Here is a 72,089-nt window from a genome sequence, read left to right as displayed (position 1 = left end):
TCCTGAAAGAGAAGTTTCAAATGTAGAAGAGTGCATACACCTGAAATATTTCACCGAGAAAATGCAAACATTTATATGACTATAAACTGCATCTCAAAAGAATATTTGCATGGCATAAATGGCACTACAGAACATGTAGTTCCTCAACTTTTATATGCATAAATCTTGTGAACTGTTCAAGCTTATGCAACAAAATGTTTTGACAAGAGTTTCCTTGAAATGTAAGGATCTATATCAGCCGGACAATAGAGTAAGGCTTTTTCGCCTGAATGTAAAATGAACCAAAAAAAAAAATATTGTAAAAGCTGAGCTAACATGACTTGAACCAACCCAAAGCTGGACCAATAATTTGATGTTAAAATCATATAAACTGTGATTGGGATAAGATGATAGTCTAGTTGATAGAATTTCATAGAAAGAGAAAAAAGGAAGACAATGTAATCCAGAAGACGCATGTTTTGCAGTACTAAAGTTGTCAATAAGAAGTTGATTACCTGTAATCAACCATAGGAAGAACTTTATCCTTTTGCACCCCAACTTTCTCTTTCAACATTGAGATAACCTGTGCATGATTCGTGCATTACTAAGACAGCATCAAAATCCTGTGCATGATTCATGTATTACCAAGACAGCATCAAAATTCTATCACATAAATATACCCTCCCTGCAACATTTTTCTCACTAAATAAGTTTAGTAAGAAATTTAGAATGCCTTGGATGCCCTTCATTTTTGTTTACTTAGAAGTTGTGTATAGTAAGCATATTTCAAGGAGCAACCTCTGGTGTCATTCATAGAACCGTGAATTAATGAACATTTATTAAGAATTTTGGACTGGAGTTCTTTGTTTTTTCAATTGTAGGCAAGACTACCCGGAAGTGTAGCACCAAAGAGCATCCAGAAATAGGGAGACTGAGTCCAGAGCAGGCCAACACAGAGATAATAAGTATGCTCTTAAATGACTTGCATGCCGGTTGTGTGTTTGAGCAAATTTCTTTCCTGAGAGGGGTCAAATGTAACAAGAACATGCTCCTTTTCCTTTGGCGATCACAAACAAACTTAAATACTACTATGGACGAAAAGAGAGAATCACTGAGCCTCCCAGAAGAAAAGGGCAGTCTCACCCTACCAAGTATATATGAATTTGCAGTGATGCAAAGATTTAGCAGGAACCGATTCTTTTGAATGTACTTGTCCCAAATTTGAGAAAACAGCAACAAAGGATGAAGTCTATACCTCGTCATCATAGTGCATGTTTGTTATCAAGCCCTCTTCTTTCAGCCTTTCTATCTTATAGACACCTTCATTAATGAAGTTCTTCATATCTTCTATTTTCTTTCCTGATACAAAGTTTGCAGAAGCCCATATATTTATAGTTAGAACCATAAAATTAAGCCCAAAGTTTGGAACCAAGGCTTAGTACTGTATATTTGAATTAATACAACAAGTCTAACCCGAAGATTATAAAAAAAAAAAAAAAAAAAAAAAAAAAAAAAAAAAAAACCTTTTGTCGAAGAAACTTTATCCAGCCAATTCCCATAGATGTTATCAAGAATTGCAGTCAGCATCTCACAATTTTCTTTAGACATACTTTTTCGAGTAAGTTGATCCCCGGCACTTTTATATTTACCAATCCGTTGTACATCTGGTTGAATTCCTACGTTCTCAAAAACACCTGCAAAAGAAGAGTATAAATTTAGAACCAAAGACATTGATTGTATAAATGGAAAAAAAATTTCACAAATGTTTAAAAGTACTTCTCTACATATAATTATCACAGGGTTAATGACAATTTTGGTCCCTTTACTTTTGACATTTTCATCCAGTCCCTCTCAATTCCTTTTCTAAGCTAATGTGCCCCCACTTACCATCATTCACAGTGTTGTTCTTGTTCATTGCCATTGAAAATGGAAGCACAATAGGGAAGAACTCTACTATGCAAAAGTGTATCATTTAATTATTTTTTGTTAATTTATTTATTTATTTCCAATTTCACAACAAAGTAAATTGGTATAGAGAAATTAAATCGACAAACCTGCAAGAAAAGCTGCTTGAACAGTGAAACCATAAAAAGAAAAATAAGCAGAGGGTGGGAGATAAAGATCGTCACAGGCAGAGGCAAGATAATACTCTTTCTCCCTACAAGCAGGGAGGTAGGCAACAACGAATTTCCCTACAAATATAACAAAAGGGGTGTGTTAATTGGAATGCATATTTAAAAGGGATTTAGGAAGCAGTTGAGAAAATGAAATGACCTGATTTCTTGAAATTGAAAATGTGTCTTCGGATTTCCTCAACTTTAGCCCACCCACAATTCAACCCATCTATATGAAGATAAATACCCGAAATCCGAGGATCATAAGCTGCTTTTATAAAATTCTCACAAATTTGAGGCAATGACAATCCTGAAGAGAAACGGCTCTTTAGCTGATCAGATATCTGTCACCACAACCAACAAACATAAGAAAGCAATAAGCATTCCTCGTCGCTTATAGTAAACCAAATTAATACCTGGCCCCGTAATTTCATTGTCAAAACGCTTCCTTTGCGAACGCGTTCCCAAGGGAAAGCAATAAGCATTTTGAGCTTAACAAGAAAACGATTCCAAGCTCCAATTTCCTGGAAATCAAACTCTCCACTTGGATAATCCCCATCGCTTTTCTTAACATGAAAAGAATCCTTCTTCTCTTCTTCTTGTTCGGTTTTGGAATCATCAGAATCAAAAGCGCGGACAGAGAAGGTTCTGCAGCGAAATGAAGAGGAAGGGGAGAGGAAAGAGGAGGATAGAGTGGCTTTTCGGAGGAGAGCGAGAGAGGAGAGATTAGGAGGTTTTTTGGAGAGAATTGAAGCGCGGAGGACTGTGGTGGCACGGTGGTGGAGGATTGGAGCTGTAGTGAAGTGAAAAGGAGGGGAAGAGTGGAGTAGTAGTAGTAATTTTGACATTCCTTTTTTTTTCCTCTCTCACTTCTTAATTTCTTACGGAATGATTGACCACCGCCTCCTGCTGTTTCTTCTTCTTTCTCATATATAATATAAAACGAAGGAAAAGGATGACAAGGTGATGTTTCGTCCACGTAGAAACGCTTTAGCGCATGACGTGTCACGATTGTAAGATTACGTGTTGTTCAAGTACACTTGGAAACTCCATCAACAATTCTTTTGCATCTGCCTCCTCGTACTGGATTATTTTTTGTCATGGTTAAGGACATGCCAGAAAAGAAATCAAACAACGTTCAAAAAGGTAAGTTAAATGATAAATTTATTATTATATATCAGCATTCTGGAATAAAAAAACATGTAAAAAAAACTGTTTAAAGAAAAATTAATAAGTTAGGTAGATTGTGAGACTAAAAATTTTAAATTTTAACGGAATAAAAATAAAAAGCCAATGGCCAGTAAGAAAAAAGAAATAAATTTAGTAATACATATTGCACTAAAAACTATGAATAACAATTTGTGGTATTTAGATTGTGGTTGTTCTATAAATATGTTAGGAGATAAAAGTTAATTTAAAAAATTTGAATTCATGAATGATGGTTTAGTGACCTTTGAAGATGGAAGCGTAGCTACTATTGAAGGTAAAGAAAATATTGAAATTCATGGTTTACCTATTTTTCATAATGTTTTGTTTGTGAATGACCTTAAAGCTAACTTACTCTCATAAGCTGATTTTTGTGATGAGAATCATAGTGTATAGTTTTCTAAGGAGAATAAAATATCTACAATTATGTTGGTACATGGATCATGAAAGGTACTAGAACTTCGAACAATTCTTATGAAATTTCTACCTTTGCTACCTTGGGATGTCACAAGGCAACATTGGATGATTTTGATCTTTGGCATCAACACCTTAGTCATACCAATTTTAGAGATTTATCAAAAATTTCTAAAAAAAAGTTGTACAAGGACTACTAAATATGCAAATAGTCAAACACAATAGTGTGTGGAGCATGTCAAAAAAGAAAACAAACTAAAGCTCAACACAAAAAGACAACAGACATTTTGACATCAAAACCACTTGAATTATTGCACATGGATCTAATAGGTCCAACTCAAACCGAAAGTGTTGGTGAAAAGAAGTATATCATAATCATCATAAATGATTATTCAAGATATATTTAGGATATACTATTAAGAGATAAATCTGAATCTTTTGATTTTGTAAGGAAATTGTTTAGAAGATTGCAAACAGAATAAGATCTCTCTATCTCTAAAATCCATAGTGATCATAGGAAAAAATTTGAAAATACTAATTTTTGATCTTTTTATGATGAATAAGAAATACATCAAGAATTTTCTACTCTAATCAATCCTTAACAAAATGGTGTAGTTGAGAGAAAGAATAAAGTTGTACAAAAAATAGCTCGGGCAATACTGAATGGAAAAAAAGTTGCAATGCACTTATAGAGGAAAGCTATCAATACAATTTCCACATTTTAAATCATGTTGTATTTATAATAGGTACAAAACTGGCCTTATGAGTTGTGGAATCATAAGAAACTCATAGTCAAATACTTCAAAGTATTTGGAAGTTTTTGCTACATCTTGAGAGATCAAGAAAACCTACATAAGTTTGATAGCAAGAGCAATGGAGGAATTTTTCTTGGATATTCATCACACAGGAATTTGAGTTGTGTCATTTACGAACTCAAATTGTCATAGAAACAATCAATGTGGTTATTGATGACAATCTAAAGGAACCTATCATGAACAATCTTGATGACATGTTTGTAATAACCAACAAAAGAAACCTCATCTGAATAAGATAAACGCAATAAGGAAGGAAGTTCTATGCACAGGTTTGAACAGTCCCAAGAAAAAAACCTTCCTTAATAATAAATCACAATTATCCTAAAGAGAACATGATTGGGAAATTAGTTGAAGGTATGAGGTTGAGAAAAAGAATTATTAATCAAGTCTTATATTTGTGTTACTTGTCATAGGTTGAACCTAAAAAGGTTGAAGAAGTTCTACAATATGAAAGTTAGATCAATGTCATGCACGAGAAACTAAATCAATTCACTAAAATGATGTATGAGAGCTGGTTCCACATTATGATAATCATAACATAATTAAAACAAAGTGGATTAGTGGATCTTTAAGAACAAATTAGATAAGCGTGGAACAATTATAAAAAATAAAGCAAGACTAGTAGCACAAGGGTACTCACAAGTTAAAGGAATCAATTTTGATGAAATATTTGCATTAATAGATCCTTTAGAGTCTGTTCATATACTACTTACATTTGTTTGTCACCAGAACTTCAAAATATATCGAATAGATATGAAGAGTGCTTTCATGAATAGGATTCTACAAGAAAAGTTATTTATAAAATAACCTAAATATTTTACTAATCATTTATTTCTTAATCATATGTACAAATTGAAGAAAGCCCTTTATGATTTAAAACAAACATCGCAAGCCTGGTATGAATGGTTAACAAAATACCTATTAGATAACTATTTTTAAAGAGGTTATACTGACAAGACACTCTTTATAAGAAAAACAAGTAAGGAAACACTTATTGTTTAGATTTATATTAATGACATTGTGTTTGGAGCTACTTATGATTCACTTTCTCATGAGTTTGCTAATGAGATGAAATATGAATTTGAGATGAATAGGATTGGTGAGTTAAACTTCTTTCTTGGCATTTAAGTTAAGCAATATACTAATGGAATTTTTATTTCTCATTCAAAGTATGCACGAGATATAGTTAAGAAGTTTGGTATAAAAGGTAAGAGTCATGCTCGAACCCCTATGAGCACTTATGTCAAGATTAGTTCAGACTCTGCAAGTAAGTGTGTTGATTCCACCCTTTATAGAAGCATGATAGGAAGTTTGCTCTATGTAATTGCAACCAAACTTGATATTGTTTTTAGTGTTGGTGTGTGTGTTAGATTTTAGTCTAATCTAAAAGAATCACACCTTACTACAATCAATAAAGTTTTTAAATACTTAAGTGTCATATCTGATTATGATATTTGATATTCAAAATACTTGAATATAAGTTTGGTAAGTTACTCAAATGCTGACTATGCTAGTAACGTTGGTGATAAAAAAGCACAATATGAGATTGCTTTTATGTTGGTGGAAATTTGGTAGCATTGATGAGCAAGAAACAAAATTCAATTTCTTTGTCCACTACTAAAGCCGAATACATTATTGCTAGAAATTGTTGCACACAATTTCTTTGGACGGAAAAGATTTTATGGGATTATGGTTTTACTTAAGATACTATGATTGTTTATTGTGATAATTTTAGTGTTATTAGTATCTTTAAAAATTATATCTATTATTCACAAACCAAACATATTGACATAAGACATCATATCATTCGAGACTTGGTTGAATGAAAAAATTATGATATTAGAACATGTCAAAACTGAATATCAATTGGCTAGCCTTTTTCACAAAACCTTTGGATAGTTTTAGGTTTGAGTTTCTTAGAAAATATATTGGTATATGCAACATGGCATGATTTTTTAAGATAATGTCCTTGTATATATTTAAAAAAATTAAAAAAATATTTTTTTTCTTTGTCTTACAGTTAACTGGTTGCTGACACTGAAACAAAGAAAGAAACCTATAAGTACACTTAAAATATGCGTAGGAACTTCTATGTTATGGTTGCATGCAATATTTTTAATCTGAACTTAACGCATATGCACTATTATTTGAATAACTGCTTAAAGCTTTTGCATGAAAGTACTTGTTGAGTATGTTATGAATTGTTAAGAACACTAACAATTGTTCTCATGCTAATTGATTATGCTTGCAGGAATTTTTGTTTGATTTGAACTTGATGTTTACTAATTTATTTATGTATGTTTTGTAACAAATGCCAAATGAAGAGATTGTAAATGCCATTTTATTGGCTTAAATTAGTGAATATATTTTTATTGTTGGTAAATTAGATTTATTGCATGAGAATATTTTATTATTATGATTATTATTATTAAATGGATTTTTTTTCTTTCTTTCAATTAGAGGTAATTATTTTTGTTTTGGACTAGTATGAATTTGGTATGGTTTTTTTGGATCAAATTTGATCAAACCAGAAAACCTAATTTTTATTTCTTGGACTTTTTGGGGTTTTTTTATACTTATTATTGATATAAAGAACCAATTTCAATTGTACATAAGGTAGTAACTGCAGACCGATAACAAAATATTCATTTCTTCATTATTGTTCTTATAACAAGTGAACTTGGGAAAGCTTTATCTGAAAACAAAATAAACGCAAGTCAGTGTCAAATAAAGATTTCTTTCATCAGGTTGGGAACTACACTACATCAAATGAAATTGACAATAAAGTTGATTAAGAAAAAAATATTTTTTTGTAATCTATATTTTTATCATCTATTTGTTTGGTTTTAGACACAAACTTACAACAGAATGTCAATTTTACTCTCAAGATTATTGTTTCTAAACCTTTAGCAAATCTATAAAAATAAGAAAAAAAATCATGGAGGAGTTCCCCAACTAATAATAGAAATTAAATGGTTAAGAGAGAAGTGGAAGCTAATTTGAAATTTTTGACCGCCAATATACTCAAATGTTTGAAGACAAGAAGCCAACAATAATATATAAAATATAAACACCATTAAGTTAGGAAAGAGGACAAAACCAAAACAATAACATATCTGGTTTAATTGATTTTAAATTTTTAAAAATAAAATTGAACGAGACTAGAATTTTTTTGTATTTTAAATCCCTCACAATTCAATTATTTTTCTCAACTTGTGTTTTTCTATAATGCTTAAATGAGTTATTATAGGGATAGGTTATAAATAAGAAAATCAATTAAGACTTTGAAATTACCATCCCTACCAAAATCACTCCTATGTTTGTAATTAATTTAGAAAATAAGCCCAACCGTGAATGATTTTGTCAATTTTGATCCCATGACTGCAAAATTTACTCAATTTAATCTAATTATGCTAAATTGCATTAAATTATAAAATGACTATCAATTGAAATTAAAAAAATAAAATTTAAGAGATAAAAAAAGTTAATTTCTTTTTTGAAAAAATAAAATTTAAAAAATGTTTAAGAAATAAAAAATAAATTTGATCTAATTATGCTAAATTGCATTAAATTATCAAATGACTATCAATTGAAATTTTAAAAAGCATTTAAGAGATAAAAAAGTTAATTGTTTTTTGAAAAAATAAAAATTTCAAAAACGTTTAAGAAATAAAAAATAAATAGTTTTTTTAAAAGTGAAATTTCAATTTTTTTAAGAAATATAAAAACTTCCAGTCTTTTAAAATTTTAATGAAATAAATAAATATTTTTAAAAATTAAACTCTTGAAAATGTTTAGGAATAAAAACTTTTGATATTTAAAAAAAAAATAAAAAGAAAAATCTTAGCCATTATTTTTTTAAAAAAAAAAATGTTCAAGAAATAAAAGTTTTATTAATGTTGAAAAGATTAATCTTTTTTTAAAAACAATAAAAGAAATAGAAAATTATTAGAAATTTTCTTTTTTGAAAAACTATAAGAGAATAAAAATATGAAAAAAATCTCAGCCATTAATTTTTTTTTAATCCTCAGATATTTTGGAAAGCTGGATTGTAAAGAAAACTTATCTATTTATTTCTTAAACATCTCTTACAATTGGTAATCAACTTGCAATTTAGTGCAATTTAAGCTGATTATGTCAAATTGAAAGTTTTGCAAACATTAACAAATTTTTTTCATACATGCTAATTTATCGAATTGATACAAATACATGGGACCGTTTTTCCATTAAATCTTCTTGAATTTCCTTATAAGCAAATTATTATTTTTTAAATAAATGAAGAGAATATCCAAACAACAAAAAATAATGAAAAAATATACCAAATAAATTAACAAGATTTGTTCTAAATTGAGATAGATTTGGAAATTTAGGTTATTTTATTAGAATGTAAGTATCATTGGATCAACTTGATTGTTAACTAAAACTATTTATAAAAAAAAACGCTCTCTACATTGAAATAAAAATATTTTTTTTTATATAAATGCTGACCTCTGGATTTGATAATGAAAAATAAGAATATAACATCAAAACAATAATACAGCGGATAAAGGTTTGGTGTAATCCAGTTCAATCGATATTTGATTTTTAAAATTAAAATTGATCCAGACTAGATTTTTTTATTATTTTTAAATCCCTTAATTCAGTTATTTTTCTCAACTTGGTTTTTTCATTTAATTATCAATTTATTCTGTTTTTGAGGTTTTTTTTTTATTTTTATTTTTATTTTTGCCTCGCCCTACTTTCAATGATGGCAAGGGCTGGCAAGTAACATCGTTGTCACAACATAATCTCCAAACAAACCAGAATTAACTGGGACACTTAAGAGGCGTGGAACATAAAAGGCGACTCTCCACATTTCAATGATCACCACACAGAAAAGAAAAGGGCAAGGCCTAAAGGAGAGTTACACTCCTCTTCTTACGCTCTTTCTCTTTCATTTTCACGGAATACCAAACAAAATCATAATAAAAAAGAAAAGGAAAGCAGAGTTTGACTTTTCCTTTTAAAATGGAAGTCTAAGGTGAATCCAATACCTGTGTTGTGTTCTTGTTGTCTAGTTTAATAACAACACCTTCTCAAATGACATGACCGAGTTATATGCATGTCTTCTTTCTGTTTGACCTTAAAACGACGTGTGTATTGCTTAGTTCCACGTCTTTCTCTCAGGTGGCTCCCTTTTTCTTCTCTCTTTTTTTTTTTTTATTGATTTGAATCCGTTTTGTTTTTTATTTTGATATTTATTTATTTGATGATCGCATTGTCTAGAATGTACCAGCATTGTGTTGTTTGTTTTAGTTTTGGTAATTGTCATCTGGGTTCCTTTAAAATTATGATCTCTTAGTTCATCCATTGTACAAGTGTGTGCGTATATGTATATATATATATAGTAACTCGGTTTATTTCCTTTCTGTTTCTTTTTTTTCCTTCTGCTCATTATTGGTAGAAATCCTGTTTTGCTATTTCCAATGGGGATGGTGATTCTAGCTCATATTGCATGAATTTGGTATCTGCATTTTGTTGCAAATTCTTCAGTTTCTGTGAAGTTTTCTGGTAACCAATCTTCCTGGTCTTAGACTATGGTTTTAATTATCTGATGCTTGCTCTCTTCTTTTAACTTTCCCATTGTTCACCTTAATGCTGAAATGAGTCGTGAATGTGGAAATAATTTCTGCAATCATGCAGTATCTAGTGCCTGGTTATGTTTGTTCTTATAGTGAAATCATATGAAACACCCTGTTCGCTTTTCTTGGTTAAAGGGGGATTTTTGCATGATTCATCAGTCTCGTGATGGTTGCTCTTAAAAACTTCTCAGGACTGCTCTGGAAAATTGTGAGGAATTGTGCATATGCCATGCTTTCATAATTGACTTCAAAGGTAAGCAATGAAGTCAGCTTCGGATCACCCCATGGTACAAAATGGGAGAGCCAATAGCTCAAAGGTATCTGTCAGTTCCGGTGTTTTTGAACCAACTGTAATTCGTAACAATGACATTGAAGGTAAGAAAAAACTTACTTTCCTTTTAACTGCAGTTGTTTTTTTCCTTTGAACTGAATGTCTTCTTCTCTTTTTGCCCTATCTCCAGCCAATAAGCGAGCCGTATTGGTGGAGTGGATGAATAGTATTGTTCCTAGTTTAAATTTGCCAGTAAAAGCTTCATCCGAAGAGTTGAGAGCCTGCTTGATCGATGGCACTGTTCTACTACAGCTTTTAAATAAGCTTAGACCTGGTTATGCATACAAGGTTGCTTATTTGTTCTGCTATTTATGGTCGAGTTACTTATGAGTGGATGATTTAGCATTTGCCTAGTTGATTTGATAGTGCATTTCTATTTCAGGCTGGTAGTTCTAGCTCTGAAAATGTTAAGCAGTTTCTGGCAAGTATGGATGAAATGGGGATTCTCAAGTTCGAACCGTCGGACCTGGAGAAGGTAATCCAATGTTTGTCTGCTCTATTGTTCCCCCCATAGATTAATGTTATGCATATGAACATTTGAATGCTAAGTAAGAAGCAAGTTTATAGGTATGCTTTCCATCTACCAAAAAAATCATGATTTTGCCAGCTTCATACACTTTGTTTCGACTTTGAACAATGATAATGCTGTCAACTAGAGCTAGTCTTTACCACTTCTTGGTCTGTGCACTTGAAGGATTTATTATTCTTCTGGCGTCTATCTCTCTCTCTCTGTATCCATCTGCTGTGTTTCAAATCTGCAGGGATCTATGAAGAACGTTATGGATTGCCTTTCAACACTTCGAGCACAATTCGCATATATGGGAGTTGTTTCTCCCACTGGTGGGATCAAATATGGCAGCCCTCATGGGGATGCATCTTCCAATGGCCTTTCTTCTTCAACATTTCGGGAAGAAAAGCGAAAGTTTTCTACAGAGTCAAAAATTCAACAAGCCTTGCGTAGTCCTGTTATGACAGGTATGGCTTCCTCTCTCCCGTGATACAAGTATACGGTTTTCATATGCGCACTTGATTGGCTTAAGAGGCTGCGCATGAAGAGTTTTCATATTTTCCTCTAATGCATGTATGACTAAAATGCAGATAAATTGTACTTTCAAGTCTATTAAAGTCTAACATGCTGTTTTTGAAATTTAAAAGCATCTTTAACGTTTTTCTCATATTCAACAGAGCCATCAGCTGCGTCCATGCCCCATGTTGTACATAAGTTCCATGAGATGTTTCAACTGAAACAAGGCTGCTATTCAGATCTTTCTGCTGCAAAAATCTCTGAAATGTTGAAATCAAATAGTTTGGATGTAAGTTTTCATTTGTGTTATTTGATGAACATTCATGTTTTCTCATGTTACAGTTTTCTTAGTGACGTTTTCATTCTGAGCCCTTGTCAGTAACATTTCAACATCTTGTTTGCAGAACGCACCAACTCAGTCACTTTTGAGTGTTGTGAATGGAATATTGGATGAGAGCATTGAAAGAAAGAGTGACGAGATACCACATGTACGTAATAGGGGTAACATTAAGTACATTAAATATGTTTCTGTATCTATGTATTTCTGCAACTACTATGCGTGCATGCATGCATGCATACATACACTTGAATAGTTTATAGGTATGGTTAACATTTATTTTGTTTCTCAGCGTGTGGCTTGTCTGTTGAGAAAGGTTGTACTAGAGATTGAACGCCGTATTTCAACTCAAGCAGAACACTTAAGAACAGTAAGAATCATTTTGCCTTTTTTCTTAAAAAAAAAAAAATTGAATTGTTTCTCCATGATTGACTGTACCAATGGCAATACCTTAATGCTTCTCTCCCTTCAGCAAAACAATCTATTTAAGGTTCGTGAGGAGAAGTACCAGTCAAGAATCAGAGTACTTGAAGCCCTGGCTTCTGGGACTGGTGAAGAGAGGGGGGTATGGAAAACTTATTTAAGACTAGACTGGTACAAACCTTTCCAAAATACACCTTTTTTTCTTATATTAATATTTTTGCAGGTTGTTATGGACCAGCTTCAACAAATTAAGGTATGTTTCAGAGACAAGAAAAAACAATTCTCAAGTTATTTACTCCATAACTTGCTCATTGAACTACTTGTATTTGTCACTCTTTCCGGAATTATTCTTTTGCTGTCTTCTCACATACTACTGATAGTTGTTCCTTATGTTCTGCATACAATTTCTGGTGGATTCGTGTGTCCTGACAAATGTCAATCTCTTTTGCGTAGTTCTCTTTTAGCGGACTCCTCTGAGCTGTTAGCCAGACTACATAAATATATTCTATTTGTGGTTTGTTTCAGTTTTTCTTTTATTTCTTCTGGCTAGTTTAGTAAGTATTAGAATGGGTACATTTTACTATACAAAAAAGAAAGAAAAGAATCATTTTCTTGTACTTGTTGTGTGGATGTTCTTCTTAATATTCATATAATGGGATTTGTTTTCTCTCATTACAGATTGAGAAGTCCAAAATGGAAGAAGAGAAGAAAATTGGAGTGCACCATGTTGCTAAGTTGACCAAAGAGCAGGAGCAAAGAGATCTTGAACTTTCAGCCTTGAAACAAGAATTAGAATTAGTGAAACAGACACATGAACTACATCGCTTGCAAATGGAAACAGAAGCTAAGGCTGCTAAAGGTGGCCTTGAGGGGAGATTAAAAGAGCTTGAAATCCACTTGGGAGATTCGAGGAACCAAGTGAGAGTGCTTGAGGCATATTCTCAGTCAAAATCTAAGATGTTCAACAAGAAAGAACACATCTTTAAGAGCTTTGTTGAGCTCCAATTTGGTGCACTGAAGGTATAATATAACTAGGTAGTCTTTTAGCCTTGCATCATTTTGTATCACGAATCTGACCGAATCTATGAAAACGTTTAGGAACTGAGGTTGTCCTCTAAGTCCATCAAGCATGAAATTTTAGAAGTACAACAAAGCTACTTGGAGGAATTCAATGGCCTAGGTTTGTTTGGTTATTAGTACAGTTTGTCAATTTATGCAATTAGTGATGGCAAGTTTTATAATATATAATTCTGATCTTGCTCAGGAGTAAAGTTAAAAGCATTAATTGATGCAACTGGGGATTATCATACAGTCCTTGCTGAAAATAGGAGGATGTTTAATGAGCTTCAGGAACTAAAAGGTGCCGCTGCTAGCCTTTGCTGTACCAGGTTTATACGTTGGTTCAGTCTTTTAACGTGTAATTCTTCCATTTTGTTTTGCAGGAAACATCAGAGTTTATTGCCGGATAAGGCCATTTCTTCCTGGGCATGGTGAAAAACATTCAACGGTAGAATATATAGGTGAACACGGAGAGTTAGCAGTTGTGAATCCCTCCAAACAAGGGAAAGATAGACGCCGCAATTTTAAGTTCAATAAGGTCTTCGGTCCAGATTCTACTCAAGGTTTTCATCTCTTCATCTTTTTCAATGTGGATAGGGCTTACATGAGCATGCTATATTGTTTTTGTGCTTTTACATTCTACTGCCATGACCATGGAAGAAAGTTCTTGCGATCTCTAACCTGCTATCTGCTCTGGATATTGGCAGCTGAGGTATATTCAGACACTCAACCGTTGATACGCTCTGTCCTGGATGGATACAGCGTGTGTATATTTGCTTATGGACAAACTGGTTCGGGAAAAACTTACACAATGGTATGGGTTATTGACGTGTGTATCATCGTGTTTGGTCTCATTTGATGCAATAAAGTTTTCAGGCAATTCTAACTCAACTTGACTTACTGTTGCAGACAGGTCCTAATGGAGCATCTGAAGAGGATTGGGGGGTTAATTATCGGGCTCTAAATGACCTATTCAGAATTTCTCAGAATAGAAGAGACTCCCTTACATATGAGATTCAGGTTCAGATGGTTGAAATATATAACGAACGAGTGCGTGATTTACTATTGAGTGATGGTTCTCAGAAAAAATATCCTTTACAAATTTCAGATTTAATTTAGGATTCATATTATTGTTTTTTTTAAGAGAAATGCTGAATTTTCAACCTATTTCTTTCTATAATGTGTACTTTTCGAATGAAGAGTACACTACAATACTCTCAAATATTTTGTTTCCCTTGATTTGCACACACTCGGGATTGTTTCTACTGTCCAACCCAATGGTTTGGCCGTACCAGATGCTAGCATGCATCCTGTTACATCAACTTCAGACGTGTTAGACTTAATAGATGTTGGACTAAAAAACAGAGCTGTTGGAGCCACTGCCATGAATGAAAGAAGTAGCCGCTCTCATAGGTACTTACAATCAATCTTTGTTTTATCTTTACTTCCATATTACATTTGTCTCAAATTTAGTTGTGATTTTGATTTTTATCTGTGCACACAGTGTTGTCAGCATCCATGTTCGTGGAAAGGATTCGCATTCTGGTACTGCTTTACATGGTAATCTTCATTTGGTGGATCTAGCAGGGAGCGAAAGGGTCGATCGCTCTGAGGCAACTGGAGATAGACTTAGGGAAGCACAACATATAAATAAATCGTTATCTGCCCTCGGGGATGTCATTTTCGCTCTTGCACAAAAGAACTCCCATGTACCATATAGAAACAGCAAGCTCACTCAACTACTTCAAAGCTCTTTAGGTACTGTTTTTTGGTGTTCCCTTCTTGTCTTAACCTTCCTCGAGTTATTCCCTAGTTCAACATGCTGGTGACCTTTCTTGAAAGCTTGTGGTAACCTACTTTTAGACTTAATATGGATGTATATTTTCTTACCTTTCACATTACAGGAGGTCAAGCAAAGACGCTTATGTTTGTACAGCTCAACCCTGATGTTAGTTCATATTCTGAAACTGTAAGCACTCTGAAGTTTGCAGAGAGGGTCTCTGGAGTTGAGCTAGGTGCAGCTCGAAGCAGCAAAGAGGGCAGAGATGTTAGGGAATTAATGGACCAGGTTTGTTTCTGGTGTTATATACAATACCATCCTTCATCAGATCATATTTCTGGCTGGAACTCAATGGATTCAGTTATGTTCACTTAAATCTACAAATAGTTCACCAAGGTTAAAAAACAGAATGGAAGGACACACAAGACAGTTTGTGAATTAATAATACCAGTAGCTGCTTGAGTTTTCTGAAAATTTACCGTCATTGCGTCGTCTGAAACTACATGGTTGGACTTGAAAAGTGTCAGTTTACTTTGTTTTTTGTTGATTTATGATTTATATCTTAGTCTTAACAGCATCTCAACCTGAAAAATCAATGAAATGGCAATAAAACACAAATAGTGAATGATAAAACTTTGTTATGTGCTGTAATGAATTTATTAAAAAAATATTTGCGTTCAGCATGTGGTGCTCTTAAGTTCTAATAGTTAGGTAATTCTGCTGTTTCAACATTCTCTTAGAACTGCCTAAACTCAGTCTGATATTGTAGAATTTTTATTCATAACAAATAATGGAAATCTGGGAAGAGTTCCACACAGAACGAAAATAAGTAGAAGTGAAACTGATGCATGTTGGAGTTGGACTAAACTTAGAAAAGAAATAATTTGCTGATTAACTGATGAGAAACATAGTTTAAACAGATTTAATTATTTCTCTGCTCACATTGACTCCAAAGGTGCCCTGAGAACTTTGAACTCCCGAGAACATTCAGGAGTAACATATATGCATGATTAGGTCTTTATGCCCATTACTGACTTGATAGGTAAACAGAACATTTCATCTTCCATCCAAGTACATGTAACCAATAGACAATAAAAAATTTAAGAAGCTGAATTTATATTACAGCACAGCACATGTGGTTAGTGCTTTCTGAATCTTCTATTCATCGTGCAGGTGGCATCTCTCAAAGACACAATTGCAAAAAAAGATGATGAGATTGAGCAGTTGCAATTAACAAAAGATCATAAAAACGAGTATCCTGGTTCAGCGAGGTATGGTGATTCCTCTGCGAGCTATGATTCTTCAGGTGTTATTCCTCATAGAACCCGAAAACCATCAGACAGGAGAAGCGTAGGAAGTGAGATTGCTTCTTATCAGGAAAGCATTTCAGAGTGCAGTGACAAGCATTCTGAAGCTGGTTCCCAGCAATCAAAACTTTCTGATGGGGACACAGGTCATGATATGTCATTTGCAGATGCTGAGATATTAAGATTTGAAGATGGAGACTATGAGGATAGATTAAGTGACATTTCTGAGAGTGTTTTTTCAGTGGGAACGGAACCTGATGACACAACAAATCAAGGCACAAGGCTATCACAGACATTGCGGAAGTGAGTGACGAATTTCTTGTGTTTTTTCCTGTTTCCTCGAGATTTTTTGACATGATCTCACATACATTTTATAAAAATCTGTTCTTCTTTCAAAATGAAAGGGAGGTGCTTTTTTGACAGGACAACAAGGCTTTGAAAGTGATAATTTGCGTTAATAGTAAAGCTTTGGACTTTCAGTTTTCAGTTATATACATACATTTGCAGACATGGGATTTTAAGAACTTGGTATTATGCAGGAGTAAAGTGGCATCTACTATTCGACTCCTACAAAACCAAACGCAAAACGCATCAAAGACAGTGACTGTGTCAAGGGACAACCCAAAAGGGTCCGCAAGTAAGTAAAATAAGACAGGGATGAGCAGATTGTTTTCCTCGGTGATTATACTTTAATTTCTCTCTTAAATTTCCCATAACTGGTTCTTTCAGGTATTAAGAAAACTGTCAATTCCAACCTAGTCAAGCCTCCAAAGCGGTGGCAGTAAATTAGAAGCCATTCATTGAGTTTATCAAGACTACTTTTCATGCATTGATTTCTTCATATAAGTTAATTTATGTCTTTAATTATTCACTGACTTGCAGTGATATGTAGTGTTTATAATCATAGATATATCGAGGCTTCTATCCCCTCCATGAGTTCTGTATACTTTCTCCCATTTCCGATTCTTACAAAGGGACAGTTTTGTATTTACTTCGAACTGAAGCAACAAAACCTTAGAAATGTAAATTCTCTCTGAAATGCATATTGTAAAGTCCTTCGAACAATTCATTATACGTGCCTGTCATGTTCATGTTATTGGGACTGAATATTCGTTCCTTACACTGAAGGAAAATGGTGCAAGTAAAATATATAAGCTTTGCTGCCTGCGGAATGAGGATCTTATTTTGAAGTTTGTCTAGCTGAAGGTGAGGTCAGGTGTCAGTCTCACTGCTGGTTATCTTTGCTCTAAATCGCCAGAAACGAAGCCTAGTGTTTTGAAAACTAGCTCAGAAGCTATAAGGTAAATTACTATTTTTAAATAACATTTTAATAAAAAGATGAGGAACATCTGGAAATCTCACCTTTAAATTCATGCATTTTCATACAAATACTGATGCAATGGTTTGGTCCAGGGCAGGGGACCCTTCAGCCCATGAACTGCAACATATTAAGTGTCTGCATTCCGAAGGTTCCTTTCAAGTTTCAAGTTAAAAAAAAAAATAAATAAAAATCTAGGATAATATAATTTCTATAAATTTCACACCCTTCCGTTCCTTTAATTAAAATCTAAAATAATATATTAAAATCTCCAAAAGATGAGGCCATTAAAGCTTACCCTAATTCCTTCATCAGGATCATTGGCTTTGGCAATTTTCGTCAAGTGCAATGCATTGGTTTCATTGCCTACAAGCCAGAGGGCTACTAAGTTTAATTTCTTCTTTCCTAAAGGAATTAAATTGTATTGAAAATGCAACATTGATGTTTCAATTTGAATACTTCATTTTATTTAATTTTTTGCTCTTTTTTTTTTTTTTTTAATTTCATGTACTGAGCATGGACTTCTTAAATAACATTTTTACTAATAAGTTGTAACTCCACTAATATTACTATCCCCTGCCATTCATTTGGTTATGATATATAGAGCTTCATGAATAAGTGAGAGAATTAAAGAAATTAGAAAAGCAAGCGTAGTACTAGCAGTGAATATGAGAAAAGTTCAAAAGGAACTAGGTGGGAACTACAGGGACGAAGTGTCCATATTTAAAGGTCAGATATGGGATTTAAAAAAAAAAAAAAATTGACTTGGTTCGTGTAAAGTTTTGGGAAAATATCATAAGTTGGAAAAGTTTGAGGGAAATACAACAATTTTAATATTATCATGTTTTTTAATATCAGTTTTGTACACAGAAGTTATTGGAAATAACAGTTGTTTAGTAAGAAATCCAAATGATTGTCTCATGTAAATTAATTGATATATGCAAAAATCAAACCAAAATTTTATAAAGATTTAATAACCAAAATTCAAGATAGAATAGTTTAGAAAGAAAAGAGATAAACTGACATGAGAGAACATAAAAATAAAAGAAGAAAATAAAAGGAAATAACTAATGGGTCGTCGCTAGACGATTCTAACCATAATTTGGATGATCATAAAACGATTCTAACCCCTAAACAACTTTAATTCTGAATTAATTCCAAACAAAACCCCTAACCCCAAATCAACCCTAAACAGAATCCCTAAACGATCCTAACCACAAATTAACCACAAACAAAATTTTCTAACCAATTATGATTTTATTTAGTGATATTTCAAGATATGATTATAAATTGTCTCGTCAAAATATTTTTAATAGTACCATATGTGTAAAAATTAAAGCTTTGATGTGTCCCCGGTAACTTTTCTTTCTTTCCTTTTGTTTTCTTCCCCCATTTCTCTCCTACCACATGAGCTTAACTCTTTTTTATTTCTTGTTCATTTAATCTTGATTCATATATCTTAGTAATTGAATTTTTATAAAATATTAGGTTGACTTTAATATAAATAAATTAATTTGTATGAAACATGTATTTTGATTTTTTACTAAACAAATCTATTTTTAATAGTGGTTATGAATAAAATTAATATTTGAAAAATATGATTGTATTCATGCTTTTTTTTTACCTTTTTTTTATGTAATTTTACCAGAATTTTTACTGAACTGTGTTAGAAAGGTAAAATAAAAGACCATGAGATGTGACATTATAGCAGTTGATTGGCTGGTCTATCAAACATCCTGAAGTGGCTTTGTTTACATGCTCGCTGTCCTTCCTCATAGACATCAAAGATGACATCATTTCTTTTTTTAAAAAAAAAAATCTTTGATAGAGATTTACAAGGGCGGCTGTGAATAAGAATTGAAAAAAGAAAAGAAAAAGAACATTCCACCACATTATCATTCATGTCTGTTCTCATTAGCGGTTGTAATCTGAAGGGCCGCCTATGATCTATATTTTGACATGGGATTAATTGGATAAGATCAATAATTTTCATCTCCTAAGCATCAAATTATATAAACCCAAACGGCCATAAAATAAAATGAAGTTTCATCACCGAAGTGTACAATCCGATTGCTTGAACTGCGTCGAGTTCGGATAAATGGATGGCATTTGAATTTGGTTTTCTTCCGACAAGGAATAGATCGCCATATCTATTTGGATAAGAATTATAACAATAGGCAGCCCTGCTTGGAAAATTTTAGGACAAATACCCAGCTATCTATTTGGATGGCCTTCTCAGACTTAATTACAGTGTTTAAACTTTAAATGATATAATTTAATTAATCAAATTTTAAATTTATTTTTTTAAAGATTACCGGTTAGAATTTCATAATCATTATAACTACTAAAGGTTTATATAATTATTAATTTTAAAATTTATAAAATTAGTCGAAATACATATAAGTTGATTTGAATATTCATATTAATAAAAAAAAAAAAATCTTGAATTAACCATTTCAGAATAGAAATTCATTTGCCAAGGGACTGGGAGCAAGACGAGGACCGCTCCTTCAACATTTCCAAATTTTGTTAAAAAAGATCATTCGTCACCATCCTATGCTATCTGGAAAATGGTGAGATTTTATTGGGATGTGAGTGAAGAGCTTTGGGCCTAGCCCAGACTTGGCAGATGGTGTTCGGTTAGCTAATTTTAGAGGCCCAACTAGGAAAAAAGAAGAAGAAAAGGAAGGAAGTAAAGTTGTTTGGGAAGAGAGGAAGGAAAGAGAGAGAAAAGAGACGGGCTTGAAACCAATGACAGGAGAGAACAAAGAAGAAATAAAAAGGAGAAAGGAAGGACTGGTTGTTGGAGTGCCATCGGGCATCTTCTGTAAAATCCCGTAATAAAAATAAGTAAATTCCAACAAGAGAAAATAATTGTTTAAAAGTGAATTTCATGGGTTATGGTTAAAAATCTACAATAAGTTAGTGTAGAACTCTAAATAAGGTTTGGTGCGCGAAAAATTATCCTAAATTACAATTGAATAAGAGATACTAGAGTTTAATTACTCACTACACTTAAATATCTTAAAATCATCCAAGTGATATTATACAATATATTAAAAGGACTTATTGTTTCTTTTTCTATTTATATAGATTTAAAACACTGTGCATTGGAGAAGTGTAATGACAGTCCAACCCTTGCCACAAAGAGTAGCAAGGGCAGCAGGGCAGGAGTAGAGTTGCTTTTTCATTGGGATGCATTTGACATTGAATGGATGATTGGAAAGAAAATGATCATTTTAAGTTTTGACGGGGCTGTCCTAAGCATTAGCCAGGCCCGCTCCCCCATGTGAGGACACAAAGTGCTTTGGTTGACCTACCCTTGCGCTGGATTAAACCTAAGCGCCACATGGTGCTAGGGCTGACTTGTCCTTGCCCTGGGCAGGAGCCAGGCCCGCACCCCCATATGGAGATACTTGGTGCTTGGGCTACCTACCCTTGCGCTGGATCATACTCGCGCGCCACATGGTGCTAGGGCTTGCTTGCCCTACTCCCAGGGTTAATGAGTCATATGCCAAGACCCAAGGCTATTGAGTCTTGAGTTTCTAAATATAATTATTTCTATTATAAATATAATTTATTTTTATTATAGCTGAAAGTATTAACATCAAACATATTATAATTTGTGTTCTAAATATTATTTTTCAATTGTAATAAAAATGATAATATTTATACCCCAAATAATAGTATTGTTGATATTAATACTTTGAATTATAATAAAAAAAATCATAATATTCAGAACACAAATAATACTATTTTTAAATTAATACTTTCAATTATAACAATAAAAAAAATATTTCTACTGCAAATAATAATATTTATACCACAAATAATATTATTTTTAGTAGTAATACTTTCAATGATAATAAAAATAATAATCTTTGTACCGCAAATAATAATATTTTTTATATTAATACTTTGAACTACAATAAAAATAAGTATTAATACTTTCAAGTATAATAAAAATAAAAATATTTGTACCGCAAATAATAATATCAATACCACAAATAATGGTATTTTTGATATTCATGCTTTGAACTATAGTAGAAATATTAATATTTTATAACACAAATAATAGTATTTTTAATATTAATACCTTCAATTATAATACAAATTATAATATTTATGGTGTTTGGGCTGTCATGCCCTTGCAATAGGTCAGACCCGAGCGCCATGTGGTGTTGGGGTTAACTTGCCCTACCCTGGGCGTGAGCCATACCTGTGCCCCTATGTGGGGACACCTGGTGCCTAGGCTTACTCCTCTTGTGCTGGGTCAGACCGGAGCACCACATGACGTTGGGGCTAGTTGCCCTTACCCTAGGTGCGAGCCAGCCAGCACCCCCACATGGGGACACTTGGCGCCTAAGCTGTCTGCCCTTGCGTTGGGTTTGAATCGAGCGTCATGTGGTGTTGGGGCTAGCATGCCAAGGGCGTACGGCTAACCTGTGCACCACATGGCGAGACCTAGCGCTTGGGCTACCCTGCCTATACACCAGTGTCAGAACCCAATGGTAATGGGCAGTTGTCAGAACCCAATTCGTTTGGGTCTTGTGCTAAGACCAAATGATAATGGGTCTTGCGCATGACCCAAGTCTAATGAGTTCTGCCTCAGGACCCAATTCGCTTGGGTCTTTGCTAAAACCCAAATAATTTGTGTTATAAATATTCTTTAGTTTTTTTAATATAATAATATGTGTTATAAATATTATTATTTCTTTTATAACTCAAAGTGTTCATATCAAAAATATTATTATTTATGTTATAAATATTATTATTTTTATTATAACCAAAGTATTGATATAAAAAATATTATTATTTGTGTTGTAATCATCCTTGGAATTCTTAATATAATTATTTATGTTATAAATATTATTTTTTTATTATAATTAATAGTATGAATATTAAAAATATTATCATTTGTGTTATAAATATTAATTTTATTATTAATTAATAATTAATAATTAATGAATTTGAAAAAAAAAACTATTATTAATATTTAAAAATATTATTTTTTATATTATAAATTTTTACAGTATTTTTTATGAAAATAAAAAATGAGCCTTTCGCGTAATGCGCAAGCATCCAACTAGTTAAATGCTATAGAGATACTAGAGTTTAATTGTTTCATCTACTCTCTAAGAGATTTTGTTGTGAGCAAAATCATCCTTGTAATTCTTTATGAGTTAAAATAAAACTCTTGGTGTATTGGCAAGGGAATTTCTCCAAGAAAAAATCTTGAAGAGGATATATCTTTAAGTGAAAAAAATCTTGATGTGAATTCATCAAATGAAAAATATTGAAAAGGGAATATCTTTAAGTGGTGTAAAAATCTTGGTGTGAGTTCATGAAGTGGTTATTGTACTCTTTAAACTTGGACTAGTGAAAGATATAATACACAAGTATGATTCGATGCTTGAGGTGTGGATATAGGCTTGTCAAACTACAAGTTTGTAATTTTTACCCCTTAACTCTTTACTTTGTACAATTTAATTATATTGTTGATTAATTTTGTTTATTTAAATTAATTGCAATATTTATTATTATTAGTACTATACCTAATTCAACCCTCTTTTAGATATTGTTATTACTTTAATCCTTATAAAAATATTTATGTGATTTCACTCTCTATAAGATAATTTCATAAATAATTTCACGTGATCTAAGGTAAATAAACACATAAGGCCACCAAGGAACAATACAAGACAAATCCATGCAATAGCACAAAAACCATACACGACAACCATAACATACATTCTCCCTCATTCTTGTTCTCTTTGCTATGCTTTCTTTTTCTCCTATATATTTATTACCTTAGACATGAGAGGATCCTTTATCTTACATACAAGACCTGTTTTGCAGGGATACATCATACATGAACAACTAGCCCAACTTAACTTTAAAAACAAAAAATCCTAAAGCCCATTGCACTAGTTATGGAAAAACTTTGGTTTAATTTGAATTTTTTTGCCGGTGAAGAATATAGAAAATGTATTGGTTGATAATAATTTTAGAAAATTGAAAATCATGTTCAAACAAAGTAATTTTTTAAATAATTTTATAAGTATGTACTTATATATGATTATTTATTTAACTTTGAATGATATTGTTTTCTTATAAAATTTTTTATATACTTATTATATGGATGGGCAATTGATATTCTTTATAACATTGTAATAATTTTTTTTACGATTAATATATCTATATATATGTGTGTGGATTGTGATAATTTTTATGTTGTCTCTAATATATACATTTTATATATCTTATCTAGTTTCAATAGTTGTGAATTGTTTTTATTTTTATAATTGTCAGAAGAATAAAAAAAAATTAATATATCTAAATTGTAAATATTTATAATATTCATGAAAATTTTAGTCTAATACAATATATTTAATCTACTCGAATTCAAAAAACAATTAAATGGATTGAATTTATATTTTATAAAATATATAAAGTTATTATGAAAAACTTAACCTTTTACATCCACAAACACTTTATATATTCCTTTCGAGTGATTGGATTACAATAAACATTTCCCTCCAATCACTCGAGAGGAAAACTGTGTGCACATGTAGCTAAAGAGGTCAGCTGCTGCTGCTCCTGCTGCCTGTCTGTCTGTCTGTCTGTAAGCCCCATTCAAAGAAAAGGTGACGCCCAACCTCCTCCCTACCCTAGTCAGCATCTGACGTTTCAACCACTAACCAGAGCAGTGCCAGCCCATCCATCACTTTTAGCTCCTCCTGTTCTGTTCAACTTACCTAGGGACAGAGCCACAATCAGTCACTTTTGCAGCCCTCTTCTCTAGGGACCCCACCTTTTATAGAACACCACAACCAATCAAATCCCAACACACCATCTCCTTGTAGGCCCCATACAGTGTTCGTTTTTCTTTTCGTTTCAAAAATAAAAAAACAAATTAAAACTCAAAATCAAACACCCCCATCATAGTTTAATTTTAAGGATAACATCGCCACCTCAAAAACATGTAAGAGAAATTTACTTTAAAATATTAGAGGAGAGGAGACCACTGTTGAATCATTGACCAGGCATTTTTTTTTTATCCATTGTGCCTTCAAACAAGATAATTTTATAAATGAAGGGTCTTAAAAGATTGAAGAGAAGGGATTCCAAAGATCAATCCTCAATTTTATTAGATGTTATCATTGTTTTTTAGGAAAAATTTCAGTTTAAAATTACATTAAAATAATATTTTTATAAAAAAAATATATTTTTCACTTAACATATAAAAAATAAAAATTTAAACAAAACAAAAATCAAAATTTTAAAGAACAAAGATTTCAATAACACTCTCAAATCGCAGCCTTCATAATACAATTAGAAACAAGGACTGGATTAGTGTGACAAACCGATAAATATTACAATGGAAACCTTACTATCTCCCTCTTCATGAAATCATAATAAAATTACAAAGAGAAACAGTTGCATCTCCATTTATTCCTTCGAAAATTAAACATTTTTCTCTCATGATTTTCATTGCAATGTACATATTATGAGAGTGAAACACTGACAACCTCAACATGGAGCACCCATTAACATTGTATATACACTCGCAAAAAAACACCAGCAGTACAAGTACACACTACCATTAGCTCTCCCCCCCTCTTATATAATCAAAAATTTGCTGCATTGAAGGTTTCACCAATTCAATAATGTTCAAGCCACAGCAGAGATGCTACAGTTTCGCCCATCTCTGCGGAGACAATCAAACCCTTCAATCCTTACTGCAGCTGGCGTGTGCCCAAACTTCATTCGGACACAACCTCCTCCTTTACGTGCAGATGATGAGGATGGTGGCGGGGATGGTGGCGCAGGAGATAATGGGGTTATTTTTTCATTACCAAATCGAGCATCTTGGATTACAGGATTTGATACCCTACATGGTGGTGATCCACAGTAAAATGGTGGTGATGATGCCACCTGGAAACCGGGTTTGTCCCCACCATAACCTCCCTGCAATAACTTAGATCAGTAAGTTCCCTTTTACCAGTAAATATGCAAAGCAATATGATTCTCTTTATTGGACAGACAAACAGTCTAGGAGTACAGCAAATTCAACTCCTACACCAATTGGTAAAGGAAATCATGTACGCACGCTTAATTATCTGCTTCAAGAAAGTATAGCCAGTGAGAAAGCCCAAACAAATCTAACCGTGAATACAAAGAAACTCGAACAGGAACTGGTGAAAATAACAGCTTTTCACGATTTAAGATTAGCCAAAAACAAGAGGATGCAAGGATCTTTGATACTTTCGAGTACAAGAAGCACACACTGACCTCAACCAAAAACATTAAAAGGGTAGTAATTAGAAAATAATAACTCTAGAAATTTGTTGACAAAATTTATCTCCAACACGCAGCAGTGAAGAACAAAGATTTCTTGGAAGTTGCTTTAAATAATTAGAAACGTGGATCTCTACAAGGATGACCCTATTTACAGCCAGCTTTTAGGTTTGGCTACCAAACAAAACAATGAAAAAGGTCACAAATTATACTTTACAAGAAATTAGCTACTAAATTGCCGAAAGAGAAATAGATGTACCTTAGTAAGAATTATGTCTAGCAGCTCTGCCCCGGCTTTCGAATCTGACATCTCCGCATGGTGACTGGATATGAGATTAAAATTATTCAAAGTAAAAATAGAAAAAAAAAAAATTCCTAAGAAAAGGGTACAATTTATGGGATCAAAGAGGGAAAACATACTTGACAGGCAATCTTAGAGGTCTGATTTGTTCATTAAGAGGAGGATTTAAAAGTCCCAATCTCCTTGGCTTCGGACAAACCACAGACTCCACCACCACCACCATCCTCTCCCTTTCCTCACAACCTCCTATCATGGCGCTCTTTTGCTCATATCCATAATAATTCATTTTCACTTATCAACAAACCACCAAGCCAAACCTCTGCAAATACACGAAAAATAAACAAATCAATATCAGGAAATTTCACATGAAACAAAAAAAATAATGCCACAAAGCTTCAAAATTTAGGCCAAAAAATCATCTGGCTCATCAGCAAGAAAAAAAAATCACATTATTATGAAGGTTAGAGCTTCAGGCCAAAAAAAATACATGGGTCACCAACAAAAACATCAACACTGAAAATCTTAACATTACATGATAGAATTCTAAAACAAACTTGTCAGGAGAAAGCGAAGAGAGAGGCAAAGAGAAAAAGAAAGACCTGAGCTGAGCTGCCACGAAGACCCCTCCACAAAGAGGAGAGATTCAAGGAGGAAGAAGAGAGAGAGAGGAGAGATCAAAGCTTCGATTTTTAAGGAGAGATAAAAGAGAGGGAGAGATAAGAAGGATGGATTAAGATTGGACGGGTGATAGATATGACCTGAGATGAGAGTGCAAGAAAGTGAAGATGGGAATGAGGTCTTAGGTTTGTGTGTAGTAAAGAGTTAGGTTGGCCTGTGAGATTGATGGTATTGATCGTTGGATTGTGTCTTTTATTATTTTATTATTTTTTGTCGTCTCGGGTTTTGTGCCTTTGAATCATGGGCAAGAGATTTCGGGAGACAATTTGCTTTATTCTCGATTTTGTGATAAAAGATGGAGAAGATCTGATACACATGATCATGCACGCATGTTCACTTTATTTTATGTGTCCATTTTTTCACTTTTTTAAGCAAGCTAGCGCTCCCTTGCATCTCGAATAAAGAAAAAATTGAGGAAAAAAAAAAAGAACAAAAAAGTCTAAGCATACATTTTATAAAATAGTTTAAGAATTATATGTATTTATAAATATTAAAAAATAATTATTAATGTTAATTAAAAACTAAATTATAAATATATATAATCTTTGTCAGAGGCTGTTAAAAAATTGGGTGGGAGACTTTTTAACCTAAAAAACTATTTTCCTATCTATTTTAGTGTAGAAACACCTAAAATACATTCTTAAACATCAATAAATCAATTCTTTAACTCAAAACATAACTAAATTGGTCTAAAAATACAATATTAAACTGGAAAAACTATTCTTTTTCATTCTCAATCTACTTTTCTCAGTAAAATAAATGGTAAAAAAAACACATCAATGAACTTTTTTTTTTGAATGAAATTCATTAATATCAAAAATAAGTTTTTGTTGCAAAAATATAGACAACCAATGACCTTTCCTCTCATCTTCTATTTCTCAACGACTTAATCTTTCTTATCACTAAGCAATGGAATTAAATATAAATAAAATAAAATTTTAAATTAAAATATATAATTTTCAAACTAAAATGATCAAAATAGAATTTAAAAAAAATCTCAAGGCAATTCTCCTCAAAAACACGTTGAAGGAACAATGCTGGGTAAACAAAATAGGGTGTACTGTTCACTTTTAATTTTAGCTCCCTTATTTTAAGTTTTTTTAAAATAATAAAATTGAATTTTTTTTTTTTTTTACAAAATCAAATATCAATTTAATGTCAAAATTTCTTATACTTTAATAACTTGATAAAAAAAATCAAAATAAATTACCAAGCTTAATCTTTAATTAACATAATATTAAAAAAATGAGATAAAAAAAGTTATATGATCGAAATAAAAATATTAAAGGACTAAATTTTTTTAAAAAAATCACCTTTAAAATATGCAATTAACTTATGTTCTATAAGTCAAATCAAGAGTTAATTTCGAACACATAAAAAATATATTTGTAATCGCTATAAATATTTTAATAAATTTTAATTAAAATTGAATACTCATTTGACAAATACGATGCTCATGTAAAAAGAGTAAATTTAAAACAAGCATGTGAGGCCAACACACAAAGCCCATGTAAAAAAAGCTACTTTTTTTTTTCAAAATAAAATCAAATAGCACATCGTTTGATTTGGTTCTGACTACCAAAGAGGTGATCAAAAAGTTTGGCTTGGGTTTTTTCATTTAAAGAATCATTTTTCAACATGTTTGCATATAAAAGTACCTAAAAACTCCATTATAACCTCAATTAATTAATCTATCAGCTTAAAAAACACAAAATCAAATATGTTTTTTTATTTCTCAACCCTGATTTACTTTTTCTCGTAATATAAAAAGGTAAATAACACGTTAATAGAACTCATCTCATCAAATAAAAACTTGAATATTAGAAATTGTTTTTTTAATTACCGAAATATGATATATCAACAACTTTTTTTCTCGTTTGTTGTTTCTCTGTGAATTTTTCTCTCTCAAATCTAAAAACTTGAAAATAAATAAATAAATTTTCGAGTCAGAATAAACTAAAAGGATGAAAATAAAAAAAAAATTCATATTAAAGAGATGAAGAAACAAATTTTGCCAAACTTTGGAGGGAAAAAATGCGAAAAAAACACCTATAAATAGTGAAAAAAAAAAAATGACAATCTCTGTCCTCTCTTAATTTCTTAAATTAAAAAAAACAATATATTCTTTTTCATGTAAAAGATGTATTGTTCCTTTACTCAATTACACACACACACATATATATAAAACAATTTAAAATTAAAAAACATTATCAAGTTTTTGCATTTACTCCTCCAACCTACTCAGAACCCGTGGCATAGAAGGGGCAATTTAAAGATTAGTAACTTTCTAAAACAGTAAGAGTGATTCTTTTCCTTTTTACCCTTTATGTAAATTTTTAAGCCAATGCCAAACGAACATCAAGTGGTTCTTAAGATAACATGATGAATAAGTTTTAGCCAAGAAATGTGACCATAATCATCATTACATAAAATTCATTGTATGCATGTTTAAACATTATCCTCTTTTATATCGGTAGTTCTATCTTAATTCATTTCCTTAATAAATAAAATTGGTCTCACCTTTCATCTCACATGGGAGATAATTTTTTTTTGTTGATGAATAGTTTTGAACTAGGTGGATGTCTATGTGGACTCACTTTTTATTTTCATAAAAATTATTGTAAAAATTTATAATATAAAAACTTATTTTTTTAATATTAATAATAAGTTTTTTTTTTCAAATTTAAAAGTATTATTTTTGTTATAATTAAAAGTATTACTATAAAAAATAGTATTATTTTTGTTATAAATATTATTATTTGTGTTGTAATCATCCTTGAAATTCTTAATATAATTAATTATGTTATAAAATATTATTATTTTTATTATAATTTATAGTGTGAATATTAAAAATATTATCATTTGTGTTATAAATTTTATTATTTTTTATTATAATTGATATTATTAATAAAATAATTAATAAATTTGAAAAAAATTATATTATTAATATTAAAAAAAATTATTTGTGTTAAAAAATATTATTATTGTTATTAAAATTTAAAATATTCATATAAAAAATAGTATTATTTGTGCTATAAATATTATTATTTTATTTATAATTAATAGTATGAATACTAAAAATATTATTAGTTGTGATATAAATAATACTATTTTTATTATTAGTAATAATATTAGAATAACAATGGGAAGCGCCATGTGGCACTTGGTCTGCCTTTACACCACATGGCGCTTGGGCTGCCGTAACGAAACAGGCATTTTGCCAAGACCCACGCGCCAGGTGGCGTTGGGTTCTGCCCTCACATTGGATCCGCCCAAGCACCAGGTGGCGCGCGAGTGTACCCAGGCACCTGGTGGCGCTCGGGTTTTCCAAGTGCCATGTGGCGTTAGAGCTATCATAGCTAATCAAGCGTTTTGCCAAGATCTAAACGCCAGGTGGCGCTGGAGTCAGCCCCTTACATTGGATCATCCAAAGCACTAGGTGGTGCACGGGTGTGCTCGAGCACTAGATGATGCTCAGGTTTTTCTAAGCGTCGCCTAGCGTTGGGATTGCCATAATCTAATCGAGCCTTTTGCCAAGACCTAAACGCCAGGTGACGCTCAGGTCTGCCTCTCGCAAGGGCAAGGTTGCCATGCTCCAAGTGATGCTTTGTATGCCCCGCGCAAGGGCCAGGCAGCCGAAGCGCCAGTTATCCTTGTGTGAGTAACGCCAAGTACTCGCTCCCCGTGGCCTGCAGCCCCACCAAAACTTGTGCTACACAATTTTCTCCCCAACCATCCCTTCGATGTCAAATGTTGAAAAGACAACTTCATCCCTCCTCTGCTGTTATTGCAATTCTTTATGTTAAGGGTTGGGCTGCCATTACACTACTCCAATCCACAGTTTTTTATGTTTATGTAAACAGTAACATGTACACTGAGACCTTTTAGTATATTACGTAATTTCAAGGGAAGCTCCCATATTAGATACTATTGGATATGTCACACAATATGCTCTGGGTTCACATTTTTCTTTACATAAAAAACAATGTCTAGGTACCAAATTTCTTTTTAAAAAAATTAAGAAAAACAAATGAATCAAGTTATAACCTCGATCAAGTTTGATAAGTTGGTTTTATTTTACTCAGACAATAAAAAAATTAACAACGATAGAAAATGCACAAAATTAAAAAAAAAAGACCACAAAAACCTAGAAAAAAATACCTTTTGAAGTACATGATTGGATAAAAATAGAAAAAAAAAACCCTAGTTTGAGTCAACCTGAGGTAGTATGACAAATAATGTAACCTAGATAATAAGGGCTAAGCCAACATAAGTTAACCTGTAAAACCTGTGATCCAAGTTATGAGATTAAGATAACATAAAATAAATCTTAAAAGCCAATTTTTTTTTTTAAAAAAAACTAATGTTGAATGATGACATCGAAAAAAAGAGAGTAATAAGCCCAAAAAAATAGACATCGACCTATATAAATTTTTCAAACTCGTGACCTGCGTTATTAGACTGGAAATGCCATACACGGAAAAACAATAAAACTCAATCCTCAAAAAATCAAATATCAAATGATGAATGAGAAAATGACAAAACCCAATCTCCAACAAGATTTTTTTTTTATTATTCTATTTTATTTATTTATTTTTAATAATTATTTTTAATTTGGATTTGTTCTAGCCTATTAGACAGTATTTAAGAGTTTATTTCATTATTGAATATATGTTAATTGATTACTAGTTTAAACCTGTTAGCTTGCAAGCCAAAAAAGAGTTCATTAGAGTTAGATAAAGGAGACTATATTATGTTTTTTTGAGCTAAAATTTCCAGTAGCAAGTTGAAAAATAAACATGAGTTTTCTTTTTGTTTGTTTGTGGCAAAATAACATTTGTTTGCTAGAACAAAGATCCTACACTGACTTATCAAAGATGAACTGGCTTCGTGGCATCATTCACATATTTAAGGTTCTTAGATATAAGGTTATCTCTAGGTTCAAGTCTTTTTCCAATATCTTTAGCTCTTAGTTATATAGTTACCTCTAGGCCAAGTTTCTATCAAACCTAATTTTTATCTTTTCAAGTTGTTATCTACTTCGTTAGGGGTTGCTTGACCATGTGATCAAGAGGCCCACATCAAGCACTTTATATACAATCATTAAAACAAACAAAAAGAGCCAAATCATAGTTTATTTAATCGAAGTTATCCAAGAGTTTCAAATAAACACATATATCTTATATGAACTTCATGAAACTAAAAGCATATCAAAGAAACCCATGAACATTTAATGATTAAACACACAATATAACACAATAGTTTCTAACATCTCAAGCATATAAAACATTAATATTCAAACACATATAAAGCATAATATAGATGAAATTAAAACACAAAGGAAAGAAGTATATCTAGATAAAAATGGTAAATACCTGACTAGGTAGGTTGGGTACTTGAATCCTAATGGTAGGCTATTTCTTTTTATTAAGACCCGTTTTCTTCTATAACCAAAAAACCATCGGTCACTTTCTCTACTTCTTTTATTTTTTTTCAAAAAAAAAATCCTTGCTAATCCTGACTAAAACCTCATATACACACACACACACACACACACACACAAAGGGAAGAGGGAAAAACCATAGCTTAGGACCCTAGCCAATCTACACCTTAGAAAGAAGATCCAGGAATCATCGCTAATGAATAAAAAAGACACATGTATAATAGCCAATATGAGAGCCTAAATGCTCTCATACAAGAATTAGCGAAACGGTTAGTAAGAGCACAAAAAGTGAAAAAAAAAAAGATATACATGTTGTTGTTAAAAGAAAAATCACCAAGGTTGAATGATGCCAAGATCATAGGAGACCTATACCAAAATCAACCTAAAATGATGCCTAAACTAGACAAACCAAAGATGATAAGATGAAAAAAGTTGTGTATATATAAAGGGACTCAAAACAGCAGTGTTTGGTATTGCTAAAGTTCAATTCTATAACAACCTGACTTTTTAAAGCAAAAAAGGGTGGATTTTTTTTCTCTAGATACTTCTCGCAATGACATTTTATGAATGAGTAATTAGGTTCCCTTCCTTATCATGGCATAATGCATATATAGTTCTCATAAATTGACATTCCCATAATATTATATTTTCATATTCATACACTTACATTACATCCTATTGACATACTCATGAATTTACATTCTTGTTCTAGTCTAGTTATCCATGAGTGTCGAACGACAATATTACACAATTAATACCTCCTTTCATACGATCCTCATGTGATTTCTCAACACAACATTCTCATAAACGAGAATACTATATAAATATATTCATAACATTGTATCTATATATTTACACATCTACATTCATGTTCCATTACAGTTTTCATTACAAGTCGTTATAAAAGTATCGAATGGAAAATATTCAGCATAACACTTAAGACATACTATTGCATAGCTCCTTTCAAAATATGAGAGCTCGAAGAACGGTTTTCCTACGCACCTTGATTGTGTGATGTCCTTGTTACAAAAACAACATGGATACAAGAATTGTAAATATTCTAAACATAATAACAACAACTAGAAGGACGTTATCGTTATTTTTTGTTATCAATTGAAGGTGAGTACAATCTTCCATTCACTTCTCATATACACTATACAATCCTCATTATTTCGCTAGATGTATTATCTTCATTCATATGCCTCAACCTTTCCATAAGAGTAGTAGGGTTGAAGTTTAATTTTCGGTCGAGATTAATTACTTCACCTTAACCCTGTTATCCATCTTGGATGCTTTTAACCATAGCTAATCACAATATCTAAACTCGATCATTCGTCTCGAATACCATTAACCAAAACTAATCACAAAAGTCAAACTCATCATCTCTTACAGATACCATTAGCCAAAGTCAGTTGTCATAATCAACTTGACCATTCATCTAGGATGCCATTTATCAAAACTAATCATCAACCACAACCTGGTCATCCATTTCGGATGCCATTAACCGAAGCCAATCATCAAGCACAACGCGGTCATTCATCTCAAATGCCATTAGCCAAAACGAATCAATAATCACAACCCAATCATCCATCTCAGATGCCATTAGTCGAAGCTAATCATCAAGCACAACCCGATCATCCATCTTGGATGCCATTAGCCTAAGCTAATCATCAAACACAACCTGATCATCTATCTTAGATGCCATTAGCCAAAGCTAATCAACAATCCCAACCTGATCATCCATCTCAAATGCCATTAAACCAAGCTAACCATCAGTACAACCCGGTCATCCATCTCAGATGCCATTAGCAAAAACTAATCAACAATCACAACCAACATTTTATAATCAGATTGACATTCGTCAGCAACCCAATTTCATAACAGCTCAATTAACATCTCATAGTCGGTTTAATATTCATCGCAACACAATAATATATCCTCCTCAAATAAGTCATTTCAGAACAATAACATTTTCATCATCATTTCAACATTTGTTAAGAATTCAAGAATACATCATCCATAAGTAAATCATTTCAAAACATTTACATCATACGAGAAAAAGGTGGAAACCACCTACCTATTCCTATAGTGAGGTGTCCTTGTCCGGTAAAAAGTCTGATATTGATTGCAACACCTAACATATCAATGATCGCAATCAGCACATTTGTATTTGATAATAGCATAACTCATCACCATATAATTTTCAAAAATACACATGTTCACATTCAAGTGTTCCACATATTACATAAACATACAATAAGATCATTATAAACATTTACATCTTTTTTGACATGGGAGTCTGCCACAGAAAACTAGCAACAAAACTGCTTTACTAGTGACACAAAATTTGGTTGCAAAACTGATTCGCTAGTGACACAATTCATCAGCAAAATTTACTTATTGGTGTCATACAATTTGTCAACGAAAATTGGTGACATGGACTTGTCAGCAAAACTGATTTGCTAAATTACAGACTCGTTAGTGAATTGATTTCCTGGATCACAGACCGGTAGGCAAAATTGATGACACGAACTTGTTAGTAAAACTAATTTGCCGTAACATAAAATCATCAACGAACTGATTCACTATAGACAACACAATTTATTAGAGAAAAACAATTCGCTGCAACAGCAAACACTAATTCAATGCAGACAACATTATTCAGTAACGGAAACTAATTCGTTGTAGACAACACAATTCGACAATGAAAAATGATTCCCCGTAGCAGCGAACACTGATTCACTACGGAAAACACAATTCGACAGCCAACACTGATTCGATTCAACAACACAATTTAGCAGTGCTGCAGCAGAGAAAAGTGATTCATTAAAGACAATATAATTTGGTAGCCAGCACTAATTCAATGTAGACAACACAATTCTATAGCGAACACTGATTCACTGCAAACAACCAAATTCGGTAGCGAAAACTTATTCGCTGCAGACATAAATTATGGATGAAAATTGAGTCGTTGCTGACTCAGAAATTGTCAACACAACCCCTGTCGCTGTTGATTCAAAAATCGATAGCGGTGATGGAATTGTTTCTGATTTCACTTCTTCCTTTTGGCCAAATGTAAGGCTTACACTAGGCTTTTCTCCTTTATAACATTTCCTAACCAAGACTTGGACACATATCGACAACAATCATAATCCAATTCCCATCACAGGCATGAACAACGCACAATTAAATCTCAACATGTATATTTGATTTAGGTTCTTCTAACCACTAGCTTAAGTTATACAAATTCATTCATCACACAATAAAATCAACGTATAATCATGGGACAATTTCTGTTTAAGCTTTGACATGTTCCTAAGGCTTAATCATCAATACAATTTTGCACACACACTTAGTTTATTTCATTTCTGCAAGCATAATCACCACAATTTGTCACAACCATGTCTTCATTCATTTGACCTATATTCATATAATTCGATCATATTTTTTTCACAAGTATACTCATAATCACAATTTAGAAATACATATTTATTCCCTTGATTCACAACTATAAATGTCCATTCATCATATCAACAAAACCAAAGCATTATATGAAGGCCAACCAACTTTCCATGTTTGTGCATTCAGATTAGCTCATTTGTTTTGTTAAATACTCTGGAATAAGGTCCCCCCCAATCAACCCTGTTTTTATTCTTTTTTATAAACTAGATTTCCTTAACAACTGGTGTAATGATCCTAGGCCATTTTCTTAGGGTTTTCTTCTTTCTTTTTTTCCCTAAGCTCACAAGAATAGATTTAGATGTGGCATGGTTCATACCTCATGAATCTAAGTAGTTTTTGTAAAGAGGTTGATAGTATTCTTCCCTTCTTCACTCGATTTTTTGTTTTCTTTTTCTTCCCTCTCGATTCTTCCCTCTAATCAGCTTCCCATCGATTCTAGACTCCCTTTCCTTTCATGTTTGTAGGTGTTCAATCCTCCCTCTAGCTCCCCCTTCTCTCTCTCACGTTTAAGGGGGCACATGCAACAAAGTTTGTTTAGCTCTTTTTGGGAAGGAGAAAAAGGCAGGAACATGCAACTTATTTTGAAAAGAGGGAAGGGAGCAAAAGTATGCAGCTCATTTTGGAAAGAGTAAATAGTCACCCTTTCTCTCTCCTTGTATTTATAACCCCCTATAAGTGTGCTTGGGTGTTTGGGTGCTGGACTTAGGCTGTCCTTATTCCCCTTTTGGGTTATCTTGGGCTGGTTTCTATTCCCATTCTACCCCAGGATAGGCCGGTCTAACACTAATTTTTGTTAAGATTTACAATATTGCTACCGATTCATAAATTGACAGCCAAACTATGCCCTTACCGATTCAGAAATCGGCAACCAAAAACTTTGCCACTATCAATTTATGAGTCGACAACAAAACTGTGTCATTGCCGATTCAAAAATTGGCAGCCAAACTGTGTTGCTGCCGATTTAGAAATCGACAGCTAAAAACTATGTCATTGCTACTTCAGAAATCAGAAGTTATGGTGGAGTCATTCGGCTTTACTTTTTTTTTTTTTACAAATTCGATCCTTAATCTCTAATGCTTTTTAGCTTTTAATCCCATTGAAATTTTAATTATGCAATTAAAGGTAGAAATCAGATCAAATCAATGCAAGTTTTTCAATCCGATACATCCTTTGGTTTTTTCCCAACTTTCAAAATAGTCCCTCATTTCCAAACTTTTTAATTGAAGTCAAAACTAGTTATAAAAGATGAAAATTTATTTAATTAAGCCCTTGATTGAATTAATAAGACCTTTTAAATTATGCCAATTCAACACATTGTTCTTTAGTCCTTTAATTCCTTCCATTATAACCAGGTTCTCTTTAATTGCACCCATAATGTGCCTTCCAAACAAATAAAAAAATATGTCATGTCCCATAAAAAACCTAAGAAATTTTGACCAATTGATTGATATATTTTTTTTATTGTTTATGAGTTTTTGGCTATTTTTGGGAAAACCTTAAGGTAAAATGTGTTACAACAAATACAAGCATCATTTTTGTCATTCCTTGATTAACAAATTATATATGATAAAAAAACACATTTATAATGTTGACATCATCCCTCTTTACTTTAAGAATTAACTCTGAGTCATTCTAGTAATATAATATGATATAATATGTACTATATTATCTAAAACATTTAAAAGATCTGAGTTTTGTGATGGCTTCACCATTCATATAAATATTGAAACTCCTACCCAATTCTTTTAGATATCCTTTAAGTTTTTTTTTTCTAACTAAAAAACATAGCTTTCATCTATGTTTAAACCACCCAAAAGTTTTTTTAAAAACAATAAACAAAAAGTAACTCATAGAAAAAGGGGTTAGGGTATCGATCTCACCCTTCTACCTCCTTCCCAATATGATGTCTTTAAACATCCAGACACCTAGAGACATCCTTAAGCCAAGTACCAAGAACAAAATATTTCTTTGTCATTCATTAAAAACACACACACACACACACACACACCAAGCCTCTCTCTCTTCCTCTCTCTTATTGTTCCTTTTCTCCCATTCACCCATAAAAAAACTAATTTCTTCTCATATTAGCTTCATGTCATATTGGGTTTTTTATTCATTTTTTGGTGATTTCAATAGGTTAAGATTGATGGGGCACATTATAATTTTAATATTTAGTGTTCAATCAATTGATTTTTTTTTAAAAATACACATCTTATTTTTTTATTAGGTATGAGGTCAATCTCAACTCTTGATGGTTAGTTTAATTTCATAATGTTAATAAATTAAACTAATTGGTAATTTATTATGTTAATTTGGGCTTGCAGTCATAGGTGTTGTTGATATAAGAAAGGAATTTAAGATTTTTCATGTTGTTTAATGGGGGTTGGTGGATGCTGAATGGTTGTTACCATGAATTTAAATGTTTTGTTGGCGCTTAAAGATAACAAAGGTAATTTTGAAGGACATATAGACAATACAGTTCCCTTGAAAAATGGTTTGATTTCTATTGAAACTGCTTGATAGGAATTATAAATTCTATTCTTGCATTTTGTTTTGAGTATCTTGAGTTCGATGAATATTTTTTTATTCTAAATTATGCCATGCTATGGTGATTAAGGATAATAAGGAAATTTATTTGAGTTTTGTTACTATGAAAGAATAAAATATTGCTTTGATGTTTGTTTTGACCTTTTTACATTAAGGATCTTTTTTTGACTACAATTTAATAATTTGATTACATGTAAAGTGCCATCCAATTATTTACAAAGTTATTCAAACTAGGTGATAATTGTTGTTTATGGAGAAGTATGATTTGAAACAGTTGTAGCTATATGGAACTTTGGCGGTGGATACCAATGCATTATATTGTTGCAATTGGCGACTACGTATTTTGATTGATTAGAATTTATACATTATTTTTTTGTTATCTTCTCTCATGGGTGGTGCTTTAGGAGTGGCAAATAGATTTTTGCCTTAGAATACATCACCTCTCAACCTCAATAGATAAAAGTCTTAACAATTATAGATGAGAATTTTTATATAATCAATTCAATATTTTTTTAGGTTATTATATAGATGTCTTTATGCATGCACGTTGTAACAAAAGGTGGGGAAATTTTGTTTCATTATGCATGTCATGTGTTTTTAAAATATGACTTTGGTTTCTTGGAGCTTGGTTGTTAGGAGGAGAAGAAATATGATTCAATTTGACAAAAAGCTTAGGCTAACAAGGAGCACATTCTACAGGACATGATAGTTATTTTGTTTTAGTTTTAGTAGCACAAGGAGGTTGCTTTGAGAGTTAAGGTAATCGTTTTGTTCTTTATTTTAATTTATTAATTGTGGATTTTTTGTGCTGTGTGCTTGATGTAATGCTCAAAGAAATGTTGTCTTCATGTTTAATTTATCATTTCTATTAATTTTTTTGTTTTATGAGATTAGTTATTTCTTAGATTAGTTCAAGAATTATTTTTGTGAAGGCTATGAATCCTATCAGCCTTTCGTTGTTATGACTTAAGAGAAGGTTTATAACCTCTCTCTTTTTAGATTTTGAAATTCAAAAATTAAGACCTAATTATTAATTTATTATGTTGTTATCAGGAAGTTAAAAGAAAACTATTTTTACCATAATTGGATGGTACTTATGGAAACATTTGTAATAAAATTAAAATGGCTATTAGTTCATTTTCTATTTATGATTGCTCTTAGAATTGTTTTTATTTATTTTTATTGTTTTTAAAGTTGATTAATGCTCAATCTAATATGAGTGGATGTAAGTCTTAGGAATGTTTGATATGGTTATGTTAAATTTTTTTTTTGTTTTTTTTAAATGCAATCATCATAAACATAACAAGCAAGACATTTGTTAAAAAAGAGATAAAGTTCTCATTGTCAAATTGAATCCTAGCTTCAAAGATCTTCGTAATTAACCAGTTTTTTAAAATGTTTACTTGTGAATGGTTGTAACAATTATGTTGGAAATTGTTGTGCATAAAGCCTTGAGACGTCTATCTCCTTTAAATAGGGATTTTGACGATATAGTGGTGACACAATAAGGATTTGATTATGGTATCAAAACTTGGAAAAATATGTGACATACATAATTGTTCATCGAGTTATGTTTTTAAACTAATTTGTTTAACAACTTCTGTTTATTTGAACTCCTTTCATTCAAGATGAATATATAAAAAAGTTATTATGCGCTACTTGCAATGAAATTTGTTAAAAATTTAGGTTTCTTTAATCTATTATTTAGAATAGCCTTTTATATCCCATCTTCTTTACATAGACGTGATCACCTCATTGTAATCAATGATGAGCTACATGTTCATCGTGATGGCCACACAACACAGCGAAGCGTGGGAATGCCAGCTAGAACACTAAACCACTATTTTCAAGTGCATTAATGAACACCTTCACAAATAACACATCTTTCATTCATTAAAAGGTTTAAATGAATTTGAGATTCACAATAAAAAAAAATTATTATCAAGGAATAATTATTATTGTACTTGCCTTGTAGCCAATCAATTGGTTATGTAAAACATATTTATTATTAGTACATGCTTTTCTTCTATTTAATATTAATTTATGTTTGATTAATGAATCTAGAGTAAAGATAAAGTTTTTAGAATCAAGGTCATCAAAAACGGATTTTTTCCACAACACATAAAATGCATTATAAACTTGGATAGTAAAATCACAAGGAAATTTTTTCCATTCATAGTTCAAGCATCTTAAAATAAATGATTCAAATAAAAATTCATACATAGTTCAAATAACTTAAAAATAAAATACAATAGTAAAATCACAAGGAAATTTTTTCCATTCATAGTTCAAGCATTTTAAAATAAATAATTCAAATAAAAATTCATACATAGTTTAAATAACTTAAAAATAAAATACAATTATTCATGTCCATAGATTTTCATTAGTTAACAATTAACAAACTTAAAACTGACAATTTGCTGGAGTGTCATGTAAACTAAAACTAGCTTCGTTACCTTTATTTTCCTCGTTATTTCTTAGACATTCATTAATATCATTGCCATCTAGAGGATTATTAGTGTCACTACTAGTACTAATACCAATATTGTAACCATTAGTTCTTCTACTAATACCAATACCAATTTTTTCTAACTCAAAACTCCTTGAATTCTCCATATTGGCATCAATTTGAATCTCCAAATCATCTCAAGTACCACGACTCATCATTTCAGCATCATTAGAAATTTTTTTCTCATCACTTTCATCTTTTTTACCATTTTTTCTTCTTGTTGCACTATTAATGACACCAAGTAAATCAAAGTTTGATGAACCATTATGCTTTTCTCTCTTAGTTATCTAAACATCATCAAATGAGAAATCATCTAAAACAACACCAAAATTAACAACTTGCATTTTGACTTGGTTGTCATTTTCAATTTCAGATTGCATATTAAAATACAAAGTCATTTATTTTCTTATGCAAGTAATTTCTTTATTTTGTATGAATCTAAATAAGTAATTCAAATTTATAACTTATAAGATTCTTGTAAAAAATTTAAACATTAAAAATAATAAGATAAAAGAAACTCACCATCTCAAATGCACTCCAATTATGGTCATATCAAGATGAAGTGCAAGTCAAGCTTAGAACCTAAATTGCAAACCTCTATAATTCTGTAAATTCATCCCTATAAGAATCTCACAGTTAAGCTAGAGTGTTTTTTTTTTTTTTTATCCCTCGCTGTCTGGGCAACCTCAATGCTAAACAACTCTTTTACATTCTTGAATGATTCAAGTTGTAAGTCAAATTTGCACAGTTCAATTGCATTAGGCACAATCCTTTCTAGGCATTGATATAATCTAATATTAATGTTGGCATTAACCTTAAAATTGAGATTATAATGACAATGAGGATTCAAATAATAAGTTGTTATATGTAAAGGTCCGTGGAGTTAAATTTCCCATCTTGTATCAATAATATTCCATATAGGTATATAACTAGAAAAAAAATAATAAGAATATCATTACAATCTAGGCAAAGATCAATTGGAAGTATCTCTCTAAAGATATTCATATTAGTAGAGGATAACATGTAAAATAAACAATTAGCAAGATACTTGGTAATTCACAAAACCAAAATTCACTTGTATCTTCTTTTTTGTTTGATCCATTACTTTATATATAAAACACATAGTTGGTTTCTCATTTGAATCAACTAATCAAAGAATTTTAATTAGAGAATATGATACCTTAATACATATAGTGATATAATGCCAACACCTATTGTCCAAAAGATAACTTTGAATTTGTTTCCTTTCTTCTATTCTTGAAAACCTACATGACCTCCATTGTTTAGAAGTAAACATAATCATCAGTTGTATTTTATAATCATTCAAACATCCTAGAGTGAAGTATATAGTAGCTAATCGATTTGTATTGGGCCTAATCAAAACCTTTCAATTTGTAAAGTGCCCAAGCATGAAATTAAAAACAGTTCTTGAATAAATATGTGAGTGAATTCTCCGCTCCTTAGCAACAGTTACTTGATGAACTCTAGCTTCTTCTTAAAATCTTCCAATACAAATTTGATACAATGGTCATCACATGGTGTCCAAAATAACCTTTTTTTTTTTTTTTCTTTTCCATCAACAATTGTCTTGTTGTCTTATAATTTACAGCATTATCGGTGATTACTTACACAATATTTTCCTCCCCGATCCTATCAATAATAGCATCCAACATCTCAAATATCTTATAACATATTAGAGGTATCCACTAATGATAAAAAAAAAAACTTATTCCTTTAATGACTATAAACCAAAAAGTTGCAAATAAAATATCTTTTTTTATTTGTTTATTCATCAGACATTATTGAACAACGTGTTTTTTTTTTTTTTTATTCTAGCTTGTACTTCTTAAGGAGTTTCATTGTTTTATTTGCTTCTTCCTTCAAATACTTGTCTCTAAAATCATTATGCTGCTGTAATAATAGATCTTAATCTACAATACTTTCCCATTTTAGTTCTTAATTTTTAATAGGTTTAAATGGGTAAAACCTCTCATAAACAAAGGAATTTGTAGTCTTCTACATTGTGTGAGTAGCAAGAAAATGAAATGCACATCACATCTTTGAGTGTATATTGTTTTGAGTCAATGCTCTTTTCGAAGTCGGATACATTCATCTAATAATAACCCAATTACAAGATTAGCTTTTCATAATATTGTAAGATCTTGCTTTCTAGATAAATCTACAAACAATGTTTATTATTCCTTTATTTTTCTACCCCACAAATAATGTGCCATATTTGAGGCCACGATTCTTTGAGTGTACCATGTGCTTCCTTTTATTATTCCTCCACTCCATGCATGTGTAAAAGCTTCTCTCTTTTCTTCTTTTGATTCAACTCAAATCCGTTGTAGATAAACCCTAATTAAAAAGCTAAAGCTAACCTTCTCTCTATCTTCATGCCCCTTGCTTTGTCTCTGGTCTTTCACTTTCGTTGTTCACATATTCTTGCAGACATATCTCTTCACTCTTCTATCTTGGATTCCAAATCTTCGAAACCCATGTCTCCAACATGTAGTCGCTTTGATTTGTAGGCCCTCTTCCATGCACATTATTTTACAGTATTTACAAAAGGGAGCCTAGGATATTCATTTTTGTGCAGTCATGGCACATTCATGATCTAGTCATCAAGCAACACAATATGGTGGGGGTCAATGTGCGGGGAAAAAAAGTGGTGAGGAATCTCTTTGAAGTTTCCCATCCAATACTCTCACTTTGCTCATTTTTTCTTCACACCAATGCAATTTTTCTTCACAAATACCAGCCATTCTCAATACCCTAGAGACGAGTTTTAAGTCTATTAGTCCCATCAAAAACTCCATCTCTTCCTCCACTGTTAATTTTCTTTTCCTTAAGCAAGTGCGAGCTCGGCGAAGATCTTTAAGCTTCATCTTTTTCTGCACATATATAGTATGTAGAACATTCATGGATTAATTTCAAAATGATATGCTCATATACCGTTACATGAGAGTGAAAAGTAGGATTATGTATTTATTTATTTATATAAGCTTACTTTTTTGTTAACTTTCTTCATTAATTGGAGAAGAACAGGATCTACCGAACCCCTTCGATTTCGCCTAAAGAATGCCTTCAGAATCTGGCAGGTTTTCTCCTTATCACCCTTGAGAAAATCCATGAATGCTCGGATTCCGTCTTCCATTATCATTAGAAATGCAGCCGATGAAATTCTTGAGCCAAATTTAGCATCATCTTTCTGATCATCTTCAGAATCTTGAAAGAACAAAATAAAAGAAATTAAGAAAGCTAGGCAAATAAAGATACAGAAATGAAAAATAAGTTCCCTGTAACCATACTAAAGATCCAATATCTAGATTTCAGATGAATAAAGGGAAGGGGCAGGAAAAAGAACAACGAAATTGTGAAAATTACATGTAAATGGCTTGAACATAGAAATTTTGACAGCAAATCTTGAATTCAGATCTCATTGTAGTGGAGGTTGTAGGAGTTTAATGGGATGCTAAAAGGTTTTTCTCCTGTCTAATCTAAAGGCCAAGTGAGCCTTCGAATGAAATTATATACCAAAAAAAGAAAAAAAAAAGTTCCTCTCTACCTATTAAAGAAAATTGTGACAATGCTTTGGATATGAACCCAAATTCTAAGCCTTTTGAAGGATAATTGAGTAATTAACATACTCTAATGGACTCGATTCTTTCGTTCTCTCTTTCTTATGTTTCCTAAGATGATGAAATGTATACAGAGGATTAGGCTTTACGTGAATGCATACCTCGATATTCTGGCACCAGGAGTAACTTTGGTGCTAAAAGCCTCATTCTGGCATAAACCTCAGGTCTCCTGCCTTGCTCATAAGGCTCATTTTCGACATATCTCTGCAAAAGGACTTGGAATTGCTGAAACTGTTGTGCAATATGTGCTGGACAACCAGGATCAAAGTCGCATTGCGAAGCTCTTTTTTGTCCAAAGTTCTTGTAGTTCCAATTAAGTGCTTCCCATGTTAAGCAAATTTGAGCTACATAGGCACCTTCCAATTCATGATACGGGTTCTGGCAGATGTCGGAAGGCTTCTTGTTTATGGTAGAAAACTTGTGAACAATCCTATCTGAAATTGATCTTGGATTCACATGGATGGACTTTAGAGACTCTGAAAACAGGTAGCACGTTTGAAATTAATTAGTAATTTGCTATAGTATGGATAAAAAACATATAATTAATGCAGGAAACATTACATTCAATAGTACTCAAATAAAATTACCTGTTTCATGAAGCTTTTGAGCACTAATTCTGTCTAGGTACATCATCTCCTCATCATATTTTTGGAACACCGTGTAGGATTCCCACCTGGGGCAACTTCTTCGCGACGAAGAAGAAAATGGATCTTCGGTTCCCGAGTCCTTGATTAAGCTCCTCCATTCAGAGGAGCTCTTAGAAGTTGAGCCTCCTGTGCACGAGTCACCAAATATTTCTTCCTCATCCTTTTCTTGAACTTGAAGTTTCCTCAGTTCCAATCGGTTTGGCGCATAAATCAGGAACTTTTCATCAACAGAGAAATTTGTATCCTTCAGCTTCTTATTTTCAATTTCTTGATTAATGCAGTCTTCTGCAAGAGAAAACAACATAAGCAATATCAGGAAAAATGGAAGTAGTATAAGTACAACATGTGACTAGTGTAACAAACTTTTCCTAGAGAAGCTAATATGATGCTAGTAGCCATATACCGCCACTGTTTTCGTCACTGTCCATGAAACCACTTTTGTGTAGGTCTTTGGTGATCGGAGCTGTGGGGCCTTGTTGATTTGTGACAGAATCATGAACCGAATCGATATCACTTGTTTGCATCTCTTCTTCAACCATATCTGCGTCACCATGTTCTGATTCTGAACCTGCTGAGGCAAGGACAGAAAGCATTTCATCACTAGCAAAACTATCATCTTGCTCTTCAAGAACGGCCTCCGGTGTGCTTACGAAATCTTCAACATGATTATGATTTGTATGCGTGTTGTTGTTAGGCACAACCTGAATTACTGATTCATATTCACAGCCATGGATTATGTCGGCCACAAAGTTATCTTTTTCCATAGACTGAGCATAGTAGCTATATGTTTCAATTTCTTCCTCCTCCTCTTCATCAGAGAAATTATATTCATAAACATTTTGGTTTCTGCAAAACAAGAAACAAACAAACAAACAAAACAAAGAAAGAAAGTTAGCATATTTTTGTTTTTGAGAAGGAGAGAGGTGTACTTGGCATGAGACCTTTGGATTATAGGATAGCTGCCAATGAAGTTGATGAGCTTAAGGAGCAGAGTGGAGGAGAAGTAGAGGAAAAGAATGAGAAGGAAGGAGGAGCTTGAGACATCGTGGAACAACCTAGCAAGAGCTTCTCTTGAACATGTCATCTTGTTGTTTGTTCCAAAAATGAGTACCTAAAAACTTTGAAAAAACAAAGTGAACTCCTAGAAAAAAGAAGAAAAAAGTGTTCTTTGGTTAGCTTCCATAACGTTTTCTCACAGCTTCTTGTTCAAATTTGGTTATTCTTTGCTTCGAAATGTCCTATACGTCCAACAGTGCCAAGTGTATACCTTCATAGTGGCCTAATCATATATCATGTATGGTATGTGACTAGATGATTAACAACTATATATGTCACGGGTCGGATTAAGTTATTTTGGTTAAAAAAAAGTGTTGTTAATATATATATATATATATATATATATATATATATATATATATATATATATTACTCTTATAGTATGTTTTTTAAGATGTTTTGAGCTTATTGAAAATTATTTTATGAGTTCGGCATACCTAAAAGACTTTATTAATTAATTGATGAAAGATAAGAAATTATGTATTTTATATTTCATACCTTACTTCTTGTGAGATAGTTTTTTTTCACCAAGTTAGAGTTTTATAAAGTGAATGTAGGTTTAATCCAAGTTAAAATACACATATCAAGCTTTTCAGAAAGGTATTGTGGGTAGAAATTCAAGATTATTTAAACCTCTAAATGGACCTTAAAAAATGAAGCCAAAAACCTACTTGTAGCAAAATTTTCTTTTCTCACACTTAACATTGAAATGTTCCTATCTTAAGCTTAAATATTGAGGTGAATCGATTCAATAGTTCAAATCTATCTACACATTCAAGGATATAACTTTTATAAAGAGCTCTAGGTCAAACAAAATCATTTTCAAGATGAATCTCTTGATACAAGATAAAAGACAAGTTTTATCTCCTAATCAGATGGGAAAATAATAGTTTGGGAGTCTTATCTTAAGAAGAAATCTTATAAGATCAAATGGATCTTCTCTATAGCCTGTCACCTTTTAATCTTTAGCTTTAATAGCTTTTCATGAAGGTTGCCTATTGGGATACAAATAGAAGAAGAGAAAAAACAACTAGGATGTTCTTTGTCTACAGTAATTTCAGGAGAGATCATTTTTGCTATTGGAATTTTCAAAGACCATGAGCAACTAATTCTCAATTTTGGTTTAAGGGAAATAGACACCATCTATATTATCAAGTTGTGAAAAGTAATATTGACATTGTAATTCTTTTAGATTTAAGTACTTTTTTTTTTAGAATTATGCTATTAATTTCTGTTCAAGATAATTAAATTGTTTTGAGATGACATGCATGTTTTTTAGTTTCTTTCCATTCATAATTGTTGTTAGGGACTAGAGTAAGAAACAAAAAAAATAACTTGATTGCTGCATGTCTCATTTTAATTTATTATGGAAGAATAAACTAAGTTAAATTGTCAAACTTTTGAACGATTGCTTAGAACAAATTTAACAGACTTTGCTCCTAAGGCTTCTACAAAGTGAATGAGAAATGATTTTTAATATTAAATTTTTTTTATGGTAAGAAATTTATTAGAAAGCTTTGTCTAATTAATTTGATGATAGTCTCCTTGATTCCCTTTAGCTTTAAAGGATATCGAATTTACTTGTTTGACATGAAAGAATGTTTATTTTTACTTCGATGCTCAACATATTTATAGGAATGGATGTATGAATCCTTTAACTGAGTTAACGGCGTATCAATTTATTTATTTTTATTTTCAAATTTTCATTTCTTTAATTATTCAAATCCCCCTCCCCATCCTTTTTTATTTCAGAATCTTGTAGAAACAACATTTCCTTTAGGTTCGACATGGTCTTCACGATTATACTACAAATTTTTTTTTTTTTTATAATAGTAAAGTCAAAAATATATTTTGGAGGTTCCGACGACAGACTAGTTTTGTAGCATAAAAAATTAAACTATATGCTGATTGACATGGTTGACTTGGCAAGTCCAAAGATAACTTGGATGATTGATAAAAATATAGCTTGACTAAAAAGAATCAAGACAATAATTTTTTTTAAAAAAATATTAAAACAACAATATATTAGATCAACTTAAATCAACTAGGGTTAATATGCTAAATATGCTACTCAGATCATGATAATAACCCTACAGATATCATTTTTTTTTTTTATTAAACTCAATTATCAATCAACCTAATATTAAAGGATGAAATTGAAAATAAAATTCAACAAAAAAATAAGCTGAGTCAACCTATCAGACCTAGATTACAAGATTGGGATAACCCTCTAAAAAGCAAATCAAAACAAATTTCAAAACTCGGTTCTCAATCAGTCAAATATTAAAGAATAAAATTTAAAAATAATAATAAAAAGAGGACACAAAAAGCTATCAAAGTCAACCAACCACATTTATGACATGGGTCATGAGATCAAATAATATTATAGAATGCAAATCAAAATAAATTATAAAGCATAATTCACAATCAAATCAATATTTAAGAATGAAACTGAAAAAAAAAATCAGCTAAAATAAGACAAAAAAAACTTGAGTCAATCATTGTAACCCGTAATCTCGGTCATAAGACTATAATAAACACATAGAAAACAAATAAAAAAAAATATTATGAAGTTCTTAAATCGTAAAGAGATTGATATAATGTACATGACCTAGTCAACTTGACTGCTATAAATATATCTTTATTTAATCTAAAGCCATTATTTCAATACAATTAAAAAATAGAAAAAAAATATACTTATAATTATTTAATATTTTCCATCACAATATATAGATTGTTTAATTTAAAATGAATTACATCATATTCTTTTTTTTTTTAACGCATAAGGGAATCTCAAAATCCCAATTAGTTTCGTTAAAAAATAAAGTTATGAACACTGCCTATTCAACAAATTTAATAAATTGAAATGTGTACACAAGATACTTTGGATCTAAATCAATTTGATATACTATTTAAAATTGATTCATTCTTTTATGTGTGTGTCTATATATATATATATATATATATATATATATATATATATATATATATATATAACTCGAAATGTTTGGACCAGCTTAAGCGCACCACAATTAATTTTTAAATTTGCTAAACACCCTATAAACCTAGTAAATAGGTAAGATATTATAAAAGTGACAAGCATGTACAGAAAAGATTGAATCCAGGTAAAAAAAAAAAAAAACAAATTTCTTTCCCCACTAGACCGAACTCAAGTGCAAATTGAAAAACCAAACATACTAAGAATTCCTATCCATACCATCTGGTCCATGTTGACATGTCGACTAAAAGAAAAGGAGTTATCTTAAGCATGTGGTACATGTCGTCGACTAAGAGTGTGTTTGGTATTGCGGTAGCTTTTGTGGTTGTGGTTTGAAAAAAGTTGTTTTATAAAAAGTACTTTTAGTTGAGGTTGGTTTGAAAAAATAGGTGTTTGGTTAAAACTGTGGTTGAAACTGAGGTTGAGTAAAAAGTAGTTTAATGTGTTTGGTTAAAAAAATGCTTTTCAAATTGAGGTTATAAAATATATATATATATATATATATATATATATATATATATATATATATATATATATATTGTTTTTAATTTAAATATTGTAGATTTAATTATTGTTATTACATCATGAAATAAATAATATTTTATATAAAATATTTTTTATTGTTTCATTAAACCATTTACAATTCCATCACGTATAAAATACATCCGATAAGGACTATAGTTTTATTGGTTTTGTAAGCGCGCAACAACATCAGGTAAAATATCATCAGAAATAAAATTAGGATTGTGATCAAATTCTACAAATATTACGTCATCAAACGATCTTCTTCTAATTTATATAGTGTTTATTGGATAATGTAAAACACTAATTTTTTAAAATAAAACACAATTAAAAATAAAAAATATTTTTTTTTTACTGATCAGAACCAGGTCCGGTATTCACTGTTCATGTGAACAGTGGAAGAATTCTCCACTGTTCATATGAACAGTGAAGGAACTCTCCACTGTGCACTTAAGTGAACAGTGGAGAGTGAATTAATTTCACTCTCCACTGTTCACTTAAGTGCACAGTGGAGAGTTCATTCTCCAACATGAGAAGACGCAGGTAGGATCGCAGGAGAAGAACGCAGGAGAAGCAGATAAAATCTACTTCTCATGAGCTGAGGTTCGACCTCAGTTATTAGGTGGGGCCCATGTAAAAAAATGAGAAGTTTGGATTAACCAAACACTTTACTTCAACTTTTGTTTTCAACCGCTGCCGCAACCGCAGCGCCAAACGGCCACTAAAAGATTCGTGCGTTCACATTTCTTTAAAATCAGTGCCTAACCATACCAACTGTTCCATGTTGACCGCCACGGAAAAGCAAAATTCACAAAAATGCTATAAAACAAACTTTATTTACATGTATTTTTTTAAGCTTTTCCATTTATTTTGTATAACTATATATCACTAACGAAATTACTTGCACACATCGTGAGATATTTTTAAAAATTATTTTTTTATTTAATTATAGATAATAAAATAGATATTTGTAGAAAAAAAGAACAAAATTATGAAAGAATATTTAATATTTAAAAAACTATCTTTTTCTATATTTATGTAACTTTTTTTTTTTGAGAAAAAAATAGCTTTTTTTATTAGTAGTATGGTTTATTAAAGAAAAGTAAGAACAATAAAAAAATTACATTTGAATTTAAAAAATGTATATTTTTAATAAAAAATAATTTATTCATTAATTCTTTTTTTTTTTTATTTTTGATGAAAACATGCATTTTTAATAAGAATCATTATTTTTAAGTAAAAATTATTGTGATTGTGAAAGAAAGTATTAAAAATACAATATGAATTGATCGATTTTATGCCCCTACCTGAAAAATATAAGAACAATAAATTTGAAAACAATTATATAAAAAGATTTACAATAAAAAATATATATTTTATTTTCATTCAATATTCATGAAAAAAATATTTTAAAAATTATGCATATTTGGTAAACACATAACTATTCATAAATCAATTGTTAATATCATAATAAAAAACTCTAATCTTCTTAAAAACAATGACTTAATTATATAATCCCTCAAATATTATTTTAGTAGATTGATTTAAAAAAATTTGATTCAAAGATATAAAGAAAATAAATAAAGGGATATCTAACAAAAAGGCTAGGCACAGATGGTCCTAGACAAAAGATCCAAGGGCATATGAGTTTAGAACAGATTCACATGCCTAGTTTTTTTTATTTCAATAAACAAATGACTATATCCTTGTAGATTTAAGGATGAATTTTTTTTAAGAAAGAAAGGATGAAATGATTAATATTCTATTTTTATAATGTTCAACTAAGTTGCATATTAAACTAGAAGTTTTTGGAGATTTGGTTCGAGTCAAGCTTGATAGTGACTTGCAAGATTTTAACTTATTTATGGGGTTTTTGGTTCGATTTGAATTGGGCATGGTATGGTTTCATTGTGGCTTGTGGGTTTTTCTCCTTCCCACTTTTATCCTACACAAGTGCAAATTACACTTGCTACAAAGTGCACTTAGTGTACTATTTTTTTTTTTATTATTATTATTTCTGTTTTTCCTTTCCACGTTGTAGGCGCGTCCCCTCTTCTCTCTTCACCATTTTTAGTCCCTCTTTCTTTTTCTTTATATCATTCTAGTCCTCTTCCTTTATTTTTTTATTTTTTTTATTTTTTTATCCGATTTTTTTAGAAAAATTAAAAACATAAAAAAAATAGGCAAAAGGTTAAAAATTATGAAATGGCCTTGGCCAAATCACGTTGAAATATATATATTTAAAAAAATTGTATTTTTTGGAATTTATTGAAAAAACAAGAGGTCAAAATTAGGTGATGAAATATATAAAAAATACATGAGATTTGGAAGTAATTGATAGACTGTATATATTACATGTATTGTTAAATGCAAAAGAGAGTATTCTTTGCCTCCAACGAGACAAAGAGCCTTTCAAAAAGCTGAGAGGTGGGGTCATCACATGCGCCTTCTTGTTAATTATAGAAATGTCTTTATTGATGCTTTTTGTTCCTCACTTAATTACACCAAATCTTTGTCTGATCATAGAAATGCTATGTGTACAGAGTAGTCTTCCATTAGATATATGAAAAACATAGATATTTTTAGTTCCGCACACTGCTAGAATTAATGGTTTTGCTGATAAAAGTTTCTCTTAATAATTACATTAACAATCCATTGATTAAAAAATTATTGACGGACTTATAAACAAAAACTATTCATCAATAATGTTATTTATGTCGATAAAAAAAAACACCGATGATTTAGCTATGAGATAAATATATTACATCCATGTATTCTTTCGAGATGTATGGCAGCCTGAAATTATTCTAAACCACCATGTCATTCTAGCCTGGCATAGCATTTTTCCTGGCATATGCTTTAGCTTTTTTTTTTTTTTTTTTTTTTACCTCATACCAAAAATCACGTAACCTACGATACAAACATATTCTATAAGTTAATGACAAAAGCTATTTTAATATTTAAAATTAAAAAATAATTATTGTATTGTTTTCGTCGTTGCCTAGATGCAGCATAATTCTTCCGAACCCTCCTCACAACATTGTCATTTTCTCTATCTCATTCAAATTTACCCTTGCATTAACAATTTATGAAAAATAAATCAATATTCTAAATAAAAGTAAAAGAATTTGCATAAAAAAACAATTAAAACTTTAAGTTAACACTAACTTGAAATCTTGGAAACCATGCATCAACATGAGGTTATGCATGGTTTCCGATCAGGATGTTTGGAAACCTGACTCCATTGAAACAATAAAATCTTCATCGATAATTTAAACTTTGATGTTATTACCCGGACGGCCTCAATATTTATGAACCTAAAAATCGATAAAATTAATGAAATATTAGTTCATAAATTGTTAAACACAGACAAACTCAAAAGCAAAACAAACTTACTTTGAAAGGTCATCCTTCCAATGTCTCTCATACTATGGATCCTGATGTGAAGGGACATCACCTTTAAGTTGTGGAACATCACTAGACGAGGCAACATTGTGAGTTGATGTAGATGCCTCTTCTTGCTCGACACCCATTGACACGTCATCATCGGTGCTAGAAGAACTAGTTGTGATCATGTGCTCATGATGTAAAGTTGATTTTGCCCTATACATCTACACAAATGTAATGAATATTTGCATAATCAATTTTGATTTTTAAAAAAAATATTTGGCAGCACCTCCCCTATATTAAAGACTACCAAGAATTTTCAATCCTGCAAATATACAAAATATATGCTACAAACTAGTTGATTCTAATTTATTTCTACCAACGTGACAATGTTTTTAATTGTGAATTGACAATAGTTCTTTATAATTAAATTTAATCCTATTTATTTAACTAACATTTATACTACAAATTTGACAATAACAATTAAAATTTAACAATACAATAAAACATTATTGCAATATAGATAATAAAATAGAAAAACATTATTTAATCCTATAAATTAAATTAACATTTATACCACAAATTTAACAATGACAATTAAGATTCAACAAACACAATAAAACATTATTGCAATGTAGACAAAAAAAAAATAGACAAAAAAAATACAAAAACAAATATAAGCTTTAGGAATGAAAAATGCTTACCTTAATGGTGTGCTTAATTTTAGAGTTTATCTATGTGTGATAAATAAACAAAAACAATGAAAATGCATTGTTAATAAACTAAAAAAAAATGAGAAAAAAAATAACTCAAAAGATTCACCACACATACCTTTTAATCATGCTATTGATAAAAATTTAAGTGAGAGGAGATTTGAGTGAGAGAATTAGTAGAGAGTGAAGAGAGATTTGCAAAAATGAGAGAAAAAAATAAACTTCCAGCAAGCTTGTTGGGTTTTATATTATGTTTTTACCGATAGATTATTAAATAAGATTATTTTTAATTAATCTGTTCGTGATTTCCTTGGTACATTTACCTTGAAATTTTCATTTCGCACTAAAATTTTCAAAAAACCCTCCAGTTTTTTAGCGATCCATCCGTGATTCTGTCAGTAAAAAATTATAAACAGCACACAGTTATAGATGCATTAATTACCTGCGCGTTAAAATTCATCGTCCGTCGATTATTTCCTCGGGAACCTGATAGAACTTTAATTGCCACTGACATGAGAATAGGAACAGTTTCCATCGCCTATAGAATACACTAATAGACACAAATTATTGATGTTTTCATCAATGTTTTGCACAATGAACAATTCCAAGGAGAGGGGAATAGTTCCCATCACCTCTGAAATACACCGATGGACACAAATTGTCAGTGTTTTCATTGATGGCATTGATAGTGCACAGTTCTAGAAAGAGGGGAACAATTCCCCTCGTCTCTGGAATATGGACACAAACCATTAGTGTTTCTATCGATGTTATACATAGTGGATGACATATTACATTAGCATTGCCTATCTATCCATCCTGCAAATGCTTAAATTGAAAGCTGAATGCACAATATAATAACATCAGTTCACATAATAATTATAAAATAAATACTTTTTTGTTGAGAATTTCATCGATAACTATATATTACATTATTACTTCTAGCATTACAGTACTTTCATGTTTTCATAGTTAGTCGGAACTGTTTTCTTCTTCTTCAATTGACTCGTCGTCAGCTCCAACATAATCTTCTACGTTTATATCATTGTTATCATCATCTTCATCAACTTATGATTGTACACTGGAGCTCAGAACAACATTTAATTTCTCAATGTCAACACTAATAAAAATATTATCGAAGATGCAAAATTTTGAATTTTCATCCAAGTCAATCGATGGAGCAATTCGATATGGTTCAACCAACTCACATGAAATATATCATCTCTAACATTTGAGTCATCGTTCTCATCCTGAACAACCTTGACATGACCCCTAGGTTTGGTTTTCAATATGGATAACCAATCAACTCTTGAACGATCCTTTCTAAAGGAAACGGTGTATGTGTAATAAGCTTGTTGGTGTTACTTGGCAAAATATAGACGTCGTTAACGTTACGGAGTCTAGCTTTTGAGTTAATTTTACAAAACCATGATATAGATCTACTCTATTTCCTCTGTTAGCGATGTCATACTAATAGCATTTGAATAAAAATACTATAATATACTCGTTATAATATTGCAATTAATTACCTCTTCCAATTTCCAATAATTGTCCACTTCAAACTCATTAGAAGTCGATCCCTTAACACAAACCTCATTGTTATATGTCTTTCTACCTTACCCATATTCTTCAGTATGAAACACATACCTATTAATAAAATACTTGTTGTAGCACTTTTTTTTTTTTTTTTTTTCAGGACCTAGACTTATTAAAGACAATGTAGTGCTAGCATTCCTTTCCATTTTATAAACCTGGTATATTAAGTACAACAATGCATAATGATCAAGAATTTTGTAATGAAATTAAGTACCTCGATAGATAATGAGTTTGTGATTGTACTTATATGTGTTCTGAACCACTTCACAAATTGTTCATCTTGTAATCGAAAGATTTGAGATTCAATCAGTTATGAGTTATTAGAAAGTAAATAATGACGATGTTGCCCATGAGGTATTCAACATTGTATGATTTTATGATATTACATGAGAGAAATAGTCTATTAATAACAAAGTTTAAGTAATATACTTACTGAATAAAATATCTCAGTTTATCACAGTTATACAACATATAATTATGTGCTTGTCAAAATTCTATTTCCTACAAATATATTCCCCTGATATCATTTTTTTGTGTGGGTCATCCAAGATTGGAGAGTATTGGCTCGCTCCTACTCGAAGGCACTTCACCACCATCGTTATGCCTTGGTACACGATTGATTCTTGTTCTCAAATGAGACTTGAAATAGTATAAGACAAATATTGAGATCTCCTCAATAATATAGGCCTCGCGTATTGATGCCTTAACATGCGCCTTTTTTTTTATGTTTTTCTTAAGGTTGAACAAGTACCTGCATGGAATAAAAAAAATATTTTCAATTAACAAAAATAATGAAAATAATATTGAAGATTATATTGCATATGTAATCTCTAACCTCTCGAATGAATACATCCATCTATACTAGACCAGGCCTCCAACTTTTGCCTCATACAATAAATTTATGAGTAGATGCTCCATAGAGTTAAAAAAAGGATGGAGGGAATATCAACTCAAGTTTGCATATTGTCTCAACAATATTCGTTTCAAGCCTCTTAATATGTTGTGTCTGCAACTTGCTGGAACATATATCTCTAAAGAAATGATAAATTATTGGATTGGAAAGCAAACACAATGTCACCATACTCTGACACCATGTTATACAATTCTTCATCAAAAGACACGGGGGTGCCACATCCTTTTTAACTTTGCCAACAAAAAATCCTTTATGTTCTTTCTATACCTATGATCCATTGGCAAGAAACGCTGATGACAATAATAAAAAAAAGATGTTTTACCCCCGTTTGTTAGCGTGAATGACTTATTGTCTTCCTAGCAGTATGAACATGCTAGTTTTACATGCGTGCTCCAACGAGAAATCATTTCATAAGCCGAAAAATCATTGATAGTCCACATTAAAGTTGCCCTCATAAGAAAATTTTGTTTCGTAGATACATCATAAGTCAACATGTCAGAGGACCATAATTGCGTCAACTCATCAATCAATAGTCAAAGACAAACATCTATATTTTAGCCTGGACTATTAGGACTGAGTATGACCGTAGATAAAAACATGAACTTTGACCTTATACACATCCTAGTGGCAAGTTGTAAACTGTTAGTATAACCAACCAACAAGAATAAGAAGCGGTGAATGACCCTAATGGATTGAATCCGTCTATATATAGTCCAAGACAAATGTTCCTTGATTTAGCTGAAAAGTGAGGATGCAAACTGTTAAAGTGTTTCTATGCTTCACAGTTGGAATGGTGCACCATCACTTCATCAATTACATCATGTGATTGGTGTCATATCATATGCTCAATAGTCTTTGGTGACATGAATAACCTTTGCAGTCTATGTGTGATTGGGAAGTATCTAAGTTTTTTATGTGCTATAAGAGTCTTTCACATGCTAGTTCTGGGTTTATAACGGGAATGCCTACATGTCCTGCACTTGATCAGCTCAACATTTTCAAAGTAATACAGCATGCAGAAGTTTGGACACATGTTAATTTTTTTATATCTTAGATCAAAGGGTTTCATCATGGACTTAGCAACATAAAAGTTCTTTTTCCGCCTATTTCCTTCAGGTAAATTACTTCCCGCCTATTCAACAATTTTATCATAACCGGTCTCAATTAACTCATAATCCACCTTGATGGTAAATGTTTGTGCAATGACCGATAATTTATTATGATTTGTGTAGCCATCTTATAATAGTTCGTTAGAATCTTTTAAAAAATCAAAAAACCTGGTCACGTCTAGATTAGGTTCTTCATCTACAATTGAAAATTGACCTACACGACCCTGATTCATTCTCGTCGCATCCATAACTATAGTTATATAACAATTATTGTTGTCAGTTTCAACTTTATGTACGTTACTAGCACTAGAAGTTGACTTGATCATCATTTCTACCAAGGTCTCATGATGAACAAAAGATTCTACATGTGCATACCAACATAGGTATTCCTTCATAAATCCTTTGTGTAAAAGATGTATCATTACAATATTTGGATGGAGAAACCCTTTATTTTGACACCTACTACATGGACACTTAATACCACATCCACTAATATTTATAGGAATAGATGTTGTATAATTAATAAAACCCTGAACTCCATTACAATAATTCATCCTCTGCAATCCTTGTACATCCATGAACAATCATCTATGGCTTCTATTCAACCTATTTATATCAAATAATGATGACAACAATATGTATTAATTAACTATGTTAAGTAAATAATCAACCTACTTTCATACTTCTCTTAATTCATTATCAATTATCTATGTACATATTTTTGTACACCTTAATTTATAAAAATTAAAACTCGATAATAAAATTGACAAAATATAAAACGAACTTGTTAAACAAGCCAATATTTATATCATCACAACACACCTAAGTCGGTAATTCGATATAAGTTTCAACAATTTACAATCAAATATAATTTTAGAAAATCTAAAACAAACCATAACATGTACAAAATTATGTATCCATACAACAAGTTTGTTAAAGAAAAAAAATAAGCAAGTGAATACTCAAACAAAATAGATATACTACAAAAATATGAAATAAAAAAATTGACATTTCAAAATTGTTTTTAAATTTAAAAAATGATAGATTTACTTAAAATGAAAAATCTACAATAAAATTATTGTTGTAATTGAAAAAATCGAGGAATGATGAGTTGTGTTGAGATAAGAGGATGATGCGGGGGGGAGGGGGGCTGTTAGTTGTAGATTTGGGGGGGTTTGTTTAGTTGCAAAGGGGAAGGAGAAATATAGGAGGACATGGTCGACTAGGTCATATATTAACTATTACCGATGAAATGTTTTCGTTTATCAATCTATCAGCAATTCTATAAATATAAGTGACACGTCATTATACGGTTTTCTCTGTTTAAATCCAACTGTAATTCTGTTAGTAAAAGCGTTCATAAAAAATTAGATGTCATTGTGCTTTTTGGTTTTTTAAAATTTCTTTTATTCTGACTGAAATTCCTTTGGTATATATTTACCCACAAAAATATTATGTCGGTAAATACCGACAGAAATGGTGATGGAATCAATTCAGTCAATAAATACAATGCAAAAATACAGACAGAATATGTTCATCAATAATTTTGTTTGTATTCATAGATTTTTTGGCGGTGGTAGAATCAAATATCAAAAGTTTTACCATAAATTTTAAGAATTAATTGTTTCATTTTCTTTAAATTTCACATTGATATTTCCTTTTTGGTCATCATAATGTAATTCTCGTGTTTTTTTTTTTTTTTTTTGTAATTGTGCAAGCTAGTACTTTTAATCTTTAAAATTAGGTCGGTCTTTTGATAAAAATTGATTTTTGTTTTCAATCTCCAGAAATGAAAGTAATTAAAATGCCACAGAAAAACAATGAAAGGTTTAAGTTATTAACAAATATGAAAATATAAAGATTAATTTTTAAAACCAAATGGATTAATACTTAATTATTTCATAAAAAAACACAGAGATTTATAAATCTTAATTTACTTAATTAAAGATTACCATTAAAAAAAAGTAAATCTTAATTTACTTAATTTTTTTTTTGGGCTCATATTTTATGATAATCTTTTAATGCTTAAAAAATTAGATCCAACTAACGCCCACATAGCTCTGTGGGTCCATTTCTGGAGAAAAAGGTATATATATATACCCCTTCTAATTCCACCTCAGCAGATCATACGTTTAGGGTAACATAACCTGGTGAACTTCTTAATTAATTCATTCTCCTAATTAGGCTTTTTGCAGGCCACTCACGAAACTATAATTTCTTCTATCTTCATCATCATTTAAAATATTTTTTTAATAGATATATATATTTTTATACAAAATGATAAAATATCCTAACTTAACAAATTTAAACCCCTACCTAATTTATTAATGATTTGTCATATGATATTAATTAAAATTCATTTTTTTCAAGGTTAATTTTTTAATAAATTAGGTTAGATTTAAATTTCTCTTCTGAGGGTGTTTTTGTTAGTTTATATGTAAATATAGACTAGAATGATAAATTAAAGAATGAACTAAAATATAAAAACAGATTGGAAGCAATTAAATCTATAGGGATAAATTGGAGACTAGACATAAAACCCACTATGGAAGAAGAATTTAATTTCTAAAACAACGGGCGTGCTGCTTGGTTATTTGAGATATAATCAAGTTCTTATTGTGTACGTTATGGTTATAGCTAGGAAAACCTGTTTTCTTATTATTATTATTTACATAGAATATTTAAACTAGTTTGTGTGGGTACCTCAATTATTCCCGAATTTTCTTTGAATTTAAACTGTTGTTCCTTCTTCACATGAAATGAGTGCATACAAGGAATGGATAATTATTCTTAATCTGTACAACACGTGGGTTCTAGAAGCTGAAATGCAGGAGAAAAAAACATATATACAGATGAAGTTAGTACATTGAAGTTCTAGTTAGGATTGAAATTCACGAGGTTTTCGAAGACAAACGGGTAAGTATGAAAGAAATTTAAGACCCAACAGGAATTCTTACCAAAGATACAGTCTCCAGGTTTGGTGAGCATTTTAACCACTCTTGGAAACCTTCATCCAAATGTATTTAAATTACGAGAATACTATACATTAAATTGAAGCAGTCAACTAATTAAAGTCTTAATGTATAGTGTCATCATCCAAACTTTTATATGCCAATCATTATTTCGATGATAAAAAAAAAAAATCTACCTTAACTTAATTTATTTTAAAATTAAGTTGTTGGGATATCTTTACTCTATTTGGATAGTCGCCACTAGCCTTTCACGATTTCGAATTAATTAATCACGACAATTCACGTTAGCTATATTGGATATATCCACGAGGATTCTTATTGTCTTTATAGGAAGAGGTGTGTATGCATAGGAGCACATAAAAATTGAAAATTCACAAGTTATACAAAGAAAAGACATGGGTTAATGGTTAACTACATTATCTTGAATAATGTTTAATGGTTTTTTTTTATTATATTAATATAAAATGGTGATTACAAATGAGTTTCTTGATACTATAAAAGTTTTAGAGGATTAAACTGATTTAAATTAAATGTATGTAAGGTGTCCGAACCAACTTTCACGCATCTCGACTAATTCTCACGGACCCTGAAGTTAATGATCAGATAAGCCTCTATAGTGACCATCAATATTAGCAACAACACAGCTCGAACCGAAGATCACAGGGGAAGCAAACTCTTTGATTCTAAACGCTGACCACTAGACCACATATTAGATGATTAATGGAGGTTCATTACTTTCTACCTTTATCTTTATAGAGACCCCCTAATCTTCATACATGCCTTCAATTATATTGCACACAATCTTCAATTCTTCATACCTACTTTAATTGAAGATCAAAATTACTTTTTATGATAAATTTCAATAAATAAAATATACATGCAAAAAAGTATCCTTTATATCTATCAAAAAAATGATTTTACATATATATTAAAAAAAGTATAAATGTAATGAATTATATATAAATATAAATTCAGGTGTGGAGGTTTATCAAGGTAGAGCATACTCCATTCATCTCCATACTTGAATAAGTTCGGTTTTTTTTTTTTTTTTTTTTGTATCTGCCTCCACCTTCATCTCCATGAAGGTAAAAATCTCTCCATATTCATCTTCATTACGATAAATGAAGATGAAGTTTTATAAAAACGTACGGGTAAAATTACTATTCACATATTTTATTTAGAAAAGTTATAGTTCCATATATTATATCTATCACCTAGAAACTAGAAAGCCAAATCGAGCTTCTAATAACTAATAACAAATTGCCATCTTTTCTCCTCTTTTTTTAACTGCAATTTTGATCTTTTCCTTCAAACACTGAAGATGTATATTTTATGTTATATGTGTCCATAATTAATATGTATCAAACATGTTAGGCGATAATATTACCAATAAAAAAAAAAAACTAAACACTCTCATGTCACACAAACATACAGAGAGATGATGCAAGAACCGACAAGTGTTAATAATATATTGATGGGTATAGTGGTGATCAAGACCTAATGTTCTCATTGGACTAGCGTTGGGTTGGTAGAAATGGGTGAAGGTGGTTGGACGAGTAAGTTCTTGGAAGAAACATATAATCAAATCTGGTGTAACCAAGGCTCAACCCCTCTCGCACCAAGATTTTTCCGTAAAATTATCCCACTTCTTCGTCTCATAATCATCGTCAACGCCACAAATGTTTGGTATTTTTGTAATATCCTTAAAACCCTAGTGACAGTTTTGGTAAACCAAGTTTCTAGTTGGCATTTTAGAGAATTAGTTGTCGTAAGAAGATGAAGATTTCAGTGCACCGTCTTTGTCAGTGCCATCATGATTAAAAATGATTAAAAATTTTAAAAAAAATGGACTACACATAGCTGCTGCTTCTCCTTGAAGGGTGATTTATAAAAGGACCATCTCCCTCTTCTTGTTCTTATTGATGTTGTGAGGCTTTGTCTGCGAGCATCATCCGTACTCTCTCTGGTTTTTAATACTGTCTTGTCTGCTTAATTTTAGCCGCCGTCAGGATCGAAAATGGAGGAAAGTCTTCCTCCTGGATTCAGGTTCCATCCAACAGATGAAGAGCTAATTACTTGTTATTTAACTCGCAAGGTTTCTGATATCAGCTTCACGTCCAAAGCTGTTGTGGATGTTGATCTCAATAAGTGTGAACCCTGGGATCTCCCAGGTATTTCTTGCTTTATAATTTTTGCTATTTGCTTCCCTGCATGTCTGGAATCAAGTCATCTTTCTCTTAAACTTCTGTTTCTGCTTAATTTTGCCTGCTGTTCTCCATTAATGGTTGAGGTGTTTGCACTTTGATCAATATTCTCCTATAAGAAAAATAAAAGACATCCCTCGTTTTCTTGAGAGATTAATAACTAAATTTAGAAGCATAAATTTTAAAAATCCATCCCTTTTTAATTCATGTCGTGTTCTTTTTAATATTAATGTTTTTATAAACTCCGAGCATCAAATAATTATTTTCAACCAAATTTCATTAAGTCAGACACACTTTAACAAGTATTTCTAATGATAATTAGTTTATTTTGCATAGAAACATATGAAAATGGAGGTGGAATATATATATATATATATATATATATATATATATATATATATGTATGTATGCCTCTCGATTTTTCTCAACTCAATTCTCACTCCGTTTTCACAAGTACACTGTTTTGTGAATTCAAACCTGAAATTTATTAAATAGAGGAGACGTGCCAGTAGGCTGCAGATTAAGGACTGCTTACATAAACCATAAGCGATTAGGAGATCGTTGACAATGCATATATATACATGCTAAACATAACTATTATTTTCTCTCTTTCTTTCTTCTTTGATTAACTGGTTTCGTAGTGGAGAAATCAAATGAATCCAGAAGAAAACTCAAAGATCTGTTAACTAATAAGAAAATATTTTTTTTCTGTTTTTGGTTGTTCTTTCATTTTCAAGTTTTCCTTTTTCAATGAAAAATAGAAAATGTGTTCATTTATTAAAAATGAAGAAAACATTTTCCAACGAAAAAATTGAGAAATATATCAAGATTACAGCTATTGTTTTTATAAGAACTAAGAATTTAATTTATATTACTAATCTTAATATTGTGTACATGTGGTAATGGAATTATAGAATATTAATTTTATTTCATTTCAAGTTATATTGTTAACATAAAAAAAAAAAAAAAAGGAAAATAGTTATATTATATTTATAGTAAAAATTAAAATAATGAACTAAATAAATATTAAAACATAAAACAAAATAATTTTAACGTTTTATATTGCTATAAAGCTCTTGTATATGAAAGGAAAAAAGATTATATTGTTTACTTTTTATTTATTCCAGAAAACATTAAAAACATGAAAACAAAATCTGTTGAAAACCTCTTCTCCAAATTAACTCAGTACGAATTTTAAAAACTAGAAAACTAGTTTTTCAATTTTTAAATGGAAAAAAATTGCATTTCAACAAAGAGATTTAATTTCTCTTTTCCAGGAAATTGAAGTATTATTTTCTGAACAGCTTCACCTCATGATTCAAAATTAACATGTATACATGGTGCAGGCAAGGCATCCATGGGGGAGAAAGAATGGTACTTTTTTAGCCTGAGAGACAGAAAATACCCGACCGGACTTCGAACCAACAGAGCCACTGAAGCAGGCTACTGGAAAACCACAGGGAAAGACAGGGAAATCTTTCGCGCAGGAGTGCTGGTAGGGATGAAGAAAACCCTAGTGTTCTACAAGGGTAGAGCCCCGAGGGGTGAGAAAAGTAACTGGGTTATGCATGAGTACAGGCTAGAAAACAGGCATCCTTTCAAGTCCACAAAGGTAATGCATATATACTTTGCATAATTTGACCAATCCTTACAGCTTTATAATTATCACTACTCCACGCCATGTTCTATTTGTGTTTTACAAGACTAGCTAATTTCTTGGGTGTTTCGTTGTCACAGGAGGAATGGGTAGTTTGTAGGATATTTCAGAAGAGCACAGCAGTCAAAAAACCGCAGCAGGAACCATCCTCTCAGCAATCTCTAGGGTCTCTATGTGATACAAACTCAATTGTCAATGATCAGTATGGAGATATTGAGTTACCAAACCTAAATCGTATTGCCAGTTCATCAAGTGGGTTCAGTAATATCTCGCCACACACTTACAACAACGAAAGCAATGTAAATATGAACTTGAACATGAATTGGGCTGCAGCAAGAGAAGCAGCAACTCTCCCTTCACTCTCATGGCCTCCAGGATTGCTAAGCTCAAACCTCACAACGAATTCTTTGTTGCTTAAGGCATTGCAACTAAGGAGTTATCAACAAAGAGAAGCTACAACTACTGATTACTCGTTTCTGACAAATGGGATCGTTCATGATCAGTTTGGGACTGATTTAGGTTCAAATTTCCAAGCATCTTCTTCTTCTAAGGTTTTAGACTCAGTGCCACAGCCACAGCAGGAGCAACCATTCAATTTGGACTCCATTTGGTGAAGCTGTAATTAAAGTTAAAATTAACTAACATCTATCCTTTTTTTATCTTCAAGTGGGTATTTGAAACTGTGACTCGGGACAAACAGCTCATACCCTAGAATAATGTTGTAGTCAGATATTGTACACGTTGGAAATCTTTCTTATATGCTTATGAAGTAGGGGAAGTTTTCCTAACTTTCAAGTGTCGAGTTGGTGCAGCAGTAATTTTACTTCAATGTCGAAGTGAGGGAAAATCCCTTGTTCTTCGTCACTGTAATATGTTCATGTTCCACTTCAGAACACTTCTATCTATTCGTAAATGTTCAACGTAAATTAATATTTCACCGACCTCTTCTTGGAGGCAAACCTTGTTGCTTTATCCTTTTATTCTGTCAATCAAATAATTCGATTCCTCTTTCTCATGCAATTATTGGAAATTACAATCAAAGTGTCCATAGAAAAATGCATGCGCCATGCAAGCTGAACAATCTAGGACTAATCGATGGATCATCAAACTCTAAATTTCACAAAGAATTGCGTTTGGAATTGTTTTGGGTGCTTTCCACACTCCAAAACAAGCACGAAGAGGTGGAAACGTGGATGTATTCATGTCTTAATTTAGTAAATGTTTTTCTCAGAACAGTGATAACTTTCACCTGCCAGCTTCGATTACCGTACTATGAAGCCATTTGTACATAAATGGATCCCGTTAGAGCAATAAGGTTCATATGCGAGATATGAGGACATGTCCCTATAGCCAGGAAAAGGTGAAAAAAGGAGAGCACGGGAACCAAGGCCAAGAAACCAGCAGCTGTTGTAGTAGCTGAAACGTGATATGTGATAGCTGTTAAAGATACAGAATATTTCTTCATTACTGATATACTTGCATTGAATTCGTACAATGAACGGATATACACCTTGAAACCCATAAAAAAAAAATATTTAATAACCTGTTACCCTACTAGAAGCTAGTTCTTATAAATACTTTCGAGGGATTAATTATTTTTTATGAGGGGTATTTTTCCCTCCTTTTATTCATTACAAAATATTCCAATAATCTTCTGTTAGATTTTAATTATGTATTTTTCACTTAATAATATTATGAATATAAAAAAGATATTTTTCAATTTACACTTTCAATAAATATTTATTGATACTTAAATTGTATTAAGTTATTGGTGTTGGTATATTAAATTAAAACCCTTTTTTTATAGAATAAGATACTAAATATATAATATCATATCTTAAAATATTATACACTAAACCAAACTAGCATACTTAGATTAGAAATCAAAAATTTTAATTTTAGTGTTAAACTGCCGGACTTACAACATTAGTAGGAGGGCACCCCAAACTTAGAGAAAATATTTCCTAAAAAATTGAGAAAACATTACATAAAAAAACATATATTTCGATCCAAATTATAATTACTGTTTATAGTTTAAAAAATTATCTTTTATCTTCTAAATTTTATACGCATACTAACATTTTTCATCATCCTATAAAAAAAATCAAAAGATATTTAATTGTTTTAGAAAAATATTATTATAATTCAATATTAAAATACTCTTTTAATCTCGTATATTAAATATTACCCTGGTTGTTCCACCCATCTTCTTCCCCTAGAGACCAAGCCTAACAGCCACCTTCCATTCTCTATGTTCTCTCACCAACCACGATCTCAAACCATAAACCTGCAACAATCACCATTGACAAATGGATTTACACGCATTCATTATCCTCCTCTCAGACAATGCGTACGAAGCCAATCGTTAGCTTCTTCCACAGGTTGCTGCAGTAATTCTTTTTTTTTTTTTTTTCTTTTAGGTTTGTTAGAGGTGAGGGTGGTAGGAAGGGAGAAACTAATTCGCTCGTGGCCTTGGTAATGGCTTTGGCTAAGCATAATGCTTTGATAGTTGAAGCATATGCAAGACTTTTGATACAATCTAGATTGCTTATCTTGAACCAATCTTGAAGAGTAAAACTTACAAACGATTATCCAAATGGTCAATCTCTTGATGAAGTGTCTGAATCGTAGGAGCCTTTTCTTTGAGCTTGACTTGGTAATTGAGGAGTTGGATAAGTGCCAGTCCAATAAGATGGCATATGTGAGTAGAGTTGCATTTAAAGCTTCGTAAACTACAAAGAAAATAGGTACAGAGAAAGGGTCAAAATTTGAGAAGAGTTCTGGTTCAATTCTGGTGAACAACAAATCGTCTCCTTGGATCACTCTTACAATTGATTAAAAACACTTTTGGATTTTGTTGAGAGTTTGGTGATTTTTTATTACACTAACGAGTTTGGTAATTTTTGAGTTTCTAATTATAAGGAATAGTTTCTTTTGTTAGCTATGACAGGGCTGGTGAATTGATGATGCTTATAAGATGTTTGATAGAATGCCTTGGATGGATTTGGCTTGTTATAAGTGGGATTTGGTTTGTTATCTGTAATTTGAATCAAGTTACATGGGTAGTTTAGTCATTTTATTCTATTAAATAATTTTTGTTGGTCAATTTTTCAAACAAGAATTTAAAATAATTTTAATTTTTGGTATGTGGAATTTTATATTTTTCATTTTCTTTGCTTTTAAGGTTTTGATGGATTTTTATGGATTATATAAAATTGAATTCTCTGTGGTTTTAATTACTTGAATGTTTAAAAATGCCAATTAGACATATGATAATCATGTATTCAATATATTAGTTTTATTTTGATTTTTAGTACTTTATAAATCAATTTTTGAACCAATAATAATGATATTTTTTTAGGTTTACTTTGACTTGAGTTATATTTTAAGAGTCGGATGCGAAAAAAAAATGATATAAATTTTTTTTTTAAGAAACTAGATGTCAATTTCTTGGACAACAATGCATTTGTTGTAGCTATTACTTCAAACATGGAAACTCCTTCAAATAACTTTTTAATTTGAGGAACTCAATGAACCGAAAATTTTAGCTTGAAAAAATAAATGTTGTTTTTTTATAACATGATCTAGGATTATATTTGATAATATGGGATATTCATCTTAACCAAAAAATAAAAATTTATCATGTTTATTTCAAAGTCGGTCCATTCCAACCTATATGTTTAAAGTATCATTTCTTAAAAGATAGAAACACCATTATTGAATCCAAGCTTCTTTGCTTAAAGCATTTTCAAGATGGCTACAATATTTAAATGCAATGAATGCTATAATACTTAAAGCTTCTTTGTTTTTTTTATCTACCATGCTATCTTTTATGGTAAAGCCAACAGAAATGTCAGGATGATATGTTTTTGTATCCAAAAGCTTTGTTTATTAAAGAAAGGTAAATGATAGGATTCATTGTCCTTTATTGGGCCATGTTGGGAATAAAAATTCACCATATAGAATTGCAATGAAATGTTGTGAAGATTTAATTATTCAATCACAAGATATTACTAATTTGATCGATAAACAAGCATTATAAGAAGTTGAGAATAATCACCTATACCTCAAAGCTATAATTGATATTGTTCGATGGCAAGCTTCCCAAACATGTGCCTTTAAAGGCCACGATGAAAGACATGGTTAAAAAAGCAAGGTAATTTTATTGAACTTCTTAAGCTCGTAAAAAGTCATATTTGTTTTAGAAAATGCTCCCCGTCAAAACACTAAATATACTTCTTATATATAGAATTCTTTTGAGTATCTTTATTAGTAATATGTGAAGGTTGATTCATGATAAGATTGAGAATTCAATGTTTTAAAATCAAATTGATAAAAAAATCCTGACCCAATGATTACTTTAATCAAGGAACCAAAATTACTGGATGAAAGACCCTGACCTATTAATTATAGAGAATCAAGAGCTAAAAGTACAAAGAAGAAAACTATAAAGACAATTAATATTTGATAAGTCCTAAAGAGTTTGATGAGGAATCAAGAGCATGAGCAACCTCACACATATATAATATTATTTTGAAATAAAACCAAGTTTGTTATAAAAAAAAAACTAAATACAAACTAAATAACTTTATTTATACTATGTAAAACATCCTAAATAAGGCTAAAATAAAACCAAGCTTGTTAAAAAAAAACTAAATACAAACTAAATAACTTTATTTATACTATGTAAAACATCCTAAATAAGGCTAAAAGAATAACAAAAGAGTTTTAATTAAATAGGAAAAATAATCTTAAACCAACTAGAAAAATAATGCAATTTTTTAAAATATGGATTCAATATGTAATTAAATCCTTTCCTAGTAAGAACTTACAAATAATATGGAGAACAATCTTTATCTAACTTTCCTTGTTTACTAGTAGATTTCAAGTTTGACTTCAAACACGTCATTTTTTTTTTCATATGAATGAGTTACTGAGTTTACCATATATGGATGAAAAGCTTAACATGTCTAGTTTTTAAACCAATTAAAATCACAAAAAAAAAAAATGCACATTTAACTTGAGATATGGCCCAAAACATACATGAAGGTCCATTTTGGTAAATTTGCATTTTTTTTAACCAAAACATCTTGACTTAGACCATTAAATTCATCTTTGATATTATTAGTTTTGTAATTTGTAATAGGTCTAATTGATACCTCTAATGGATCTTTTAATATTACATGTTGATTCTCATCATTCTTCTTTTTATCAAAAGAACTTGTCCTCAAATCAACAATAAAAACAACATTAATGGGCAATATGTTCAAATAATCATGCAATAAAGAATCAACAACATTATTTTATATAGGCTTGTTAGTGTGTGTGTGTGTATATAAAACATTATTTATAACCCTGTCACTTGCATAAAATCTCTCATGTTTTTTTTTTCTCTCAACACTATTTTTTTCTTCACAATGGTCTTTCTCTTTTTCTCTCCTCACGGCTAACTCACCAAATGCAAGATCATGGTGAGCAATGTCAATATCACCATCATCATTCATGTAATTATCCATAACAATTCTAAATATACGATTATTAGAGAACTCCATAAAGTAATTTAATCACATCTCATACTTTTTATTCAGTAACTTATTACCCTTCACTTTCTTTAATAAGTCATCAAAAACCAACAAATTTTTAGCCTTTTCACTCTTAGTTTTAGAATTTGATATTTTTGAATTACTAGTAAGTCCATTTATATTTGATTCTAGCTTCTTAAAAGGAAGCATTGATAGCCTACATTCAACAATGACATCATTAAGATTAGAATCAATTATGTCATCTTTCTTAGGATATAAGTAAATTGAAATTTCATTAATTAAAGTACCCATCTCAAGTAAATTAGCTTCCAATTCTTTCAAAATGTTCAATATGAATGTTTTGCATCTTTTTAGCATTAGAATATAGCTCTTAAGTTAACAATAAGTTTATTTATTTCTTTAATAAGCATTGTAAGTCATCCATTCAATAAGCATTGTAAGTCATCCATCAACACTTGAAGCCATAGACTACCTTGAAGCCATAAGACTACCTTGAAGCCATAAGTTCTCCTAGCTTCTTGCATTAGAAACTTTTTGGATTGTCTTTCTTGCAAATTAGAAACATGATATATTTATTTTATCCATCTTATCTTTTATATCACCAAACATCATAATTAGATAAACTATATAAATTCTTATGTTTTATTTTTCATTTTATTATATTTCTTGTCTTGTCTTGTTAGCTTTGGATGCCAATATCCTAACAGAAGAGCTTCATTTAAAGATCCAATTAGAGTTTTTTTGTTGAACTTTAGGGATTCAACTAGTTATATATGTGAAGATGAAGTTAAAGTAGTGAAGGGTTTTTTGAGGGATTGAAATGTAGGGGGTTTAGTTCAATATCAATTCTGATTTCTTTACCTGATACTCATGATCTGAGTTTATAAGCATCACATAATACAATTACCCCCCCCCCCTCTAATACTAAAGTGTAATTAATTATGTGTAGCCAGTAAACTAACAAGGGTCATCAAAATCCAGAAGATCTACTGCTCAAGGAAGATGATGAGCTCATAATTTCCTGACCAAGCTCCTTTATCTTGTTAAGTAGAAGCATTTGCTCAGTCTCAAGCTGTACCGTGTACTCTTCTTGTATGTCCTCTAGGCTTTGCATCTTGCTCAGGGCTGTCGAGAGTCCCTCCAGGTTGCCATCCTCAATCAAAGACTGCAACTTGACCATCGATTGTTTCATCTGGTCAAAACCCATTCAAAGAAACAACTTCAGACTTGAAAGCATATGTTAATTCATGAAAAAACATAATAATCAGATCAGATTTCATCATGGATCCAATAAAAAGAGCACAAATAAAAGTATGGACTGAAAAAAAATCGTGTGCTGCAAAGAAAGAGATAATCACATGGCATCGTTAAATATTGGTCAATAGCTTAAAGGGATCCTGTAGAAAGCTTAAATTTAGAAACAGCAGCAGTGATTATACAAAATAAAGAGCTTGAGAATGTCAAATTGATTGGTCTAGAGGTGGTGTACAGGATTATCATCCTGTAACACATTATCGTCACCTGGTTAGAAATTTGGTGTGATTTGGTCAAAAAGATGCATCAGCCTCCAAACTGCTTCTTGTTTGTAGTTCTGGAACTTTCCTAGTTATCCGAACGTGGATCTCTCCCTTTTTTACTCCTTGGAGAGGTATCCACTTGTCAGACGTCTGGTTTGGAGGCAATCCCTGATACTCTACAACACAATCACCTATACTATAGGTTGGAAACAAGGCATTATAGTCTTTCACATGCAACTCTAAGGGACTGCCATCATCAGGGAACTCCAAGGTCTGATTCCATTGAGGATTCAGAGTTTTGTACATAACCTGAAAGGCAATACAAGACACGGTAGGTAAGTGATTGTAGTGTTGTAACATCCAACAGAAGCAACAGCAGGGCATAAACCAGACCACATACCTTTGTTCTCTTCTTCGAGCTTCCATACTGCACCCTCACATATGGATCACTTGTCCCTCTAATATCAGCAGCAATAAGATCTTTTGCTTCAACAAGGATAAGTTCAATCCAACCATTGAATGAACCTGAGACAGAACCCTAAGCATATTCGAGGAACAAAAAAACCAATAATATCATTAGCTATAAGGATTTCAGAACATTAGATCGCTGACAACAAGCTGTTCGTAATAGCTTGGTAATACTACAGC

The 72,089-nt window shown here is 31.3% G+C and overlaps 6 protein-coding genes across 6 annotated transcripts in view; 2 read left to right on the top strand and 4 right to left on the bottom strand.

Annotated features, from left to right (window-relative positions):
• LOC118037341 (serine protease SPPA, chloroplastic) overlaps positions 1-3,016 on the bottom strand; it is an 8,390-nt gene extending 5,374 nt beyond the window's left edge. Inside the window, exons 1-6 of the mRNA XM_035043298.2 lie at positions 2,510-3,016; positions 2,254-2,437; positions 2,034-2,171; positions 1,503-1,673; positions 1,235-1,338; positions 495-562 (exon numbers count right to left, since the gene is read on the bottom strand). Of these exons, the coding sequence (XP_034899189.1) occupies positions 495-562; positions 1,235-1,338; positions 1,503-1,673; positions 2,034-2,171; positions 2,254-2,437; positions 2,510-2,941 (1,097 nt within the window). The 5' untranslated portion in view covers positions 2,942-3,016. The remainder of the gene's footprint in view (positions 1-494; positions 563-1,234; positions 1,339-1,502; positions 1,674-2,033; positions 2,172-2,253; positions 2,438-2,509) is intronic.
• Positions 3,017-10,409: 7,393 nt separating this feature from the next.
• On the top strand, positions 10,410-17,429 carry LOC118037342 (kinesin-like protein KIN-14C). The gene is made up of 21 exons (XM_073404732.1): positions 10,410-10,524; positions 10,611-10,768; positions 10,863-10,955; positions 11,242-11,437; positions 11,666-11,793; positions 11,909-11,992; positions 12,134-12,211; positions 12,314-12,406; positions 12,488-12,517; positions 12,943-13,284; positions 13,363-13,444; positions 13,529-13,624; positions 13,707-13,886; positions 14,031-14,137; positions 14,233-14,420; positions 14,611-14,736; positions 14,828-15,081; positions 15,228-15,391; positions 16,277-16,713; positions 16,950-17,047; positions 17,140-17,429. Exons 1-21 carry the CDS (start codon positions 10,410-10,412, stop codon positions 17,193-17,195), a joined length of 3,105 nt encoding a protein of 1,034 aa, XP_073260833.1. The 3' UTR covers positions 17,196-17,429.
• A 7,723-nt stretch (positions 17,430-25,152) lies between these two features.
• Positions 25,153-27,090, bottom strand: LOC118037343 (uncharacterized). The gene is made up of 4 exons (XM_035043300.2): positions 26,930-27,090; positions 26,450-26,649; positions 26,289-26,352; positions 25,153-25,699 (listed from the first exon to the last, which is right to left on the bottom strand). The coding sequence occupies exons 2-4, from the start codon at positions 26,614-26,616 to the stop codon at positions 25,403-25,405; spliced, it is 528 nt and encodes a 175-aa protein (XP_034899191.1). The 5' UTR covers positions 26,617-26,649; positions 26,930-27,090; the 3' UTR covers positions 25,153-25,402.
• Positions 27,091-43,028: 15,938 nt separating this feature from the next.
• Positions 43,029-46,456, bottom strand: LOC118037386 (uncharacterized). The gene is made up of 5 exons (XM_035043353.2): positions 45,661-46,456; positions 45,198-45,542; positions 44,712-45,086; positions 43,980-44,197; positions 43,029-43,863 (listed from the first exon to the last, which is right to left on the bottom strand). Exons 1-5 carry the CDS (start codon positions 46,019-46,021, stop codon positions 43,618-43,620), a joined length of 1,545 nt encoding a protein of 514 aa, XP_034899244.1. The 5' UTR covers positions 46,022-46,456; the 3' UTR covers positions 43,029-43,617.
• A 15,961-nt stretch (positions 46,457-62,417) lies between these two features.
• Positions 62,418-65,340, top strand: LOC118037369 (NAC domain-containing protein 26-like). The gene is made up of 3 exons (XM_035043338.2): positions 62,418-62,691; positions 64,071-64,336; positions 64,462-65,340. Exons 1-3 carry the CDS (start codon positions 62,538-62,540, stop codon positions 64,993-64,995), a joined length of 954 nt encoding a protein of 317 aa, XP_034899229.1. The 5' UTR covers positions 62,418-62,537; the 3' UTR covers positions 64,996-65,340.
• A 5,414-nt stretch (positions 65,341-70,754) lies between these two features.
• Positions 70,755-72,089, bottom strand: part of LOC118037316 (uncharacterized) — a 9,726-nt gene continuing 8,391 nt past the window's right edge. Inside the window, 4 exon segments of the mRNA XM_073404949.1 lie at positions 70,755-71,116; positions 71,446-71,475; positions 71,478-71,750; positions 71,842-71,979. Of these exon segments, the coding sequence (XP_073261050.1) occupies positions 70,895-71,116; positions 71,446-71,475; positions 71,478-71,750; positions 71,842-71,979 (663 nt within the window). The 3' untranslated portion in view covers positions 70,755-70,894.

Source organism: Populus alba, chromosome 15 (assembly GCF_005239225.2).
Source record: "Populus alba chromosome 15, ASM523922v2, whole genome shotgun sequence".
NCBI lineage: Eukaryota > Viridiplantae > Streptophyta > Magnoliopsida > Malpighiales > Salicaceae > Populus > Populus alba.
The sequence above is the reverse complement of the archived record's forward strand: the minus strand, read 5'-3'. Positions and strand labels throughout refer to the sequence as shown.

What these genes read in the sequence shown, in the direction of transcription:
- LOC118037386 (XM_035043353.2), bottom strand. Translation starts at nt 46,021, where the DNA reads ATGGAAAAAGATAACTTTGTGGCCGACATAATCCATGGCTGTGAATAT. An exon ending in CCTGGTGCCAGAATATCGAG is followed by an intron (nt 44,198 to 44,711) that starts GTATGCATTCAC and finishes TGTTCTTTCAAG; the next exon opens with ATTCTGAAGATGATCAGAAA. An exon ending in TGAAGAAAGTTAACAAAAAA is followed by an intron (nt 43,864 to 43,979) that starts GTAAGCTTATAT and finishes ATATATGTGCAG; the next exon opens with AAAAAGATGAAGCTTAAAGA.
- LOC118037343 (XM_035043300.2), bottom strand. Translation starts at nt 26,616, where the DNA reads ATGAATTATTATGGATATGAGCAAAAGAGCGCCATGATAGGAGGTTGT. An exon ending in CCTCTAAGATTGCCTGTCAA is followed by an intron (nt 26,353 to 26,449) that starts GTATGTTTTCCC and finishes TCTCATATCCAG; the next exon opens with TCACCATGCGGAGATGTCAG. An exon ending in TAGACATAATTCTTACTAAG is followed by an intron (nt 25,700 to 26,288) that starts GTACATCTATTT and finishes AAGTTATTGCAG; the next exon opens with GGAGGTTATGGTGGGGACAA.
- LOC118037369 (XM_035043338.2), top strand. Translation starts at nt 62,538, where the DNA reads ATGGAGGAAAGTCTTCCTCCTGGATTCAGGTTCCATCCAACAGATGAA. An exon ending in TGAACCCTGGGATCTCCCAG is followed by an intron (nt 62,692 to 64,070) that starts GTATTTCTTGCT and finishes TACATGGTGCAG; the next exon opens with GCAAGGCATCCATGGGGGAG. An exon ending in ATCCTTTCAAGTCCACAAAG is followed by an intron (nt 64,337 to 64,461) that starts GTAATGCATATA and finishes TCGTTGTCACAG; the next exon opens with GAGGAATGGGTAGTTTGTAG.
- LOC118037342 (XM_073404732.1), top strand. Translation starts at nt 10,410, where the DNA reads ATGAAGTCAGCTTCGGATCACCCCATGGTACAAAATGGGAGAGCCAAT. An exon ending in TGAAATCAAATAGTTTGGAT is followed by an intron (nt 11,794 to 11,908) that starts GTAAGTTTTCAT and finishes TCTTGTTTGCAG; the next exon opens with AACGCACCAACTCAGTCACT. An exon ending in AAGCAGAACACTTAAGAACA is followed by an intron (nt 12,212 to 12,313) that starts GTAAGAATCATT and finishes CTCTCCCTTCAG; the next exon opens with CAAAACAATCTATTTAAGGT.